The 71,324-nt window shown below is 49.6% G+C and overlaps 2 protein-coding genes across 3 annotated transcripts in view; both read right to left on the minus strand.

Annotated features, from left to right (window-relative positions):
• Positions 1-4,152: 4,152 nt before the first annotated feature.
• zbtb37 (zinc finger and BTB domain containing 37) lies at positions 4,153-57,249 on the minus strand. 2 transcript variants are annotated; one of them, XM_038795187.1, is made up of 6 exons: positions 57,145-57,249; positions 47,280-47,383; positions 39,455-40,331; positions 23,477-23,646; positions 22,368-22,470; positions 10,278-10,582 (listed from the first exon to the last, which is right to left on the minus strand). In XM_038795187.1, exons 3-6 carry the CDS (start codon positions 40,303-40,305, stop codon positions 10,486-10,488), a joined length of 1,221 nt encoding a protein of 406 aa, XP_038651115.1. In that variant the 5' UTR covers positions 40,306-40,331; positions 47,280-47,383; positions 57,145-57,249; the 3' UTR covers positions 10,278-10,485. The 2 variants fall into 2 exon arrangements, with proteins under 2 accessions (XP_038651114.1, XP_038651115.1); XM_038795186.1 differs by lacking the exon at positions 23,477-23,646 and having other exon boundaries at positions 4,153-10,582.
• A 9,615-nt stretch (positions 57,250-66,864) lies between these two features.
• Positions 66,865-71,324, minus strand: part of serpinc1 (serpin peptidase inhibitor, clade C (antithrombin), member 1) — a gene marked incomplete at its 5' end in the record, with an annotated part of 6,386 nt that continues 1,926 nt past the window's right edge. Inside the window, 4 exons of the mRNA XM_038793524.1 lie at positions 66,865-67,145; positions 68,193-68,257; positions 69,412-69,805; positions 70,504-70,641. Of these exons, the coding sequence (XP_038649452.1) occupies positions 66,963-67,145; positions 68,193-68,257; positions 69,412-69,805; positions 70,504-70,641 (780 nt within the window). The remainder of the gene's footprint in view (positions 67,146-68,192; positions 68,258-69,411; positions 69,806-70,503; positions 70,642-71,324) is intronic.

The raw sequence follows: 71,324 nt of genomic DNA on the forward strand, positions 1-71,324 counted from the left end.
CAGAGGCACAAGGCAGGATGTCCACTCTCCCCGCTCCTGTTAGCCCTGGGAATCGAACCCCTGGCGATCGCTCTGCGAGACGTGAAAAGCTGGAAGGGCATTCAAAGAGGAGACAGAGAGCACAGAGTCTCACTCTACGCCTCCACGTCTCGTACCCACAGAATGGCCTAAATGCAATCATGAAGCTCCTGGAAGATGTTGGAGCCTTCTCAGGCTACAAACGCAACCTGTGCAAAAGGGAGGCATTCCTGTTAAGCCCGAATGGGGGAGGGACAGAGCTGGGGGGTCTACCATTCAAACTAGCCCAAAACAAATTCTACTACTTGGTGATCCAGAATGCCCACGATTGGACACGGATCCACAGTGGAATCTGACCAATCTGGCACAGGAAGTTAAAAAGGACCTACAGAGATGACATGCACTCCCGCTTTCCGTGGCAGGGAAGGTGCTGACGATCAAGGGGGGCACAGTAGCACAGTGGTTAGCACAGTTACTTCTCAGTTCCAGGGTCCCAGGTTCGATTCCCGGCTTGGATCACTGTCTGTGCGGAGTCTGCACTTTATCCCCATGTCTGCGTGGGTTTCCTCCGGGTGCTCCGGTTCCCTCCCACAGTCCAAAGATGTGCAGGTTAGGTGGATTGGCCATGCTAAATTGCCCCTTGGTGTCCAAAAAAGGTTAGGTGGGCTTACTGGGTTATAGGTATAGGGTGGAGGTATGGGCTTAGGTAGGGTGCTCTTTCCCAGGGCCGGTGCAGAATCGATGGGCCGAATGGCCTCCTGCTATGTAAATTCTATGATTCTATTAGGTGAATGTACTGCCGAGGTTCCTCTTCCCATTTAGCCAGAACTACATAGGGGATAGAGACTTTTGCTTCCTTAATCGCACACTGGAGAATCGTGCTTGGTTGGTGTTCAGCCGCACCATCCACAGCTGCAGACTGGCAGAACTTCTCCACCTGGAGAAGATTAAATACACCATCCGAGGGTTGGACGAGGGCTTCCACAAAGTGTGGGGGCCATTCATCAGTTTGTTCCAAGACCAGTTCAAAGCCAATAGCGACCAGGAAGAGAGCGGGGGGTCAAATAGAGGAGAACAAATAAGGGCACACATGATGGAAAGGAGCAGAGGAGGAAGGGGAGAGGACGGAACCCAAGGGAATCACAGAACGAAACATGGGGAAAAAGGGAGGAGGGGAGGAGTCATGTGGACCCCCAACCCCGCAAAGACAACTAAAAACAGCAACAGAAAGGAGCGGAACACAATATGTGAAGCCCAGGGTTGAAGTCAGCACTAAGAGGGAAAAATAGACTACTAACTGGGGGGGAGGGGGGGGGGTGGAGACAGGGGGACCACATGTAAACATCTCTTTAGAAACAACTTTATATGTAAATACCACCATAGACTGAGTTGCTGCTCTGTAAACCTGGAAAATACCAATAAAAATATTTTTAAAAAAAAGGATGGGCAACATCAACTTGATTGTGTGTCAGAAAGGCTGGCTCTACTTATAAATGAGACCAGGCGGGCAGCACGGTGGCCTAGTGGTTAGCACAACTGCCTCACGACGCTGAGGTCCCAGGTTCGCATCCCGGCTCTGGGTCACTGTCCGTGTGGAGTTTGCACATTCTCCCCGTGTCTGCGTGGGTTTCGCCCCCACAACCCAAAAATGTGCAGAGTAGGTGGATTGGCCACGCTAAAATTGCCCCTTAATTGGAAAAAATAATTGGGTAATCTAAATTAAAAAAAAAAAAAATGAGACCAGGTGGGATGGTTCCACGGATACTGAGGTAAGTATAGGTGGAAGCTGCAAAGGCACTGGTCATAATTCCCCAATCTTCCTGAGATACAAATGTGGTGCCTGAGGATGGATAATTGCAAACATAACACCCATATTCAAAAAAAGAAGCAAGGGGCAGTGTGGTGGCACAGTGGTTAGCGCCAAGGACCCCGGTTCGATCCTGGCCCCGGTTCACTGTCCGTATGGAGTTTGCACATTCTCCCTGTGTCTGCACACCCACATCCCAAAAAGATGTGCAGAGTAAGTGTATTGGCCACACTAAATTGCCCCTTAATTGGAAAAAATGAATTGGCTACTTTAAAGTTATTTTTTAAAAAAGAAGCAAGGAAAAACCGAGCATCTATTGGCAGTTTAACCTTGGCGGTAGGGAAAGTTAATACAGTTTTAAACTAAGTCACTTGGACAAGTATGAATCATTAAGGAAAGCCAGCACAGAATTATGAAAGAGCTCACTCTCACTGAGTCACTCTCACCTCCATCCTCACTCATTCCCCCACTCAGCCACTCCCCACCCTCACCCTCACTCCACCACATTCCCTCACTCACTCTCCCTCCCTCACTCACTCCCCCACACTCACTCACCCCCCATCCTCACTCACTCGCCCATCCTCACTCAGTCACACACTCACTCTCCCGCCCTCACCCCCCCCCCCCCCCCCCCCCCCCCCATCCTCTCAGATACACCTGTACTGGCTGAATAAATCTGTTGCAGTGTAATTGTATAAAAGCTGTCCTGCTTTCGTGGTCTTAAGCGGGTCGGTGTAGACTCGATGGGCCGAATGGCCTCCTTCTGCACTGTATGTTCTATGTTCAATGGGTCAGTGCAGAGCCTAACTAGTGTAAGGAACTTGCTAAAACGCTTGCTTGCTTCTGCTAAAATCATTCTCTGTTTTGTGTTTCTAATTTAATGCCAGTCCTGCTGTCTGGTTTTAAAATGACAAGACTAATGGTTTTGAACTGAAACCCACTTCCCCACTGCAAGCTGCTATGTGATCTAATCCGGCAGATCCCTTCTGATTCAGTATGCTCTGTGGCATAGCCCGTGCTGTCACTTTGATGGATTCGGGTACCAGCCAATCACCTCTTCTGGAGTTCTGGACCTTTTCATATTTCCACTGGTGATTGGTTAAGTAGTTCAGAATGTGCTGGAGAATACAGGCAAGCCATTTTGTTTTAGTTTCACTTTTGGGGTTTAGGCTGGAAGGCAGCTCAAAGCAGAGCTTTCTCAGCCGTGGCGATTTAAATTGGTTCCAGCCAAGCCTGAAAAGTCCCTCTGGTTTAAAAGCCTGCTGGCAGTCGTCAGGTCTGTGGCAATTTTAAATCTGTTTGGAAAGCTGACGTGAAACAATTGCTATCAGCTAAGACTGGGAATTAAAGTACCCTCCAGCCGGACTATGAACGTTCCACTTCTGAGTAAAAGGCTGGGGAACTGAAACTGACTTTTCTCAATTGGTGACCTGTGTTAAAGACCTTTTTCTTTGCAGTCAGGTCAACCTGCAGGAGGACCCAGTCCAGCGCCACCTGCAGGAAGAAGGGATTGTTTACTGGGGCTGGTGTGCCAAATAGTTGGCTTGTCATGCAGAACAAGGCAGCAGCACGGGCTCAATTCCTGTACCGGCCTTCTCGAACAGGCGCTAGAATGTGGCAACTAGGGGGCTTTTCACAGTAACTTCATTGAAGCCTACTTGTGACACTAGCGATTATTATTATTTAAAAACCTAGTGAACTCCTCAGGTGAAGAATTCTAACATTACTTCAGTGAGTCTGAGGATTAAACTGGCAGAGGTCCTACAAAATGCAAGTGACTCTCTGGAGTGAATTTTACCACCTCCATGTTCGAATCAAACACAACCATTAGGAAAGGCAAACCAACCAAGGAGTTCAACCCTTTGGGTCCTTGGAAGATCCCGGACCACAGAAACCACCACCTCAGCAACAGGGACCCTCAAATCTCTCATACCGCTTAATCTTAGTTATATTTGAAGCTTTCCTACCCCTTCACTATGTGTCTGTTTTGTGTGTCTGGGTGAAAGGTGAGACGGGTTTTGGGAATAGGTAGACTGGAACCATTGTTCCATTATATGTTCATCTTTCACTCTTGTTATAAATAAAGTTTGTTAATGTTTTATTGCTAAATCTGGTGCCTGTAACTAATTGGAGCAGTCAAGGGTTAACGATCTTGGGAAAATACACAAATTATTAGTTAATTCACTTATGCTGGGACTCTGGAGTCTGTGGGGCTGGAACTGACCGCACATTCACCCAGGGTATTGTGACACTGGCAAATGAAAGATCGTGCAATTCACTTTTCAACAAGGCAGTCCAATAAAATGAGACATCTCAAACACACACAATTCTCTCGAAAGCTGTTTATTTCCCCATGGTTCTGCCTCTGACCATGAGGATTGGTGGGCGGCTCACACGCTTGAGAGTTTTCAGCTGATGTCCTTCAGTATTAGCAAGTTACCTAATCGTCAACTCAACCTGATTCTGTTTTCACACGGCTTATGTTTCAATGTTCACTACCCGGTTATCATCCTCACACTAGTAATGGGAATCTAATTAAGCAGATTTAATGTTTTAAATGTAAAGTGGGTCAGTGCTGATAGCTCAGAGGGAAGGTCAGAACAGGAAAACCAGGTAAATGGGAGATGAATAATTTGAGTAATTGAAAGTACACCCATACATAAAGTTGGTCAAACCTTCCTTGTCACCCCATGTCCCTCTAGGTAGATGTTTATCCTCCCTCCCCTTCTGCCTCCTCAGCCACTCCCTCGTCTGCCCTCAGCCACACCTACCTTCCTATCATCTTCTCCACCCTCAAACACACTCTCCTCCATCCCACAAACTCTATTTCTAATCTCCCTGTTGTGATCCAGTGTTCAGTCGACAATTTACAGATGATCAATAGAATGTCTGGGGTATTCAATAAAGACTTCTCATCAGACTTTACTAAAGAGACACGTAACTGGACAGGTGAACTTGGGATTAATTTTATGACGGATAATAGTAAAATTAAGAATAAAATTAAGCTCAAGGGCGACATAATGGTTACATTCTAGATTCATCCTGAGGAGACTGCAGAGGCCCATGAAATTATATTTCAGGGCTTTACCGAGTGTGTTCCTACAGACTGGGCAATGGCTAATGTAGAACCCATTTTAAAGAAGGAGTGGGTGCTCATCTGGCCAAATAAATTCCAGTTAACATCTACAGTTGGGAAAATCTTTTAGCGTCTTCAAGTAGCGATGAAATTGCTGCTTATCTGGTTAAAGATAAAACAGAACAGATTTCAAAAGGGATGATCATGCTTGACAAAACTCAATTTTTTGAGGAGCTAACAGCAATGGTAGATGTGGAAATGGGGCATGTGAATTTCCCACACTTCAGAAAAGCCTCTGATAAAGTGCATATGAACAAGGGGCAGGGGTAGGCCATTCAGCCCCTCGAGCCTGTTCCATCACTCAATAAGATCATGGCTGATCGGATTGTAACTTCCCACATATCCCCAGTAACCCTTCACCCCCTTGTTGATCAAGAATATCCTGCTCTGCCTTAAAATATTCACAGGCGCTGCTTCCATCACCTTTTCAGGAAGAGTTCCAAAGACTCATGACTGTCCGAGAAAATAATTTCTTCTCATTCCTGTTTTAAATGGGTGACTCCATATTTTTAAAACAGTGACCTCTAATTCTAGATTCTCCTACAAGAGGAAACAGCCTTTCAAGATCCATTAGGATCTTACGTTTCAATCAAGTTGTCTCTTACTCTTCTAAACTCCAGTGGATACAAACCTAATCTGTCCAACCTTTCCTCATAAGACAACTCATCGACTCCTGGTATTAATCTAGCCAACCTTCTCTGAACTTCTGCCAATGCATTTACATCCTTCCTTAAATAAGGAGACCAATACTGTACAGTATTCCAGATGTGGTCTCACCAATGCCCTCTGCAATAACCTCTTTACTTTGGTGTTCAATTCCCCTTGCTATAAATGATAACATTCTATTAACTTTTCTAATTACTTGCTGTACTTGTATACTGGCCTTTTGTGATTCAGGCTCTTGGACACCCAGATCGCTCTGCATCTCAAGAGCTCTGCAATCTCTCACCATTCAAATATACATGTTTTTTTATTCTTTCTGCCAAAATGGACCCTTTCACATTTTCCCACATTATACTCAATGTGTCAGATCTTTGCCTACTCACTTAATCTACGTCCCTTTGTAGCCTACTTATGTCCTCTTTACACATTACTTTCCTATCTATCTTTGTATTATCAGAAAATTTGGCAACCACCCCTTCAGTTCCTTGTTCCAAGTCATGTATATAAATTGTAGAACATTGAGGATTCAGCAGTGTTCCCTGTGGCATACCACTTGTCACATCCTACTATGACTTTTCTGCAATACCCTTTCATAGAATCCATAAAATAGAATCCCTACAGCGCAGAAGGAGGCCATTCAGCCCATAGAGTCTGCATCGGATCTCCGAAAGAGCAACCTATCTATGCCCAGTCTCCTGCCCTATCCCCATAACCCCACCTAACCTGCACATCTTTGGATACTAAGGGACAATTTAGTATTGACAATCTACCTAACCTGCACATCTTTTGACTGTGGAAGGAAACCGGAGCATCCAGAGGAAACCCATGCTGATTTTATCAAATGTCTTCTGAAAAATCGAAAGACAGTATATTCACCTGGTCCACTTTATCCACAACACGTGATTCCTCCAAAGAACTCTAATAAATCGGTTAAACGGGATTTCTTTTTCACAAAACCATAACTGCCTGATTGCCTTGCATTTTAACAATAGCCCTGCTATAAATCTTTATAATAGCTTTTAACATTTTCCCTATGACAGATGTAATCTAACTGGCCTGTAGTTTCCTGTCGCCATCCCTTTTTGAATAAAGGGGTCACATTCATTATTTTCCAAACTAATGGAAGTTTCCCCGAATCCAGGGAATTTAGGGTATAAAGAGGAGATTGATGAGATTAAGGGGTATGGAATTAAGGATAGCAAACTGAATTAGAACTTGGTTAGAAGGAAAGAAACAGTGAGGAGTTAAGAGCAGTTTTCCAGAGTGGTTTGAAATGTCCACGGTTGTGGTATCTGACAAGGTTCTGTTCTGAGGCTACATCTGTTCACTGTGCCTGTCGTTGATTTGCGTATCAATCTGATCCTAGAGAGACTGATGACGAAATGAGCAGATCATACTAAAGTAGTTGAAAAAATAAATTATTGAGAAGGCTAAAGGAAGCTGCAAGAGAAGATGGAGAGAATGGGCCAAAAAGTGGCAAATGTAAGACACTGAAATAGGTGATTCATTTTGCTTTAATTAACAGCAGTTGTTATTCTTGGAGTGGGAGTAGACTTCATGCTGTGGAAAGCAGAGGGTATTGAGGGGACAGGTTCGCTGAAGGGCAGAACTTCTGTGAATAAAGTTGCAAAAAAAAGACTAACACAATTCAAGATTTTTTCCTCAAGCAATAAAGAACATAAAAGCGAAGGAATAAAGCATTAAGACTTCAGTTAGAGTAATGCGTGCAGTATTGGGCTGTACATTAGGATATTAAGGCTTTAGATGCAGACTCATTGGGATGCTGCCGAGTGTGAGGAAATACAAACTTGTAAAAATGTAGACTTTTTTTGTTAAAAACTCAGTTGGGGCGATAAGCGTTTACAAATTACAAGAGGAGACAAGATGGATAGACTCAGACTCTACAGTGGCTGAGTAGTCAAGAGCAAGGGGCTCTTAAGATTAAACCTAAGAAATTTAGATCGGGGCAGAATAATTTAGAATGAAGAGGCCATGGAATTCACTACCAGTTAGTAGTTGAACAGAAACAAAGTTGATATTCAAGATCAGATTGTGGGGGGGGATTAAGGAAACAGGTAGGTAAATGTAATTGAAGTATCTGCTAACAATAACTCATTGGGCAGGATGTAACTTGGTTTTTTGGTTGTAACTTCTTTGTATAACTTCCCTCTCTCCACCATGTTAAAACAATGTCCAATCTCCCTTAACCCCACACAATAACCCTGACATCAATATTACTTTGGCTATTATTTTCCTTGTTCTGTGTTGAATGCGAGACTCCATAAGCCAAGTCTAACCTATTTGTTCTGAGGGTCTCAACATAATACTCCTTCCCACCGTGACGCAGTCTAATCACTGCTGGATTCATCCATCCCATTCCTCCCAAACCTGGTGCCTTGCATCTGGGTTTATTCTTTTCCACTTCTCCTGACTGGGTTCAATGTAATTTAAATACATTGTAAAGTCTGCAGTCCAGAATGCTTTGAGCCAAGTGATTTCCAGATTTTGGTATTTTCTGGATTAACAAATGTTAGAATAGCCAACCACAAGTTTGTGAACAGGGAAACCCCATAGATACAAATATGTGCCACAAACATAAAGCACGGATAAAACACTATAAAGCAGTAATAAATTTTACTTTTCAAAATACTGTATCTTGCATGTTGTTGTTCCTTAAGTACTGTAGTAAAATGGTGTCGATGATATTGAGGGAATGCTTGGGTTGGCTCAAATAATTTCTGGATAACTGATGCTTCTGAGAAACAGAGTTCCAGACTGGAGAGGTTACAGTGTATAAAACCTCAAGTTACTAATATATAACCATTCAAACCATGGGACGAGGAGCAGCTCTGACCCAAGCAGCTTTTTGTGACGTGAAGCACTTTTCTCCCGCCTCACCAAACAGACTCTCGGTCGTCAGTAATCATAGGGGTCAAGAGGAGGCAATTCAGCCCCATGAGCTTATTCTGCTATCCAGTGAGATTGTGACTGATTTGTATCTTGACTCCTTCGACCTGCCTTGGCTCTATAACCCTTAATACTGCAATATCCATCAACCTCGGTTTTCAAAGTTTCAATTGACTTGCATGCCAAAAAGCTTTTTTAGAGGAGGAAATTCCCAATTTCCACTACCCTTTGTGTGAAGGAATGCTCTTTCAAATCAATCCTGAAACTCTAATTATAAGCCTTTTATTCTGGGTCTCCCACTAGAAGAAATGTTTTTTCCCTGTCTATCCTACCACATTTAATGTGTTCCTCATCATTGGGTTTGTGTTATGTATTGAGCTTGAAGCATTTCTGAGACAGTAAGTATTGGGTGAGTAAGGAACACAAGTTTGAGAGAGAGATGTCCTAGCTATCAGTGTGCGACACTGGAATACACCAAGTCAGAGAGACGTGGGCTGTGCCCAACAGGTCATTGAAATTGCTCCAAGCTCAAGCCGCTGCACTTTTTTTGCACTAAAATCAAAGAGTCGGCGACTTCATTAGTTTATTCCAGGAATGCTATAAATTATGGAATAGTCTGTGTTCTGTACATTTCCCCAATTCATTATTGATAAAAACAGCTTCACAAACTCAAGTAGAACTGCTTCATTGGACGGTTTATAGGAGGTATATTTAAAAAACTGCCCTTCAGTCCTCATTAAGGGATATCCCAGGTTGAAAGACACACTCACACTACTCAAACATTACACACACAAATCCACTCAACTATAAATCTAGTGTCAAACCTGGTCACACATTCATTATGGAGTATCCCTATTTCTTTTACACTATCTATAGTTAAAAATGCTTTTCGTCAGTCGTTTATAGAAATGTACAGAACCACAGGGTTTTCCATTCACAGCGTAGGTACTCCACCACTGAGGGTTCTGCTTAAGAGCTTCCACTCTAAACCCCCTTTACTACTCATCATTTCCTACCCCTTCGTACGCTCGCACCTTCCAGGGAGGAGATGGGCTAGTTTCCTTTCTGTTCCTTCTGAATACTGACAACAATGAATAAATCCTTTCAACAGCTTTGGGGAAGTGACCCCAGATCTTGCAGATCATGTTTGCTGGGCTGCTCCAGGACAGGTTAAGAAATGAGCCCAGGGATTGGCGCACAGCAATGTGCATCGATGGGGCGACCCCTGGCATCCATATAGGAGAATGCTTTCTGTTGGGATTTAATTGTTCAACATTATCTACCTAGTCTTCATCCAGGCTAGGATTTACCCCTTGCCTGTAGCAAGGATCCAATCACTTCCTGCAGTGTTATCTTCCTAAGGAAGAGGAAAGTCATGTGGTTAAAAGAGCAACAGCTGCGTGTGACTTGGAGCACTGCAACAACTGGGAGGCTCAATCTTCCTTTCCTGCAAAAAAAACCCTTTATATAAACAGTTCTAAATCCAAATAAAACAGTCCACACTAAAATAAATGCAGCCCCCCACCCTCCCGGGGTCCCACAGACAGATATCTGTCCCCGGTGCACATTCAGTCTGGCCCAGTAGTCGAGACGGAAGCATGAATCAGTTCGCCTATGGCTTTCGCCTCATCCTGAGGTGGCGACTCTTCCCCATTCTGTCCCTTGGAGGTGGTCTCTGGTGAAATACTGTGGAGCCCATCCAGCAGCGTGCAGCCTGGGTGGTTCTTTTTGAAGTGCTGGTTTAAAATGGCCTGGAACGGAAAGCTCTTGCCACACACATGGCAGTGGAAGGGCTTGTTCCCGGTGTGTTTGCGGATGTGATACTCCAACTGGTCCTTACGGGTGTACTTTTTCCCACAGATCCGGCATACAAAGGGTGTTATGCCCATGTGCAGCCGCATGTGGCGGTCCAGGCTTCCCTTCTGGTTAAAGGACTTGCCACAGTACAGGCAAGTCAGCCGAGGGTTGTAGCGGTACCAGCGCTCGGCCACCTCTTGGTCCCGCAGGTATTCTTCATAGCCACTGACGCCGAACAGGGGGGCCTCGTCAGTCTGAAAGAGAACATTACATCAAATCAGAAGCTGCGAGCAACAGTGGCAATATAAGACGACAGTTAATCAGGTTAATGTAAAACGGAACAGTGCTGAATCATTGCAATCTAATGGCCTTCTTGCTCTCAATGCAGTGTGTTGTAATTCCTATGCCCTGACTGATGTGGGCAATGATGTTTTTATTGTTCTTGTTACCACGTGTCCACTCAGCCAGCCCCAATTTTATTGTCTCCTTTTGGATCAGTTTGTATGTAAAGTATTAGGTTCCACTTCATTACTACAATGCACCCACTGCTCGTCCACCCAGCGATGGTCTCCCATGCATAGTGACAGTGGGCGCTTTTAAACCATTTCCGGACGGGTCAAGGCCTCTGTGCAGCTAGCCAATATCAGTGGAGTCACCGAGACTAACCAGGTTGCAGCTGTGGTGCAGTCCAAGCAATGAGTGACATTGTCGAAGAGTCCGCTGTCTAAGTTAAAGGCAGGATTAAAGAAATTCGTCGAGCCACTGACAAAGCTCTGTGACTGTACAGTTGTGGCATATCATGTTTATTTGGGAAACAGGTTATTCCAAGCAGAGAAACCATTGTCCATGAAGAGAGAACGGAGAAAACAAATTCCTCACATACTTACTACCAGAGATTCCATCTTCAGCAACTTATTGAAAGGAGATTCAAGACTTTTGTACTTAAAGTATTTGTTGTACCTTAGGCACCAGGTAGCAGTGGTTAACACTGTTGTTTCACAGCACCAGGGACTGGGTTTGATTCCCGGCTTGGGTCACTGTCTGTTTGGAGTCTGCACGTTCTCTCCATGTCTGCGTGGGTTTCCTCCGGGTGCTCCGGTTTCCTCCCACAAAACCACGAAAGACGTGCTTGTTAGGTGAACTAAACATTCTGAATTTTCGCTCAAGCGTACCCGAACAGGCTACTAGGGGATTTTCACGGTAACTTCACTGCAGTGTTAATGTAAGCCTACTTGTGAAACTAAGAAAGATTACTGATTGTTATTAGTAGCTTCTGTATATAATTTTGTATGTAAATAAATCCTATCACGTAATTTAGCCTGCAGGCATTGTCCTAATGGTAGGTTATTCTCCACTTCCAACAGTCATGATACTTTGCTTTTTACACTCAACTGGAACACATTCTGCCAGGGGGGTGCTGCACTGATACAATTACTGCTTTTTGGTTGAGATGTTAAATTGAGGTCCCTTTACCCTCACAGGTAGATGTTAAACATCCCATGGCACTATTAAGAGCCAGGAGTTCTACCTGATGTCCTGGCCAATATTTATCCCTCAACCAATTGCATTAAAACAGATTATCTGGTTGTTATCGCATTGCTGGTTGCTGGAGCTTGCTGTGCGTAAATTGGCTGCCAGGTTATTTCCAGTAGAATAGAGACTACAGTTGAATAAGCACTCAATTGGCTGTAAGGCACTCATAATAGAAAGGCACTGCATTAATGGAAGAGAAGAGGCTAGCAGGGGAGCAATTGGGCTCAGCAGCATCTAAAACAGCGGAGTCCCGTCACACACACTCCTGACATGAACTGTCCCAGATGCCAGACTGATTTAGGGGTTAGTGTGTTCATAGCTTAATGTCTGCCAGCAACAGGCAAATCATGATGCCAAACAACATCTAAAACTGATGTGCTGCCTGCACTAACCAGTTGGGAGCTTCAAACCTCCAGCCTACTCCCTGCCTTAACGTCAGTTAAACGGCCTGAATAGCTCCCATCAGCACTGCTTAAAAGGATTATGAACTATTTCTGAGTTCGTTGCTGGCTAATTTTGTCTAGCTGTTGCTACAATTCGACGAATTTTGGGTACTTTCTACAGTCGGTTAGAGTTTCACGAATACGCAGGAAATGGACCGGGAGGTGCCGTGCACTTTTATGCTGATGGCAAGGCTTCTGCATAAATTAGTTACTCCAAGTGATAGGTTCACTAAGCTTTCCTCTTGGCATTGAGCATGACTTGGAGAATGAGAACAGGTTGTGTGAAAAAGGACGGGCTGCTTGAAGAGGGTAAGGGTGTGGATTCAAATGACTCTCAATGAGGGACATATCTGCTCAGGGTCTCCTACTTCAGAGACAACAACATTATAGAGATATCTGGGCTTAAATGGCAACAGCTATAGCCACAATGTCAGCCTCAGAGCTGGACAAGCACTGCATCACCAAGGTGACGAGGGGTCTGAACCTGTTTGTATCTGGCTCCTTCCAGATTTCTGCTGGAGATATTAGCAACATGTTGCTGTGTGCAGTGTGTCGCTGCATAAGAGAGGTCAGTTACAGTCACTGAGACTCTTTCTACAAAGAGACACAGCTTCATTTCATTCACTCCTGTCAGACAGAGCGAATACAAGGGTTTGCAGATATTGCAGACCACCCCCCCTCCCGGCCGGGTGATGCAGGTGCCAATGAGTGCACACGTTTCTATTTGTTTTCAGATCAGAAGCACTGCTCCCATGTTTTTGTTTGTTTGTTTTTTGATGTCATTTGTGGGCGATGGTCCATTTGCACCCCCCTGACACCTATCTTTAGTCTCTTTACGGGCCCAGTACCATCTCCTTTTAATTGTCCCATCATCTCATATCAATTAATCTCTTCTGCTCGCCACCCTGTCACATCGTCCCTCTTCTTTTCTCCTTCCCCCATCGCTGTGTTTGATTAAATATCATAGACTTGAACTCAACTCCATTTCTCGCTACACAGATGCTGCCAAGCCTGCTGTGTATTTCCAGCAATTTCTGTTTTTATTTATTCCTCATACGTTTTAATTAAAAGAGAATGAACTCAAGTTAAATCCTAGGGGAGCCGCCTTCAAATTAATTTTAGCAGAGCTTCGAGTTAGCCTGGGAGAAAAGAAGGAGGGGGTCTTAAGAGTGGACGAAAGGATTTGGAATATAGACTGGGACCGAAATATGTCCAAATATATCAAAATATTGGGATTGAATTGGTGACTTTTGTGACCTTCATCCGAGAGAAGAAGTTGGGACCATTGTGAAGAGGACTATTTTGGACTCTGTGTACAAAAGCGGGTGTTTGTAAGATGTAGATATGTTGACATGTTTACCACTGTTTCACTTTGTTGGGGGAAAGGAGGTGGTTGTAAAAGGGGATTTGTATGTGTTCCTTTGTATTTTTTCCTCTTGGAGGTGAGAGGTTTGCTGATCTTATTGGGGCTTGGGTACCATTGGGGGGAGAAGACATGTATTGGCTGTTGTTTGAGGGAATATGTGAAGAGAGCAAGGGTTTTTTTCTGATTTAAAGCAGCTGGTGGCCGATGTGGTGTTCCTACGGGAAACTCACCTGTGGGTGTGGGACCAGATCAGGTTGAGGAAAACCTGGGTGAATCAGGGCATGGGGGCATGGCAATTCTAATTCGCAGGAGGGTCCGTTTTCAGGTGGATGCGGTGGTGGTTGATGGGGAGGTCGGTATGCGATAATCACATTGGAGGGGAGGGCTGTGGTGATGGTGAATGTATACGGCCCGAATTGGGACAATGTCAAGATTTTGAGACGGTCGTTGGCTGCCATCCCAGAACTGGATACATGCCAGCTGATTTTAGGGGGGTGATTTCAATTGTGTTTTAGATCCAGAGCTGGAGGGTGGCACAGTGGTGCAGTGGATAGCACTGCTGCTTCACGGCCCCAGATCACCGTCTATGTGGAGTTTGCACATTCTTCCTGTGTCTGCGTGGATCTCACCCCCATAACCCAAAAAGATGTGCAAGGTAGGTGGATTGGTCATGCTAAATTGCCCCTTAATTGGAAAAAAATTAATTGGGTACTCTAAATTTATATTTTAAATAAAAATCCAGAGTTGGACTGCTCTAGGCCCAGGTCGCTGGTCCCTTTGGGGATGGCAAATGTGTTAGCGGCATTTATGGGAGAGACAGGAGAGGTGGTTTATGCACCGGGGTTTTCATTTAAGGCGGTTTCATTTTTCTCGCAGGTACACAAGGTGTATTGATTTTTTTTGTTATGGGCAGGACCTTGCTACCTGGGGTGAAGAGTGCGGAGTTCTCAGCAGTAGTTATTTCAGATCATGCGCCGCATCTGATGGACTTAAAGTTGGAGGGGCCGAGCGCAGTGCGCAGGTAGGAGGCTGGATGTGGGGCTGGTATCGGAAGGATCTTTTGTACTGAATGAACTCATGTATTGTAAGAGGTTAGACAGAAAGAACAAAGGCCCTGATGACTTCATCCTGGTGTCTTAAAATAAGTGGGCTGCTGAAATAGTAGATGCATTGGTTTTCATTTAAAAATCCCTAGATCCTGTGAAAATCTAATCAGATTGGAAAATAGTGAATTCAAGAAATTGAATTCTGTCAAGAAATGAAGGAGACAGAAAGCAGGAAAGTACAGCTTAACATTTGTCATTTGGAAAATGCTGGACTCTATTCCTAAGGATGTTGTAGCATGATACTTAGAAAACCTCAATGCAACCTTGGCAGAGTCCACGTCATTCTATGAAAGAGAAATTATGTCTGACTAATTTATTGGAGTTCTTTGTGGGCCGAAGGGCCTGCTCTGTGCTGTATTTTTCTATGTTCTTTTCTATGATTCTGTGTTGTGTGTGAAGATTTTGGGTGCCATACAGAACTACATTGAATGGAATGGGCTGGTCTCACCATCTACGGTGTGGGAGGCATTAAAGGCGGTGATTAGGGGAGAGATCATCTCCTATAAGTCAATATATGGACAGGGTGAACAGATGGGAGTGTCAAGAGATAGAGATAGTGGATGAAATTTTAGGTGTGGATAGAGAGCATGCGAATGGCTCAACGCCAGAGCTCTTGGTGCGTAGGAAGCCGCAATGCAGTTTGACCTACTGTCCACAGGCCAGGTGGTGCGACAGCTGCAGCGCTTAAAGGGGATGGTATGGGGAGAACGCCAGCCGACTGTTCGTACATCAGTTAAGGCGGCAAGAGGCTGCCAGGGAGATTTTGCAGGTGTGAGAATCTGGGGGTGGGTTGGTCGTAGACCCAGAGACAATTATGAGTGGCTGTACAGGTCGGAGCCATCAGAGAATGAGCAGGAGGTTGAGTTTTTGGAGGGCTTGAAGTTTCCTCAGGTGGGGATGAGTTGTGGGAGACATTGGATGCGCCGATGTGGTTGGATGTCTGCAGAGCTCGGTGTAAGATGCAGACGAGGAAGGAGACGGGGCTTGATGGGTTCCCGGTATAATTTTACGAGTTAGCCAGCGAGGCCCACTTTGCACATGAATGCGTCTCTATCAACTCAATTAACTTAAAAACGCTCATAATACTTAAGCTGTTTTTCAGATTTAAAAGCTGAAGAAGACCGTAAAATGGTGAAAAAGTTCTTTATCCCACTTTTTAAAAAATTTGTTCATGGGACGTGTGTCGCAGGCTTAGCCAGCATTTATTGCCCATCCCTAATTGCCCTTGAGGGGGCAGTTCAGTGTCAACCACATTGCTGTGGATCTGGAGTCACATGTAGGCCAGACCAGGGAAGGACGGCAGATTTCCTTCCCTGAAGGACATTAGTGAACCAGATGGGTTTTTACGACAATCGACAATGGTTTCACAGTCATCATTAGACTTCTAATTCCTGATTTTTTTAAATTGCATTCAAATTTCACCATCCGCAATGGCGCAATTTGAGCCTGGGACCCCAGATTTTGCATTACTCTGGGTCTCTGGTTTACTAGTCCAGTGACAATACCACTACGCCACCGCCTCTCCATTCTCAGGATTTAAAAAAATTAAGTTTGTCTGAGAGGATCAACGTTAGGGTTCGTTTGGAGGTGGCAGCCGTTTATCGACTTCTTTGGGGAAAACTAAACAGCAGATTCAATAAGTGCGGGGTTAGTTTAGTTCAGTTTAGATGGGAACAGTGAGAAGAGATGGAGGGGGGTGTTACGCACTGAATTATGTTTACATTTATATTTGTATCTTTTGTAGTTATAAAACCATAAATGCCTTAATAAAATGTTCATTAAAAAAACTTCACCTTCTCTCCACTAGACAACACTGTTAACTTACTCATAGGTTTCACCATACTCAGCACTTTGCAAGTCACCTCACCGAGAAATTTGAACTTGCTTAAATCCCACCACTCCGCTCGGGCAACGTGGCCACATGACCCCCCGACTGCATCATTATTTCATTTGTCGACAGTGAACAAAAGTTCGGAGTGAGTCAACCAAACTCTCCAGTGGTTCACACACACTGGTCTAAACATTGCACAGATATGATCGTGATAGGAGTGATAGAAAGTGATTATGAAGGTGGCAGACCCAAGCTGAACAGGATAAACTACTGGTGGATTGGAATATATGCGAGAATCAGGCAGACAGGTGTTAGATCAAATCCAATAGAGATAAACACAGGAGGCAGCCATTCTGCCCACCATAAAGGAAAAGAATCCAGAAAGAAATTAATTTATCTGGAAATTGAGAGAGATTGGATTGGATTGGATTTGTTTATTGTCACGTGTACCGAGGTACAGTGAAAAGTATTTTTCTGCAAGCAGCTCAACAGATCATTCAGTACATAGAAGAAAAGGGAATTAAACAAAATTCAAGAAAATACATGAGAATACATAACGAGTATAAGTTAAGTTAAAAGTGGATCTGTTGGGGAGAGCTTGCAGAGAGTCGCCTCACTCCGGCGCCATCTTTGCTGGGTTATGGTGTGGGTGTCCTTCAAATAACAATAAATTGAAGCTGTTGCAGCAGTGCTCGACTTCAGTGAGTAAAGCAAATCAGATGCTGAGACGTATTACAAATCCAATACTCAGTTGAAATACTAAGGTCACGATACCATGTTATAAATCATTGGTGTGTCAGCACTTACAATACCGGCGTACAGTCCTGGTCACTTCATTATAGGAGGGATCTTGCAGCTATTGAAAGGATAAAGATAGCAACCAGAACAATTTACGGGAAGGAGGGATTCATTTGTGAATAACGATGATGTAAAGTGGGCATTTTCTCACTGGAAAATAGAAGGTTGGAAGGTGATATGATTGCTAGATCATATCACTAGAGAAACGGACTAGACAATGTCGACCATGGAGCTTCTGGCACCGGCATGTAGATGGAGGTTGCTCGTTAGGTGGTGCCTGCTAGAGTCTCTGGTTTTTGAACTTTCATGCCCAGTTTCAGGGGTAGTTTGTGGATGAATTGATGTGGGATGTCATAAGGAAGACGAGAAATGTCGAAGCACCAGAAGAAGGGTCCTGGAAAGAAGGGGGCGAGCGGAAGTCTGCCATCAAGTGAGGCTCTGAGTCCTGCAGGAAGAAAGATGATGGGGGCTGGGTTGTCGGGTGGGGCCACTCCCCTCACGGTAGAAACTCTGACCGAGGTGACATTGGTGGAATTTGAGAGGCTGTTTGCCAAGCTTTTGGAGGTGCTTCGGAGGGAGATGACTGCTTTGCTTAAAGAGTGGGTGGAGGTGATTGCCCGGTAAAGGCAGTAGTGAAGACGACATCGGTTGAGTGCGGGGAGCATGGGGAGAAGTTGAAGGGGGTGGCGGAGACACTGTCGCAGCACAACGACCAGTTCAACTCGATGGGTGAGGAGCTGCGGAGGGTGGCGGAGGTCAACAAAGGGCTCAGAGCCAAGGTGGAGGACCCGGAGAACAGGTCAAGGAGGCAAAATTTGAGAATCGTGGGCCTGCCTGAGGGAGTGGAGATCCCGAGACCGACCGAGCGCTTTGCAAAAATGTTTGCAGAGTTGATGGGGGAGGGGGAAGATCCCTCCCGCTACGAGTTGGACAGAGCACATCGGTCGCTCAGGCTGAAGCCTAAAGCGAATGAGCTACAAAGGGCAGTCATAGTCTGCTTCCACAGCTACCACGTGAAGGAGAAGGTTTTGAACTGGGCGAAGCATAGATGAGAGGTGAAGTGGGAAGGCGCTGGTATACGAATATACCAAGACCTGACTGCAGAGCTGACGAGAAGGCAGACGGCCTTTGGACAGATGAAGGCAGCTCTGTACGGCAGTGGAGTGAGATTTGGAGTGGTCTACCCTGTGAAGCTGAGAGTGACTCACAATCCGAGGGATTTTTATTTTTCGTTCAGGCTGAAGGACTGGGACTGAGATGAGAGTTGGGTTTTGGACTTGGTTGGCGGGGACGGAGATTGTGTTTTTCTTATGGAGGGTTTTCTATTTGATTGGGGTTTTATTTCTGTCTCTTGAATGAGGGGTTTTGTTTACATGCGTTATGTTTTGGTTTTCTTTTTTATTTATGGGTGGGGTTCTGTATTGTTTCTTGATTTAAGGGAGGTGGGTTTTGAGCACATGGGGCTGGGTACTGAGGAGGGGCAGGGGAGGTGGCTCTAGCAGGGACAATAGTAGGTTGGCTAGTGAACGGGGGTTTGGCGCGGGGAGGGCCGTGGTCATTGGAGCCTGGTGAAGCAGGTTTCGTGGGGGTGTGGATTTGACGGCAGCAAAAGGATGGGGCAGAGCAGGCCAGATAGGCAGGGCCTGGGTAAATGGTGATGGCAGATAGGCGAGGCGGGGGTGGGGCGTGGGAAGAAGAATAGACCTCCGGTCAGAATGGTGAGGTGGAACGTATGGGGGTTAGGGGAACCGGTGAAGAGAGCGAGAGTTTTCAAGCTGATGGGGGGGGGGGGGGGGGGGGGGGGGCGCAAGAGGGTGAGGTTTCAGATGTAAAGGTGGTGGCTGACGAGAGGGCAGACACATGATAGTGATGGGTGAGTTGGAGGTGCGGTTGGTGGCGCTGGTAAGCTTTTATGGCCCCAATTGATATAGAAGTCTGAGAACACGCACAAAGAGTCTCAAAAACAGCTTCTTCCCCGCTGTTACCAGACTCCTAAATGACCCTCTTATGGACTGACCTGATTAATACTACACCTGATGCTTCACCTGATGCCGGTGTCTATGTATTTACATTGTGTTGCTCTATTATGCATGTTCTTTTTATTTTCTTTTCTTTTCATGTACTTAATGATCTGTTTGAGCTGCTTGAAGAAAAATACTTTTCACTGTACCTTGGTACACGTGACAATAAACAAATCCAAATCCAATTGGGATGATGTAGGGATCGTGAAGAGAGCATTGGGTGCCATCCCAGATTTGGATACCCATGAGCTGATAGTAGGGGGGGGTTGGAACATAGTGATGGAACTGAAGGTGGACAGGTCCCAGCCGCGCTCACTGACCCAGTCGGAGGGGGGTGGGAGGGCTCATGAGGGAGATTGGGGGGGGGGGGGGGGGGGGGGCGGGGACCCCATGGAGATTTATAGACCTAAGGATTCGGGAGTATTCGTTTTACTTCCCAGTGAACTAGGTGTTTTCTAGGATTTACTTTTTGTGGCAGGGAAGGTGCTGTTTGCCGGAGTTAAGAGGTCGGAGTACTTGGCAATTGCGATCTCGGATTCATTCTCTGCATTGAACGGACGTGGTATTGGAGAAGGGGGCAGATCAGAGGCTGGGATGGAGAATGGATGTGGGGTTACTGGCGGAACGGAGCTTCTGTGATAAGATTGGGAAGGTGATTGAGGAGTATGAGGAGTTTAATTGCACAGGACAGGTCTCAGGGTTGGTGGTCTGGGAGGCTCTGAATGCGGTGATGAGGGGGGAGGTGATCACGCTTTAGGCTAAGGTGGATAGGAAGGAGAGGGAGGAATACCAACGACTGATAGAAGAGATTTTGGAGGTGGACCCGGATCTCCTGACAAAGAGGAAAGGGCTTAAGGGGTTTGACCTCGGGGAAAGCAGTGCGTCAGTTGAGAAAGGTGAGGGGAGCTGTTTATGAGTACAGGGAGAAGGCAGGGCATACGTTGGCAGGTCAGTTCTGTAGGGAGGCCATGGTGAGGTAGTTCGGTGTGGGACAAGATGGGGGAGTTGGTGGTGGCTCCGGAACAGATTAATAAGGTGCTCGAGGAGTTCTATAGGGACCTTAATTGGAATAAAAATTAATTGGGTACTCTAAATTTTAAAAGAAACACTGCAATGAAGTTGTGAAAATTCCCTAGTCGCCACACTCTGGCGCCTGTTCAGATACACTAAGGGAGAATTCAGAATGTTCAGAATGTTTGGGGCGGCACAAGTGACTAACACTGTGGCTTCACAGCTCCGGGGTCCCAGGTTCGATTCCCCGCTGAGTCACTGTCTGTGTGGAGTCTGCACGTTCTCCCCGTGTCTGTGTGGGTTTCCTTCGGGTGCTCCTTGTTTCCTCCCACAGTCCAAAGACGTGCAGGTTAGGTGGATTGGCCATGACAAATTCCCCTTCGGAGGGGTTATTGGGTTACGGGGATAGGGTGGAAGTGAGAGCTTAAGTGGGTCGGTGCAGACTTGATGGGCCGAATGGCCTCCTTCTGCACAGTATGTTCTATGTTCAATTCACCGAACAGGCATGTTTTTCGGGATTTGGAGCAGCTGCAGGCTTAACTGTGGCAAAGCAGAGGACAGCCGTGGGGAACAATAAAGTGTCTTCACAACATTCCTTGTGAGCTAGCAGGAACAGCACCCCCCCCTTTCTGCACCCCCCCCCCACCCCCCCCCCCCCACCCACCCCCCACCCACCCCCACCACCACCACCACCACCACCAAATTATGCTGCCACTAGGCCATCTCGGCACTCACCCATCCCCATGGGGCCAAACAGCCCTCCCGCTGGGGAGTGGACCCACTTCAGGATCAGTTCCCCTCCCCACAATGGGGGTGAGTGTTCAGTTGGTCTTGTGGCCTTCTCTCGCAAGATTCCTGCCTGACTGCAAGGCCAATCCACCAATCAGGCTGACCTTCCATTGGGGGAATTGGGATGCCGTGGAGTTTCAGGTGAGGAAGGGGCAGCACTCCGAAGGCTAGTGATTCCAAACAAACCTGTTGGTCTTTAACCTGGTGTTGTAAAACTTCTTACTGTGCCCACCCCAGTCCAACGCCGGCATCTCCACATCATGGTGGAAATGGTTAGTGCTGATTCATTCAAATATAGATGAGATTTCTTTCAGAAAATATTTTGGGCTCCATCCATGAAGAGTGCAAGACATAACATCATAGATCGTTTACGACACAGAAAGAGGCCACTTGGTCCATTGTGTCTGTGCCGGCCAAAATGAGCCACCCAGACAAATCCCACTTTCTGGCATTTGATTCGTAGCCCTGCAAGGTTACATTACTTGAGGTGCCTATCCCGACACCTTTAAAAAAAAAACATTTAGAGTACGCAAATTATTCTTTTCCCAATTAACGGTCAATTTAGTGTGGTCAATCCACTTACCCTGTACATCTTGGGTTGTGGCGATGAGACCCACGTAGACACAGGGAGAATGTGCAAACTCCACACAGACAGTGAGCCGGGATTGAACTCGGGTCCTCAGTGCCGTGAGGCAGCAGTGCTAACCACTGTGCCTCCCTTATCCAGTAATCTGTTAAATGAGTTGCCTTACAAGTGGGGAAACTGAAGCAAAAGATGTAGATTGGGGTGGGCAGTGTGAAAATCAGAAACAAAAGATACAAAATAAAAGCTGGCTGGTGTGATGGAGATGGTTAATTATTTTTTTTAAAGTTTAGAGTGCCCAATTAGTTTTTTTCCAATTAAGGGGCAATTTTGTGTGGCCGATTCACCTACCCCGCACATCTTTTTGGTTTGTGGGGGTGAGACCCACGCAGACACAGGGAGAATATGCAAACTCCACAGTGATCCAGAGCCGGGATCGAACCTGGGACTTCAGCGCCGTGAGGCAGCAGTGCTAACCACTGAGCTACTGTGCCGCCCAGGTGGTGGTTAATTATATCGCGACAGACACGATTGTTTCACTATCACAGATGTAGTTACCTGTGAGTTAGGCTGTTTCCGCTCCTCATTTTTGCCCGGTGACTCGCTCCGCGCTCTGTGGCGTTCAGGTACGGTACAAACAACGCTGCCAGATGGGCTGAATCTAATCAAGCAAACACAGCAATAATGGATAGTTTAATGCGTGCCAATATTGGGGAATATAGTGCACGGTCAGGATCAGACAAAAGACTACTACATGTTGTTAACACCAGTGAAAGCATATTCTTAAATGAGTAAGTGTTCTCACTAGATTGGAAAAATCAGACACAATGCTTTTGGTGCAATAATTAACCAATTCTGACAGTGATGTCCCTTGGCATTGCCGAGGGTGAGTTGTGCTGTTTTACATGGTTGTACCATATATTATTCTGTCATGTAGCAGCTGGGTGTGACTTCTTGTGCATACTTAGGACTGCAGGTTGCAATTGCTGTGCGTGACTCACATCAGTAGTAGATTGATTGGCAGACCTTTGTTTAATTGGAGAGGCTGCGGTTCCTTTACATGATCCACTGCTCTTAACCCAAAGTTTATTATTTGGAGTTACAGGATGACTCGAGCTTGTCAGGAAGTTGCCAGATGTAGATGCTACTTATGTTCATACATATTTTAATGCAAAGTCGGTCATAAACACCCCAGCATACAGCAGGGAAGGCAGTAGAACAGAATGGAACAGCACAGGAGGTGGCCATTTAGTCAATTACGTGTGTGCCGACTATTTGAAAGAGCTATTCAATTAGTCCCAGTCCCCAGCCCTGCCAAGATTTTATTTCCAAGCATATATCCAACCCCCCTTTTCAGTGTTATCACTGTATCTGTTTCCACCACCCTTTCAGGCAGTGCATTCGAGGTAATTTCAACTTGCTGCATAAAAATAATTCTCAATGTGCCTTGCTTCTTTTGCAAACAATCTTTATTTTTTTTTTAAAAAGTGTTTGTTTGAGAATAGCACCTTGAACAGTGGACCCACAGATTCAAAGTCACATCCTCGGCCAGCTGAACTGTTCAGGCCCCACACGCATGTGGCAAAGGAGATATCAGACTGTACTAATTATTATCTAGGATTCTATTTAATGTCTCTTTAATGGAGACTGCAAAAACAAATACGTACTGACTGTAATGGACACCACATTCAGCGACACACACCAGACCCCAACCGTCCCTTTAGTTAGGGCTCTTACTGCATTAGTGAGAGGGGCACACACGACATGGATTTCAGAAGGATGCAGGGAGCTTCCAATTTTCCTGGGGCTAGTCAATTTTCTAAGTTGTTTGTTCACACTGCAACACAAATATTATTACAGTAATACGGCAACTTAAGTAACAGGGTTAGTTTGATTGCTGTGCATAATTGAAATTATTCAAAATTGCAAATTTTATTAACAAGTGGAGTTTACCCCTCTTTCCTTCTTTGCAAGCTGCTGTTCCTGAGAGAGAGAGTTGCTACCCTGATATTTGAGCAGAACTTAAACACTGATATTGGTGGAACTGCATGATGCCCAGGGGACCCAAGTATTAGATCAAAGTCGCACATCATCAATGATTTTTAACAAGGTTGTGTTCAACTATTCCAATGCTCTCCTGTCCGCTCTCCTAATTTCCACCTATCAAGCCATATGGCTGTGTGGAGTTTGCACTTTCTCCCCGTGTCTGCTTGGGTTTCCTCCGGGTTCTCCGGTTTCCTCCAGTTCTGGCTGCTTGTGCATTATAGATTTTCATCACCCACCATTGGCTGCCTAGTCCCTGAGCTCTGACATTTCACTTTCCACTTTTAAGAGGCTCCTTAAAAGCTACCTTTTTGACCAAGCTTTTGGTCATCTGCTCTAACATCATCTTATCTGTTTAAGTTTTTTTCGATAGCGCTCTTGTGAAGGGCCATGGAGCATTTCACGTTAAAGGACCAATATAAATACAAGTTGTTCTTATTGAGATTTACACAATATAAGGGTTAGAGAGCGGTGTCTTGATAGAGATGTATGGGTGGGAGCATTTCAAACTATAGCGAATAGGCCAAAAGATGGCGGTTGTTTGTTATGCTAATGGTACAAAAGTAAGAGAAGCAATTAAGTTAGGGTAGCACGGTCGCACAAGCGGCTAGCACTGTGGCTTCACAGCACCAGGGTCCCAGGTTCAATTCCCCGCTGGGTCACTGTCTGTGCGGAGTCTGCACGTTTGCCCCGTGTCTGCATGGGTTTCCTCCGGGTGCTCCGGTTTCCTCCCACAGTCAAAAGACGTACAGGTTAGGTGGATTGGCCATGATAAATTGCCCTTAGTGACGTTAGGAGGGGTTATTGGGTTACGGGGATAGGGTGGAAACGAGGGCTTAAGTGAGTCGGTGCAGACTCGATGGGCCGAATGGCCTCCTTCTGCACTATACATAAGAACTAGGAGCAGGAGTAGGCCATCTGGCCCCTCGAGCCTGCTCCGCCATTCATGGCTGATCTTTTGTGGACTCAGCTCCACTTTCCAGCCTGAACACCATAACCCTTCATCCCTTTATTCTTCAAAAACTATCTATCTTTATCTTAAAAACATTTAATGAAGGAGATTCAACTGCTTCACTGGGCAAGGAATTCCATAGATTCACAACCCTTTCGGTGAAGAAGTTCCTCCTACTTCCCTTTATTTTGCGGCTATGTCCCCTAGTTCTCCTTTCACCCGCCAGTGGAAACAACCTGCCTGCATCTATCCTATCTATTCCCTTCATAATTTTATATGTTTCTACAAGATCCCCCCAAGCATTCTTCTGAATTCCAATGAGTACAGTAACAGTCTACTCAACCTCTCCTCGTAATCCAACCCCTTCAGCTCTGGGATTAACCTAGTGAATCTCCTCTGCACACCCTCCAGCGCCAGTACGTCCTTTCTCAGGTAAGGAGGCCAAAACTGAACACAATACTCCAGGTGTGGCCTCACTAACACCGTATACAATTGCAGCATAACCTCCCTAGTCTTAAACTCCATCCCTCTAGCTATGAAGGACAAAATTCCATTTGCCTTCGTAATCATGTTCTATGTTCTTTATTTTTTGCAGAAAATGGGCAGCAGGGTAGCATGGTGGTTAGCATAAATGCTTCACAGCTCCAGGGTCCCAGGTTCGATTCCCGGCTGGGTCACTGTCTGTGTGGAGTCTGCACGTCCTCCCCCTGTGTGCGTGGGTTTCCTCCGGGTGCTCCGGTTTCCTCCCACAGTCCAAAGATGTGCGGGTTAGGTGGATTGGCCATGCTAAATTGCCCGTAGTGTCCTAATAAAAGTAAGGTTAAGGGGGGGATTGTTGGGTTACGGGTATAGGGTGGATACGTGGGTTTGAGTAGGGTGATCATGGCTCGGCACAACATTGGGGGCCGAAGGGCCTGTTCTGTGCTGTACTGTTCTATGTTCTAGATATTTAGAAACTCGAAGCAGGAGTAGGCCATTTGGACCACCATGCCTACTCCTCCACTCAATACGATCATGGCTGATCCTCAATCTCAATGCCATATTCCTGTTTTCTCCACATATCTCTAGATGCTACAAAAATCTAAAATAAAATCTATCTCTTTGTTGAATACATTCAGTGACCTGGCCTCCACAGCCTTCTGTGGTAGAGAATTCCACAGGTTCACTAACCCTTTTGAGTGAAGAAATCTTTCCTCATCTCAGTCCTAAATGGTCTACCCCACATTCTGACACTGTCCTCTGGTTCTAGATTCCCCAACCAGGGAAAATATCCTCCCTTCATCTAGTCTGTCCAGCCCTGTTAGTATTTAAATGTTTCAATCAGATCTCCTCTCATCTTTCTAAAGTCTAGAGAATACAGGCCCAGTCGAACCAATCTCTAGATTTGTTAAGCATGATTTGCCTTGCACAAACCCATTCTGGCTTTTTCCAATCTTATTAATGCTTTCCAAATGTTCTGTTATCACATCTATTATCATCTTCTCCATGCTTGATGTCAGGCTAACAGGCCTATAATTATCATAGATTTTACAGTGCAGAAGGAGGCCATTCGGCCCATCGAGTCTGCATCGGCTCTTGGAAAGAGCACCCTACCCAAGGTCAACACCTCCACCCTATCCCCATAACCCAGTAACCCTACCCAACACTAAAGGAAATTTTGGACACTAAGGGCAATTTAGCATGGCCAATCTACTTAACTTGCACATCTTTGGACTGTGGGAGGAAACCGGAGCACCCGGAGAAAACCCACGCAGACACGGGGAGGATGTGCAGACTCCGCACAGACAGTGACCCAAGCCGGAATCGAACCTGGGACCCTGGAGCAGTGAAGTAATTGTGCTATCCACAATGCTACTGTGCTGCCCAACTTCTCCCTGTTTTCTCTTTTCCTCCCTTTCTAAATAGTGGGGTTATATTTGCGACCCTCCAATCTGTAGGAACTGCTCCAGAGTCCATAGAATTTTGGAAGATGCTCCAATATTTCCAGGGCCACTTCCTTTAATGCTCTGGGATGTTCATGGTCAGGCCTCAGTGACTTGTCAGCCTTTAACCCCATTAATTTCTCCAGCACCATTTTCTTGCTAATACTGATTTCTTTCTATTCTGCCCACTGACTAGGTCCTTGGTTCGCTAACATTTGAGAGGTTATTGGGCTCTCTTCTGTGACGCGAGAACCAAAGTATGTGTTCAATGCTTCTGCCATTTCTTTGTCCACATTACAATTTCCCATGCTTCTGACTGTCAGGGACCCACATTTGTTTTTACTAATCTTTTTCTCTTCACATATTTATAGAAGCTTTACAGTCAGTTTCTATGTCCCCTGGAAATTTACTCTAATATTCTATTCTCCCCTTGATCAAACTTTTTGTCCTCTTTTGCTGGATTCTATTGTGCTCCCAATCTCAGGCTTGTTGCTTTTTCTGGCAATTTTATATGTCTCCTCTTTGGATTTAATAGTATCCCTCATTTATTTTGTAAGACATGGTTGAGTCACCTTTCCTCTTTTAGTTTTGTGCCAAACAGGGCAGCACGGTAGCATTGTGGGCAGCACGGTAGCATTGTGGTTAGCACAATTGCTTCACAGCTCCAGGGTCCCAGGTTCGATTCCTGGCTTGGGTCACTGTCTGTGCAGAGTCTGCACGTTCTCCCCGTGTGTGCGTGGGTTTCCTCCGGGTGCTCCGGTTTCCTCCCACAGTCCAAAGATGTGCAGGTTAGGTGGATTGGCCATGCTAAATTGCCCGTAGTATCCAAAATTGCCCTTAGTGTTGGGTGGGGTTACTGGGTTATGGGGATAGGGTGGAGGTGTGGGCTTTGGTAGGGTGCTCTTTCCAAGAGCCGGTGCAGACTCGATGGGCTGAATGGCCTCCTTCTGTACTGTAATGTCTATGAATAATTGTTGCATTTCATGTGCACGTTCTTTAAATATGAATCACTCCCTATCCACCATCTACCCCTTTGGTAAGGTTCCCAATCTATCCTTGCAAATTTGCACATCATAGTTCCTTTTAGTTAGATTCTGACTGGATGAAGATAGGGGCTAGTAAAAGGAATAAACCGTTGTACGTTTTGCTCAAGTGAGACTATAGCGTTTGATTAGGGATGAAACAATATAGTCAAGGGGGATTTTCATCTTCCAGGTATCAGATGGGAGGAAAAGACTGACTGCATGAACAGAGTAGTGGAGCTGCTTTTTGATTAGGGGCACATAATGAAGCGACTTTGGGATCAACTTTGGTTTGTTACTTGACAACCTAACTTGGAAACAGCGGCCTGAATGCAATTTGGCATCAGATTCACTGTGGGGAAGGAGATGCAGCAACTGGACTTGGGGCCAATTGATGAAGCAGTCAATGGAGCTGATTATTACAGGGACAAAGTTAGCAGCAGAAGTTGTTGACTTTCACATGCAGGGATTACAAACTCAATCTACAGCAGTGGTGCAGCAATGTCACAGGAATAAGAGGAAATCTCAGAAATAAGGAGGAACTCTACTTGTGAAATAAGACAGCTCACGGTAAGAATCAGAGCAACACAGAGAGCACTATACAGCGATAGGGAGGATTACAAGGACCATCAGTAGTTAAGACAATGAAGACTGCAGGGGATGTGAAAGGCTTTGAACAACTTCAAAGAAAGAGGTAAAAAAAAAACTGATGTGGCACTTTGCACAATCCTAGGATACACAGATACACTAAAGCCCTTCTCTTTAGATGATTCTGGATAGGAGCGAAAGTAACAGGGTAGTTGTTATGGGGGACTTTAACTTTCCAAATATTGAGTGGAAACACTATAGTTCGAGTACTTTAGATGGGTCCGTTTTGTCCAATGTGCGCAGGAGGGTTTCCTGACGCAGTATGTAGATAGGCCAACGTAAGGCGAGGCCGTATTGGATTTGGTACTGGGTAATGAACCAGGACAGGTGTCAGATCTGGAGGCAGGTGAGCACTTTGGTGATAGTGACCACAATTTGATTACGTTTACTTTAGAGATGGAAAGGGATAGGTATATACCGCAAGGCAAGAGTCATATCAGTGGGCTGTTTAGCACACTGGGCTAAATCGCTGGCTTTGAAAGCAGACCAAGGCAGGCCATCAGCACGGTTCGATTCCCGTAACAGCCCCCCCCGAACAGGCGCCGGAATGTGGCGACTAGGGGCTTTTCACAGTAACTTCATTGAAGCCTACTCGTGACAATAAGTGATTTTCATTCATTTCATTTCAGTTTTTCATTTTCATTTCATATCTGGGGAAAGGCAATTATGATGCGACGAGGCAAGACTTGGGATGCATCGGCTAGAGAAGAAAACTGCAGGGGATGGGCACAATGGAAATGTGGAGCATGTTCAAGGAACAGCTACTGCGTGTCCTTGATAAGTATGTACCTGTTAGGCAGGGATGAAGTGGTCGAGCGAGGGAACCATGGTTTACTAAAGCAGTTGAAACACTTGTCAAGAGGAAGGAGGCTTATGTAAAGATGGGACGTGATGGTTCAGTTAGGGCGCTTGAGAGTTACAAGTTAGCTAGGAAGGCTCTAAAGAGAGAGCTAAGAAGAGCAAGGAGAGGACATGAGAAGTCTTTGGCAGGTAGGATCAAGGATAACCCTAAAGCTTTCTATAGATATGTCAGGAATAAAAGAATGACTAGGGGAAGAGTAGGGCCAGTCAAGGACAGTAGTGGGAAGTTGTGCGTGGAGTCCGAGGAGATAGGATAGGTGCTAAATGAGTATTTTCCGTCTGTATTCACACAGGAAAAAGACAATGTTGTCGAGGAGAATACTGAGATACAGGCTACTAGACTAGAAGGGCTTGAGGTTCATAAGGAGGAGGTGTTAGCGATTCTGGAAAGTGTGAAAATAGGTAAGTCCCCTGGGCCGGATGGGATTTATCCTAGGATTCTCTGGGAAGTTAGGGAGGAGATTGCTGAGCCTTTGGCTTTGATCTTTAAGTCATCTTTGTCTACAGGACTAGTTCCAGAAGACTGGAGGATAGCAAATGTTGTCCCCTTGTTCAAGAAGGGGAGTAGAGATAACCCCGGTAACTATAGATCAGTGAGCCTTACTTCTGTTGTGGGAAAAGTCGTGGAAAGGTTTATAAGAGATAGGATGTATAATCATCTGGAAAGGAATAATTTGATTAGAGATAGTCAACATGGTTTTGTGAAGGGTAGGTCGTGCCTCACAAACCTTATTGAGTTCTTCGAGAAGGTGACCAAACAGGTGGATGAGGGTAAAGTAGTTGATGTGGTATATGGATTTCAGTAAAGCGTGTGAAAAGGTGCCCCACGGTAGGCTATTGCAGAAAATACAAAGGCATGGGATTCAGGGTGATTTAGCAGTTTGGATCAGAAATTGGCTAGCTGATAGAAGACAAAGGGTGGTGGTTGATGGGAAATGTTCAGACTGGTGTCCAGTTACTAGTGGTGCACCACAAGGATCTGTTTTGGAGCCGCTGCTGTTTGTCATTTTTATAAATGACCTGGAGGAGGGCGTAGAAGGATGGGTGAGTAAATTTGCAGATGACACTAAAGTCGGTGGAGTTGTGGGCAGTGCAGAAGGATGTTACAAGCTACAGAGGGACATAGATAAGCTGCAGAACTGGGCTGACAGGTGGCAAATGGAGTTTAATGCAGAAAAGTGTGAGGTGATTCATTTTGGAAGGAATAACAGGAAGACAGAGTATTGGGCGAATGGTAAGATTCTTGGTAGTGTGGACGAGCAAAGAGATCTCGGTGTCCATGTCCATAGATCCCTGAAAGTTGCCACCCAGGTTGAGAGGGTTGTTAAGAAGGCGTATGGTGTGTTAGCTTTTATTGGTAGAGGAATTGAGTTTCGGAGCCATGAAGTCATGTTGCAGTTGTACAAAACTCTGGTGCGGCCGCATTTGGAGTATTGCGTGTAGTTCTGGTGGCCGCATTATTGGAAGGAGGTGGAAGCATTGGAAAGGGTACAGAGGAGATTTACAATGATGTTGCCTGGTATGGAGGGAAGATCTTACGAGGAAAGGCTGAAGGACTTGAGGCTGTTTTCGTTAGAGAGAAGAAGGTTAAGAGGTGACTTAATTGAGGCATACAAGATGATCAAAGGATTAGATAGGGTGGACAGTGAGAGTCTTTTTCCTTGGATGGTGATGTCCAGCACGAGGGGACATCGCTTAAAATTGAGGGGAGACAGATGTCAGAGGTAGATTCTTTACTCAGAGAGTAGTAAGGGCGTGGAATGCCCTGCCTGCAACAGTAGTGGACTCGCCAACACTAAACACATTCAAATGGTCACTGGATAGGCATATGGACGATAAGGGAATAGTGTAGATGGGCTTTAGAGTGGTTTTACAGGTTGGCGCAACATCGAGGTCCGAAGGGCCTGTACTGCGCTGTAATGTTCTATGTTCTCAACTAATTAAAATTTTGGAGTATATAGTTAGCGAAATGATGTAGGAACACCCACAGCCAATCTATGCACAGCAAGATCCCACAAACAGCAATCAAATCAATGACCAGATAATCTGTTTTCAGTGACGATGGCGGAGAGATAAATATTGAACAGGACACCAGGGAGAAATTGCCTGCTGTTCTTTCAAATGGTGCGAAGAAGGCAGAGGCCATGGTTTTAACTTCCCAAAGTTGCTCCCACAAACATCAGGAAGAAACAAGAATCAAGGCAAGAGTAGGGCCTTTGAAGGTCACCAAAAGGAAGTCGAGTTATGGATCAGTTATGACATAACTGAATGGCAGAATTGGCTCAAGGGGCTGAATCGAATAACTTATCCTGTTTCTATGTGTCATTCGACTCAGACTTATGTCAAAGAGATGGAAGGAAAGAAATGTAATGTCGAACTTGATAAAAGGGCCTAAAAATTCCACGTCAGAGAGCCCTGAAGTGTGTTCCTTTGCTATGTACTCACTCAAATGCTTGCCTTTTCACTTGCCTCGAGAAGAGTTACCCTGCTGGCCTTTCAAGCAAGTCCAGTTCCAATAACTCCAAGCAGCATGACTTTCCTGTTGGTCTTGGAAGTACTGACCCTGACATCACCTTATGTGACTAGTGACCCCTGAATGATAAAAGCAAATTACTGCGGATGCTGGTATCTGGAACCAAAAAGAAAATGCTGGAAAATCTCAGCAGGTCTGGCAGCATGTGTAGGGAGAGAAAAGAGCTAACGTTTCGAGTCCAGATGACTCTTTGTCACAGGGTCATCTGGACTCGAAACGTTAGCTCTTTTCTCTCCCAACACATGCTGCCAGACCTGCTGAGATTTTCCAGCATTTTCTTTTTGACCTCTGAATGATCAATGTGTCCGCAGACTAATCAGTGTACCCGCGCTTGCACAGACCATGCCACACTTAATTTCAGATCCCGCCCAGAAAGTTGGTAACCAATGTTCATTGCACTGAATATCGTAGGCTTCAAATTAGCACAGAATCTGGATCAATCTCATTGATTTGCAGCCTGGAAGTTTCCGTAACAATCAATGGAAGATGCTTACTGGCCACAGAAGATTACATAGCATCAGGAGTAGGCCATTCAGCCCCTCAAGCCTCAGCCATGATCTCATTGATCACAGATCAGCCATGATCTTTCAAGCAAGTCCAGTTCCAATAACTCCAAGCAGCATGACTTTCCTGTTGGTCTTGGAAGTACTGACCCTGACATCACCTTATGTGACTAGTGACCCCTGAATGATAAAAGCAAATTACTGGCTGATCTGTGATCAAATTCCATAGACCTGCCTTTGGCCCAAATCCTTAAAGGGGATTTTAACAGTAACTTCACTGCATTTTGGAAGGTCCAATAAAGGTAGGGAATATACAGTGAATGGTAGAACCCTCAAGAGTATTGACAGTCAGAAAGATCTTGGTCCACAGGTCACTGAAAGGGGTAACACAGGTGAAAAATGAAAATTAAATGAAATGAAAATCGCTTATTGTGTAGCCGCCGAAGTTGGCCATTCCCTAAATACAAAATGGAGGAACGCAAGCATACAGGTTAAAATGGACAATATTTGCAGCACCAGCAGGCTGCACCAAGCAAATGTGGATTCTGTCTGCTAAGAGAGCAGACAACACCGAAACAAACATTCCGCATACTAATGAGGCAATCTCCGGGATAGTTAGCACAGTAATGGAACGATCCCAGAGACAATGGACACAAATGGGGAAGTAACTGCAACATTGTATAGGATACCAGACACCCCGGCACCAGTGGGGTCCGAAAACAAAGTGCCTGAAAGCCCGCCCAGTCGCCAAGGAACAGCCTCAGTATTGGGGGGATTCAAACATATCGATTGGGAAGAGACCCAATCGATTCCGAGCAGGTAAAGGGGTCCGCCCAAAGGGGCGCGGATCCCTGGGACCTATAAAAGACAGGTCCCACACTTAGTTCGTTCTTCTTGTCCAGCCCACCTCTCTCCTTGACCAGCCCTACTCTGTAGACCAGCACCTCGACCAGCTTTTGCCAAGAAGACCTTGAACGAGAGAGAGGAGAGGTTTGGGACAGCAGCCGCCAGCAAGTAAGTGTCTCACAACGATCACTACCAGAGATAGGCACTCCTGATCCCTTTTTAACCTATACCCACCTGAAGTCTGCAGACCAGAGCAGAGCAAGAGGCATTGCCCCCTGATCCGGCAGTTCCTTCGAGATAAGTATTTGTTTATTTAGCGGTAGGAATAGTTTAATCCTCTTAGCGTGTGCATGGGTAGTTTTATAATTGTATTATAATAAACTCAGTTGTTTGAACTTACTAATTGGTGTATGGTTTTATTGCTTTGAACTTCACCTTGAAACTTGTGGCGGTATCTTAACGATACCTGCCGACTCCAGAGCTAAGTAACGAAACAGAGCCAAATTGAGTGTTAAGCACACTCACCCAGAGCGAGCAACAATTGTCACGAGCAGGCTTCAAAGAAGTTACTGTGACAAACCCCTAGTCGCCACATTCCGGCGCCTGTTCGGGGAGGCTGGTACGGGAAGGTAGTCAAGGTGGAGAAGGTAGTCAAGAGGTCATACGGCATGCTTGCCTTCATTGGCCGGGGCATTGAGTATAAAAATTGGCAAATCATGTTGCAGCTGTATAGAACATAGAACATAGAACAGTACAGCACAGAACAGGCCCTTCGGCCCTCGATGTTGTGCCGAGCAATGATCACCCCACTTAAACCCACGTAACCCGTATACCCGTAACCCAACAATCCCCCCCATTAACCTTACACTACGGGCAATTTAGCATGGCCAATCCACCTAACCTGCACATCTTTGGACTATATAGAACCGTAGTTAGGCCACACTTGGAGTATAGTGTTCAATTCTGGTCGCCACACTACCAGAATGATGTGGAGGCATCAGAGAGGGTGCAAAAGAGATTTACCAGGATGTTGCCTGGTATGGAGGGCAATAGCTATGAGGAGAGGTTGAATAAACTTGGTTTGTTCTCACTGGAACGACGGAGGTTGAGGGACGACCTGATAGAGGTCTACAAAATTATATGGGGCATACATAGACAGAGTGGATAGTCAGAGACTTTTTCCCAGGGTATAGGGGTTAATTACTAGGGGGCAAGGCTTAGAGGAGATGTACGAGGTAATTTTCTTTTTTTTTTTTTACACAGAGTGTAGTGGGTGCCTGGAACTTGCTGCCGGAGGACGTGGTGGAAGCAGGGACGATAGTGACGTTTAAGGGGCATCTTGACAAATACATGAATAGGATGGGAATAGAGGGATACGGACTCTGGAAGTGTAGAAGATTTTAGTTTAGACGGGCAGCATGGTCGGCGCAGGCCTGGAGGGCCGAAGGGCCTGTTCCTGTGCTGTACTTTTCTTTGTTCTTTGTTCAGTGTTAATGTAAGCCTACTTGTGACACTAATAAAGATTATTATATCTTTGCTTAACAAAAATCTATCTCATATTTAAATTTGACAACTGTTCTAGCTTCAACTGTTGTATGTGGGAGAGAATTCCAAACCTCTACCACCCATTCATAGAATTTACAGTGCAAAAGGAGGCCATTCGGCCCATCGAATCTGCACAAGCCCTTGGAAAGAGTACCGTACTTTTTTTTTTTGAGTAGCCAATTATTTTTTTCCAATTAAGGGGCAATTTAGCATGGCCAATCCACCTAACCTGCACATTTTTTTTGGGTTGTGGGGGTGAAACCCACGCAGACACGGGGAGAATGTGCAAACTCCAGACGGACAGTGATCCAGGGCCGGGATTCGAACCCAGGTCATCAGCGCCACTGTGCCGCCCGTAGAGTACCTTACTTAACCCCACGCCTCCACCCTATCCCCTTAACCTAGTAACTCCACCTAACCTTTTGGACACTAAGAAGCAATTTAGCATGGCCAATCCACCTAACCTGCACATCTTTGTTCTGTGGGAGGAAACCGGAGCATCCAGAGGAAACCCACGCAGACACGGGGTGAAAGTGCAAACTCCACACAAAGTCTCCTGTGGTCGGAATTGAACCCGGGATCCTGGAGCTGTGAGGCAGCAGTGCTAACCACCGTGCCACCTAGTGAAGAACTGTGCCACTTTGTGTGTGGAAGTTCTTCCTAGTAACTCTCCTGAACGGCCTGGCCCTAATTTTTACACTATGTCCCCTAGCTTTAGAATCTCCAGCCAGTGGAAATAGTTTATCTTTATCTACCCTGCCAATATCTTAAAATACTTCAATCAGTTATTCCATCTGCCGTCTAAATTTTGGTGAAAACAGGCCTAAATTGTGTGATCTCTCCTCATAACTTAACCCCGGTAGGCCGCAATATCCTTCCCAAGGTGTGGTGTCTAGAACTGCTGGGGTCGGTCTAACCAGGGCTTTGTACAGCTGCAGCATAACCTGTGTCTCTATTTCCAATCCTCTAGGTATAAAGGCCAGCATTCCATTAGCCTTTTTGATTATTTTCTCCACTAGCTTGTGGCATTTTAAGGACCTATGCATCTGAACCCTCTTGAGACATCCATTGTAACTAAGCCATTTTCATGTAGAAAGTACTCTGCTATATTCATTTTTGGTCCAAAGTGGATAATCTCACATTTGCTTACATTGAATTCCATCTACCACAAATTTGCCCATTCACCTAGTCTGTCAATATCTCCTTGTAATTTTATGCAAGATTGGGGAGTGAGGGGCGGCACGGCGGTTAGCACTGCTGCCTCACGGCGCGAGGTCCCAGGTTCGATCCCGGCTCTGGGTCACTGTCCATGTGGTGTTTGCACATTCTCCCTGTGTTTGCGTGGGTTTCGTCCCCACAACCCAAAGATGTGGTTAGGTGGATTGGCCATGCATGCTAAATTGCCCCTTAATTGGAAAAAAAATGCATTGGGTGCTCTAAATTTTAAAAATAAGATTGGAGAGTGAAGATGAAGTACAATAGCAATTGGTATTTATACAGTGCCCTTTATTATAGTAAAATAGCCAACGGTGAGTAGCACTATCTAATAAGATCTGGCACCGAGCAACACAAGATGCTAGGATAGCTTGGCCAAAGAGTTGGGTTTTAAACAGCAATTCAAAAGAAAATTGAGAGGAGAGGAGTTTAGGGAGTGAATGTTGGAGTTTGGGTCTTGGCAGCTGGAGGTACAGCAGCCCATGGTGGAGCCTATGAAATCAAGTTGCTCAATAAAGATGATTGGAGGAGGTTAGAGATCTGAAAAGGGACACGGCCGTGGGGGAATTTGAGCAGAAGGACGTAGATTTAACGTAGGGTGGCAATGTAGCTCGGTGAGCACAGGCACCTTTGGGGAAAGGGAGGATTTGAGATTTGGAAATGGCTATGCAACACCAGTCTCATCGTTCATGGTGGAATTAGGAAGCTTTTGTTTGGAATGTACGAAAAGGTTTGGGCTTGTAGCTAACCATGAGAAATCAGACTCCCATCTCCCAGGAGTTCTGACTGTAGATTCAAAGACAGGAGGCATTTACAACAGTGGCCACGATGGGAGAATAGTTTACAGGAATGAGGGGTGACCCAATCACAGTGTAAAAGATGTTTAAAGTAGAAAGAAACTGTTTCTTCTGGCAGGAGGGCGTAGAACAAGAAGGCATGTGCTAAAAATTAAAGCGAGGCTGGTCAGGAGCAATGTTAGAGCACTTCTTCACACAAAGGGTGGTGGAAATCTGGATCACTCGCCTCCAAAATAACAGCTAAGAAGAGGATCAAGTGGAAATTTCAAAACTGAAACTGATAGGGTTTTGATCAGGAGTTTTCAGAGTATGGCTGGGCTTAGGATACAGATAACCATGATCCAAGTGGAATACATGATGTGGAGATGCTGGCATTGGACTGGGGTGAGCACAGTAAGAAGTCTTACAGCACCAGGTTAAAGTCCCACAGGTTTGTTTCGAATCACTAGCTTTCGGAGCGCAGCTCCTTCCTCAGGTGAATGGTCCTCAGCTTCTCCACCGCCCCCCCCCCCCCCCCCCCCCTCCCCCAGTCTGTCAGCACAATCCCAGATTCCCCCGTCTGCCAACAGAACATTCACCTGAGGAAGGGGCAGTGCTCCAAAAGCTAGTGAAGTGGAAGAGAGTAGATTTAAGGGGCTGAATGGCCATAGCCTGTTCATAGTATTTCAAATGGATGTGAAGTGTTTCTCAAAGCAACATAGAATTTCAAGACTTACTATTTACATCCAGCCAAATTCCAGCTTCCCCTGGTCAGCACAATCCCAGATACCCCCCTGTCTGTCAGCACAATCCCAGATACCCCCAGTCTGTCAGCACAATCCCAGATACCCCCAGTCTGTCAGCACAATCCCAGATACCCCCAGTCTGTCAAGACAATCCCAGACACCCCCACCCATCTGTCAGGACAATCCCAGATCCCATTTGTCAGCACAATCCCAGATCCCATCTGTCAGCACAATCCCATATCCCCCCTTCTGTCAGGACAATCCCAGATCCCGTCTGTCAGGACAATCCCAGCTCCCCCCGTCTGTCAGCACAATCCCAGATCCCCCTGTCAGTCAGGACAATCCCAGATCCCGTCTGTCAGGACAATCCCAGATCCCGTCAGTCAGGACAATCCCAGATCCCGTCTGTCAGGACAATCCCAGATCCCCCCGTTTGTCAGGACAATCCCAGATCCCCCCGTCTGTCAGGACAATCCCAGATCCCGTTTGTCAGGACAATCCCAGATCCCCCTGTCAGTCAGCACAATCCCAGATCCCCCTGTCTATCAGCACAATCCCAGATCCCTCCCGTCTGTCAGCACAATCCCAGATCCCGTTTGTCAGGACAATCCCAGATCTCCCCGTCTGTCAGCACAATCCCAGAACCCCCCGTCTGTCAGCACAATCCCAGATCCCCCCCGTCTGTTAGAACAATCCCAGATCCCCCCCTATCTGTCAGCACAATCCCAGCTCCCGTCTGTCAGCACAATCCCAGATCCCCCCCGTCTGTCAGCACAATCCCAGATCCCCCGGTCTGTCAGCACAATCCCAGATCCCCCCGTCTGTCAGCACAATCCCAGATCCCGTTTGTCAGGACAATCCCAGATCCCATCTGTCATGACAATCCCAGATCCCCCCATCTGTCAGGACAATCCCAGATCCCCCCCGATTGTGCTGACAGACTCAGTCCCCCCCCAGTCTGTCAGCGCAGACTCAGTCCCCCCAGTCTGTCAGCGCAGACTCTGTCCCCCCCCCACAGTCTGTCAGCAGAGACTCAGTCCCCCCCCCAGTCTGTCATCAGAGGCTCAGCCCCCCCCCCCAGCCTGTCAATGCAGACTCAGTTCCCCCCCATAGCCTGTCAGCGCAGACTCAGCCCCCCCAGCCTGTCAGCGCAGACTCAGTGTCCCCCCCCAGTCTGTCAGCGCAGACTCTATCCCCCCTGTCTGTCAGCAGAGGCTCAGCCCCCCCCCAGTCTGTCAACGCAGACTCAGTCCCCCCCACACAGTCAGTCTGCGCAGACTCAGTTCCCCCCCCCAGCCTGCCAGCACAGACTCAGTCCCCCCAGCCTGTCAGCAGAGACTCAGCCCCCCCCCCAGCCTGTCAGCAGAGACTCAGCCCCCCCCCCCCCCAGCCTGTCAGCAGAGACTCAGCCCCCCCCAGCCTGTCAGCGCAGACTCAGCCCCCCCAGCCTGTCAGCGCAGACTCAGCCCCCCCCCCAGCCTGTCAGCAGACTCAGCCCCCCCCAGTCTGTCAGCGCAGACTCAGTCCCCCGTCTGTCAGCGCAGACTCAGTCCCCCCTGTCTGTCAGCGCAGACTCAGTCCCCCCCCCCAGTCTGTCAGAGCAGACTCAGTCCCCCCCCCACAGTCTGTCAGCGCAGACGCAGTCCCCCCAGTCTGTCAGCGCAGACTCAGTCCCCCCTCTGTCTGCCAGCGCAGACTCAGTCCCCTCCCAGTTTGTCAGAGCAGACTCAGTCCCCCCCCCCCCGTCTGTCAGCGCAGACTCAGTCCCCCCTCTGTCTGTCAGCGCAGACTCAGTCCCCCCCAGTCTGTCAGCGCAGACTCAGCCCCCCCCCCACAGTCTGTAAGCGCAGACTCAGTCCCCCCCACAGTCTGTAAGCGCAGACTCAGTTCCCCCCCCAATCTGTCAGCGCAGACGCAGTCTCCCCCCACCCTCAAGTATGTCAGCGCAGATATTGATCCCCTTGACTGTCAGCGCGGATATGGTTCCCCCATCTGTCAGTACAGTCATAAGGCAGCTTTCCTGCTCTCTGTACCTGTCTATCTCACTGAAGCTGCTGGAGGGTCTTGAGATCTTGCCACTCGAGGCAGTGTTCGGATAAGCCTCCTGGACTAGAGAGCTGTGCCCAGCGCTGTCGATCACCATGGCTGTTACTTCCTCTGCACTGCTGCCATCCTCCCCAGATGGTTGGTTCTCCGACATGATCCATTCGTCCGGAGTTTCTGTCTTGATCCGCATACCACCAATCTGCCGGATGCCCTCTGGGCTGCGATCGCCGCTGACTCCTGTCTCCACATACCACTGGCCCACCCGGTCAATTCTCACCAGCCTCTCATCGCCAGCGGTGCTCCCTAGCTCGTCTGGCAGTGGGCTCCTGCGGCCGAACCCAGAGGGTGCTCGACTGCGGCGGGTATTGGGGGTGGCAACACTACCAATGCGGGACTGGGCAGGACGCTTTGGGCCATCCTGATTGAGCCCTGCCTCCACTTCCGAGACGTCAATGCGGAAGTGAATGCCATCGAGGATCTGAGTGCACTTGTCGATGATGTACTGCATCTGGAGGAAGCTGGCAGCCGTCAGGTAACTGATGATGTCGGCCACCTGCAGGCATAGTTTGCCTGTGTAGCAGAAGGCGAGGAGGCGCTCAAATACTGCGGGGCTCTTGATGACAGAGATGGAGACGGCACTCATCTCTCCCAAGGACATGTGATCACGGAAGTAGGGCGAACTGGCAGCCAGCACCGCCTTGTGGGCCCGGAACGATTTCCCCTGGACGTCAACCACGATGTCACAGAGCCGGCCTTGCATCCGCAGCTGGTTGAGCTGCGCCAGCACGGAGCTGCTGAAATCCGGCACCTCCAGCTGGATGCTGCCATCCTTCTCCATGGCTCTTGGACACAACTCACACTCTCCTACAGGATAGAAGAAGCAATATTACCAAAGAATTACTCACACTGACTCATGCACCCTGGACAAACCCTGATCTACATTGGCTGAAAAATATTACGAGGTAGCCAGCCAATTGAATCTCACCGCACTGCATGTAAAAGCATTTTCAAGTTTTACACAGCAAGTTTCCGAGAACACAAACGTATAGGGTAACTCTCACCAAGTGGTAGGGGTGCGAGGGGAATCTGAACGAGGAAGCAGGACGTGAGGGAGAGTCTGACCGAAGGAACGGGGTACGAGGGGAATCTGAACGGGTTCGAGGGGAATCTGAATGAGGGAGGGGGAAGAGAGGGAGAGTCTGACCGAGGGAGCGGGATGCGAGGGAGAGTCTGACCGAGGGAGCGGGATGCGAGGGAGAGTCTGACCGAGGGAGCGGGATGCGAGGGAGAGTCTGACCGAGGGAGCGGGATGCGAGGGAGAGTCTGACCGAGGGAGCGGGATGCGAGGGAGAGTCTGACCGAGGGAACGGGATGCGACGGAGAGTCTGACCGAGGGAGGGAGGTGCGAGGGAGTGTCTGACCGAGGCAGTGGGATGCGAGGGGAGGGAGAATCTGACCGAGGGAGCGGGGTGTGAGGCGGAGTCTGACTGTTGGGGGGGGGGGGGGGGGGGGGTGCGAGGGAGAGTCTGACCGAGGGAAGGGGGGATGCGAGGGAGAGTCTGACTGAGGGAGGGGGGTACGAGGGAGAGTCTGACCGAGGGAGGGGGGGGGTGAGGGAGAGTCTGACTGAGGGAAGGGGGATGCGAGGGAGAGTCTGACCGAGGGAGCAGGGTGCGAGGGAGAGTCTGACTGAGGGAGGGGTGGGGTGCGAGGGAAAGTCTGACCGAGGGAGGGTGGGGTGCGAGGGAGAGTCTGACCGAGGGAGGGGGGTGCGAGGCAGAGTCTGACTGAGGGAAGGGGGGATGCGAGGGAGAGTCTGACCGAGGGAGCGGGATGCGAGGGAGAGTCTGACTGAGGGAGAATCTGACTGAGGGAGAATCTGACTGAGGGAGAATCTGACTGAGGGAGAATCTGACTGAGGGAGAATCTGACTGAGGGAGAATCTGACTGAGGGAGAATCTGACTGAGGGAGAATCTGACTGAGGGAGAATCTGACTGAGGGAGCAGGGTGCGAGGGAGAGTCTGACCGAGTGAGGGGGGGTGCGAGGGAGCGTCTGACCGAGGGAGTTGGGTGCGAGGGAGTGTCTGATCGAGGGAGGGGGATGCGAGGGAGTGTCTGACTGAGGCAGCAGGGCACAAGGCAGAGACCGGCCGAGGGAGCGGGGTGCGAGGCAGAGTCTGACCAAGGGAGGGGGGGTGCGAGGGAGAGTCTGACCGAGGGAGCAGGGTGCGAGGGAGAGTCTGACTGAGGGAGGGGGGTACGAGGGAGAGTCTGACCGAGGGAGCAAGTGCGAGGGAGAGTCTGACTGAGGGAGGGGTGGGGTGCGAGGGAGAGTCTGACTGAGGGAGGGGTGGGGTGCGAGGGAGAGTCTGACCGAGGGAGGGGGGTGCGAGGCAGAGTCTGACTGAGGGAAGGGGGGATGCGAGGGAGAGTCTGACCGAGGGAGCGGGATGCGTGGGAGAGTCTGACTGAGGGAGAATCTGACTGAGGGAGAATCTGACTGAGGGAGAATCTGACTGAGGGAGCAGGGTGCGAGGGAGAGTCTGACTGAGGGAGGGGGGGGTGCGAGGGAGAGTCTGACCGAGGGAGTTGGGTGCGAGGCAGAGTCTGACCAAGGAAGTAGGGTGCGAGGGAGTGTCTGATCGAGGGAGGGGGATGCGAGGGAGTGTCTGACTGAGGCAGCAGGGCGCAAGGCAGAGACCGGCCGAGGGAGCGGGGTTGCGAGGCAGAGTCTGACCGAGGGAGGGGGGGTGCGAGGCAGAGTCTGACCAAGGGAGTAGGGTGCGAGGGAGTGTCTGATCGAGGGAGGGGGATGCGAGGGAGTGTCTGACTGAGGCAGCAGAGTGCAAGGCAGAGACCGGCCGAGGGAGCGGGGTGCGAGGCAGAGTCTGACTGAGGCAACGGGGTGCGAGGCAGTGTGTGACCGAGGGGTAGGGAGGTCCCGATGGATCAAGGCCCGACTATAAGGCCAAGGAGTGATGGGGAACAAAGGGAGCGATTGAAGGGACCTGTGACAGAGGGACTGACCGATTCAGGGAGCTAGAGGCAGAGGCCAACCAGGGCACCCTAGAAGAGCACGTTGAGGCATTTGTCCAGCCGCCCTCCATAACTGCTGAATTATCCACTCTCTTAATTGGCAACTCTACATACTTTGTGATTTTAATCTTCATCTTTTTGCTCCCTTTGTCCACCAATCTCCCACCCATGACCAACCACTGGGCTTTACTACCTCGTGTGTCCTCTCTAATCCCATGCTCCACCTTCTTTGTATCTTTCATTACTCTCAGATTCCCTTCCAACACCACTTTCTTATGAATCCATCCCATTAAAACTCCAAATGTCGACTTCCGGTGGCCATGACTCGAACTCGGAGTGGAAAGGGAGAAAAAACGGCAGCAGCTCCCCAGAAAGAAACGGGAGAAGGAATCCAAGATGGCGGCTGGCGGAGCACCAGAGGAGTGGAAGCTGTGGGCCCAGGAGCAGCAAGCTGCTCTCCTGCACTGTTTTGCAGATTTCAAGGCTGAGGTGCTGAGCTCTCTGCAGGAAACAAATAAAAAGCTCTCGGAGATTCAGACGACCCAGGGTGCTGCCATCCAGGCGTTGCAGATGCAGGCCACTGAACGAGGAGGAGGAGGCCGTGGTCCTCGTGAGTAAGGTGGAGGGGCACGAGGCACTCCACAAGAAGTGGCAAGACCGCTTCGAGGAGCTTGATCACCGCATGAGGCGGAAGAATCTGAGGATCTTGGGCCTTGCGGAGGGGCTGGAGGGGTCGGATCTGACAACCTACGTGGCCACGATGCTGAACTCGCTAGTGGGGGCAGGATCTTTCCATCTGCCCCTGGAGCTGGAGGGAGCCCACAGCGTACTGGCCAGGAGGCCTAAGGAGAACGAACCCCCGCGTGCGGTGCTGGTGAGGTTCCACCGGTTCAGTGATCGGGAGTGTATGCTGCGCTGGGCCAAGAAGGTGAAGAGCAGCAATTGGGAGAATAGGGTAGTACGGATCTACCAGGATTGGAGTGCGGAGGTGGCTAAGCGGCGGTCCGGGTTTAATCGGACGAAGGAGGTGCTCTACAAGAAGAAGATAAAGTTTGGAATGTTGCAGCCTGCGCGCCTGTGGGTAACTTATTTGGACCGGCATTACTTTTTTGATTCCCCGGAGGAGGCGTGGGCCTTGTGCGGACGGAGAAACTGGACTCGAACTAGGGGTTGGGGGTTGCGGGGTCGGTTGTAATGCTTTATTGCTGGTTTCTGCTGTTGCTGTGTTCTCTTTTTCTGTACTTTTGTAATTTTGATATGGTTATTTATTGGGGTGTTGTTCTGTTTTTTGTTGGGGGGCACTGTTTGAGTTTTGTATCTTGCGGGGGGGGGGGTTTGTTGTATTCAATGTTAGGTTGGGGGTATGGAGTGGGGCTGGTATTTGGGAGCTGCGTCAGAAGGGTGTGGTGGGGCAGTGCGAGAGCACGGGCTTTCCTCTGGTTTCCCGCGTTGCGGGGCTGGAGGGTGGAGACGATGATGAGGGGGGGGGGGGCCTTAACTGGTTCTTCCCCGCGCTGGAGCGGTGCCTGGAGGAGGGACAGGATGGGGGATGATCCCACTTTGGGAGGGGTCGGGTTTTTAGCGGGAGTTTCCGGGGTCAGCAGAAGTTAGCTGACCCACGGAAGCACAATGGAGGACGGTTCGCGGCTAGGAGGGATCCTAGCCTTGGGGAGGGGGGGGGGGGGAGAAGGGGAATACCGGGTTTCTGCTGGCAGGGTCAGGAAGGAGCTGGTGTGGGCCGGGGGGGACAGAGGTGAGCTGTTGTCGCTGTGGGGACTGGGTCGGGCGGGGGGTGCTGGCCTGGGGCGGGCAGTCAACGGGCTATGGCTAGTCGACGGGGGAGGGGGGGGCGGGACGCCCTCTGATCCGGTTGGTCACCTGGAATGCGAGAGGATTGAATGGGCCGGTGAAGCGGTCGAGGGTACTTGCTCATCTGAGGGGGCTAAAGGCAGATGTGGCAACGCTTCAGGAGACCCACCTGAAGGTGGCGGACCAGGTACGTCTGAGGAAAGGGTGGGTGCGGCAGGTTTTCCACTCTGGGTTGGGTGTGAAGAACCGGGGAGTGGCGATTCTGGTGGGGAAAAGGGGCCCCTGGTGAGGGGCAGGCTACAGGGAGAGAAAGTGGTACTTGCTAGTGTGTATGCCCCAAATTGGGACGATGCGGGCTTATGAGGCGTATGTTGGGATGGGTCCCGGATCTAGAGGCGGGAGGTCTGATTATGGGGGGGGGGACTTCAATACGGTGTTGGATCCTTCACTGGATCGGTCCAGTTCAAGGACGGGTAGGAGGCCGGCGGCGGCCAAGGTACTGAGAGGGTTTATGGACCAGATGGGAGGGGTGGACCCATGGAGGTTTGTGAGGCCGAGGGCACGGGAGAACTCTTTCTTCTCCCACGTACATAGAGTGTATTCTCGGATAGACTTCTTCGTGGTGAGTAGGGGACTGATTCCGAGAGTAGAGGAGGCCGAATATTCGGCCATTGCAATCTCCGACCACGCTCCGCATTGGATGGAGTTGGAGATGGGGAGGTACAAGACCAGCGCCCGTTGAGGCGGTTGGATGTGGGGTTGTTGGCGGAGGAGGAGGTGTGTAGGAGGGTCCGGGCAAGTATTGAGGGGTACCCCGAGGTGAATGATACGGGGGAGGTCCAGGTGGGGATGGTCTGGGAAGCCCTGAAGGCAGTGATTCGTGGGGAGCTGATATCCATCCGGGCACACAGGGAGAGGAGCGAGAGGAGTGAGAGGGATAGACTGGTGGGAAGATGCTGGAGGTAGATAGGAGGTACGCGGAGGCACCAGAGGAGGGACTGTTGGGGGAGAGGCGCAGTCTACAGGCTAAATTTGATTTGCTGACCAATAGAAAGGCGGAGGCACAGTGGAGGAAGGCACAAGGGGCAGTGTATGAACATGGTGAAAAGAGGGGGGGGGGGGAGAAGAATGGAGGTGGCGTCTTGCAGAGGTACGAGCCTGGGTGCCTTGGTAACGGCGCCGTTGCCGCTTTCTCCTAAGAGGTATACCACGAGCCTGGTGGTGGCGGCAACCCTAAGAATCAGCTGTTTAGCTCACTGGGCTAAATCGCTGGCTTTGAAAGCAGGCCAGGGCAAGCCAGCAGCACGGTTCGATTCCCGTAACAACCTCCCCGAACAGGCGCCGGAATGTGGCGACTAGGGGCTTTTCACAGTAACCCCATTTGAAGCCTACTCGTGACAATAAGCGATTTTCATTTCATTTCAATCTGGGGACAGTGGAGACGGCATAGGGGGGAAACAATGGGCTCGATGGAGGCTCCATTAGGTGGAAATCATCGGTTCATCCCGGGGAACACTGATGGGGGATTTAGGGGGTGGCATAGGGTGGGCATCAGTAAAATGAGGGACCTGTTTATTGGCGGGAGGTTTGCGGGCCTGGGGGAACTGGAAGATAAATTTGGGCTCCCCCAAGGGAACATGTTCAGATACTTGCAGGTAAAGGCGTTTGCTAGGCGGCAGGTAGAGGGATTCTCTTTGCTGCCCTCGCGGGGGGCGATGGACAGAGTGCTTTCGGGGGTGTGGGTCGGAGAGGGGAAGGTGTCTGACATTTATACGGTAATGCAGGAGGTGGAGGAGTCGTCAGTGGAGGAGTTGAAGGCTAAATGGGAGGGGGAACTTGGGGAGCAGATAGAGGACGGGACTTGGGCGGATGCCTTGGAGAGAGTCAACTCTTCCTCCTCATGTGCGAGGCTTAGTCTCATCCAATTCAAGGTGCTGCACCGGGCCCACATGTCCGGGACTAAGATTAGTAGGTTCTTTGGAGGTGAGGACAGGTGCACCAGGTGTTCGGGGAGTCCAGCGAATCATGCCCATATGTTCTGGGCATGCCCGGCACTGGAAGAATTCTGGAAGGGGGTGGCGGGGACGGTGTCGAGGGTGGTTGGATCCAGGGTCAAACCAGGGTGGGGACTCGCGATTTTTGGAGTTGCGGTGGAGCCGGGGGTGCAGGAGGCGAAAGAGGCCGGTGTCCTGGCCTTTGCGTCCCTAGTAGCCCGGCGGAGGATCTTGATGCAGTGGAAAGATGCGAGGCCCCCAGTGTGGAGACCTGGATCAGTGACATGGCGGGATTTATAAAATTGGAGAGGGTCAAATTTGCCCTGAGTGGATCAATACAAGGGTTCTATAAACGGTGGCAGCCTTTTCTGGACTTCCTGGCTCAAAGATAGGTATCTTGGTCAATAGCAGCAGCAACCCGGGGGGGGGGGGGGGGGGGTTAGGGTTAGTTAATGCAATGTTAATATGTTTTGGTGTTCTGAATACTGTTTATGGTTGTTATCATTATTGTTGGCATTTTATTACGGTTCGTTGTTGTATAAATACAACGTTTTTCAATAAAAATTATTTTAAAACAAAACTCCAAATATCCACTTTTCACCACACTTTCAAACACTGCATTCCATTTTACTATAAAGTTATAATCACTTTTGTTACAACAACAATCATTGCGTAAAGGTTGATGCGGAATTCAGACAGAAGCCTTGGTGTGACAACTCACTGAGCACGTTGGCCAGTCCAGGGCAGATCAGCTATAACTCAAAGCCTGCAGTGGACCTAATGAGATCTGCGAGAGTGCTTGTAGGGGTATTACAATTGGTCTCCATGTTGTGACTATATCACACAATGAGGAAGCAATGTGTGCGACAGTTGGAGGGCAGATCACCAAATTAAGTAAGGAACCTTGACTGCTTCCATTGCCCTACAATCAGCTTACAGCTATATGATTCTCTCACAACACGGCAAACTCACCGGTTACCAGGCAATTGTGCCATAATACAGGGTTCCTGCATCGCAGAACATGTAACACTCCAGCACAATGCTCCTGTCGAATACAGCCATTACGTTGTCTCAATCTACAAAAAAGATAGCAATTTGAAGAGTCAGCATGTACACAACTCAAGAAAATTCAATGATTTACTAAAACACAAAGCAGAGAGTTGACCCTTTGTAAGTCCCTCAAACTCCTGAATTAGGATTTGATTCCTTTATCTTTCTGTAAATCTCTGCATTTGATGCAGGGTTTTTATTTTGTTATATGGAAACAACAGATTGAGATTACCAGGATCTCCATGGCAATCGGGTGCATCACTGAATCCCCACCCCATCTCCCCATTGTGCGAACTGAATCCCCACCCCATTGTGTGTACTGAATAACCACCCCATCTGCGCATTGTGTGAACTGAATCCCCTCCCCATTGTGTGAACTGAATCCCCTCCCCATTATGTGTACTGAATCCCCTCCCGATTGTGTACTGAATCCCCTCCCCATTGTGTACTGAATCCCCTCCCCATTGTGTGTACTGAATCCCCACCCCATTGTGTACTGAATCCCCGCCCCATTGTGTACTGAATCCCCATCCCATTGTGTGCACTGAATCCCCACCCCATTGTGTACACTGAATCCCCTCCCCATCTCCCCATTGTGTACTGAATCCCCTCCCCATTGTGTATACTAAACCCCCACCCCATCTCCCCATTGTGTACTGAATCCCCTCCCCATTGTGTGTACTGAATCCCCACCCCAGCTCCCCATTGTGTACTGAATCCCCTCCCCATTGTGTATACTAAATCCCCACCCCATCTCCCCATTGTGTACTGAATCCCCTCCCCATCTCCCCATTGTGTACTGAATCCCCTCCCCGTTGTGTATACTAAATCCCCACCCCATCTCCCCATTGTGTATACTGAATCCCCACCCCATTGTGTACAGAATCTCCTCCCCATTGTGTGCACTGAATCCCCTCCCCATTGTGTACTGAATCCCCTCCCCATTGTGTACTGAATCCCCTCCCCATTGTGTGTACTGAATCCCCTCCCCATTGTGTACTGAATCCCCTCCCCATTGTGTGTACTGAATCCCCTCCCCATTGTGTACTGAATCCCCTCCCCATTGTGTACTGAATCCCCTCCCCATTGTGTATACTGAATCCCCTCCCCATTGTGTACTGAATCCCCTCCCCATTGTGTGTACTGAATCCCCTCCCCATTGTGTGTACTGAATCCCCTCCCCATTGTGTACTGAATCCCCACCCCATTGTGTACTGAATCCCCACCCCATTGTGTACAGACTCTCCTCCCCATTGTGTGTACTGAATCCCCTCCCCATTGTGTACAGAATCCCCTCCCCATTGTGTACAGAATCTCCTCCCTATGTGTATACTGAATCCCCACCCCATTGTGTACTGAATTCCTTCCCCATTGTGTGTACTGAATCCCCACCCCATTGTGTGTACTGAATCCCCTCCCCATTGTGTACTGAATCCCCACCCCATTGTGTGTACTGAATCCCCACCCCATTGTGTGTACAGAATCCCCACCCCATTGTGTACTGAATCCCCTCCCCATTGTGTGTACTGAATCCCCTCCCCATTGTGTGTACTGAATCCCCACCCCATCTCCCCATTGTGTACTGAATCCCCACCCCATTGTGTGTACTGAATCCCCACCCCATTGTGTACTGAATCCCCACCCCATTGTGTGTACTGAATCCCCTCCCCATTGTGTACTGAATCCCCACCCCATTGTGTACAGAATCCCCACCCCATTGTGTACTGAATCCCCACCCCCCTGTGTGTACTGAATCCCCACCCCATTGTGTACTGAATCCCCACCCCATTGTGTGTACAGAATCCCCTCCCCATTGTGTACAGAATATCCTCCCCATTGTGTGTACTGAATCCCCTCCCCATTGTGTACTGAATCCCCTCCCCATTGTGTGTACTGAATCCCCACCCCATCTCCCCATTGTGTACGGAATCCCCTCCCCATTGTGTGTACTGAATCTCCTCCCCATTGTGTGTACTGAATCCCCACCCCATCTCCCCATTGTGTACTGAATCCCCTCCCCATTGTGTACTGAATCCCCTCCCCATTGTGTGTACTGAATCCCCACCCCATCTCCCCATTGTGTACGGAATCCCCTCCCCATTGTGTGTACTGAATCCCCTCCCCATTGTGTACTGAATCCCCTCCCCATTGTGTACGGAATCCCCTCCCCATTGTGTGTACTGAATCCCCACCCCATTGTGTACAGAATCTCCTCCCCATTGTGTGTACTGAATCCCCTCCCCATTGTGTACTGAATCCCCTCCCCATTGTGTACTGAATCCCCTCCCCATTGTGTGTACTGAATCCCCACCCATTGTGTACACTGAATCCCCTCCCCATTGTGTACTGAATCCCCACCCCATTGTGTGTACAGAATCTCCTCCCCATTCTGTGTACTGAATCCCCACCCCATTGTGTGTACTGAATCCCCACCCCATTGTGTACAGAATCTCCTCCCCATTGTGTGTACTGAATCCCCTCCCCATTGTGTACAGAATCCCCTCCCCATTGTGTGTACTGAATCCCCACCCCATTGTGTGTACTGAATCTCCTCCCCATTGTGTATACTGAATCCCCTCCCCATTGTGTACAGAATCTCCTCCCCATTGTGTACTGAATCCCCTCCCCATTGTGTATACTGAATCCCCTCCCCATTGTGTACTGAATCCCCTCCCCATTGTGTACTGAATCCCCACCCCATTGTGTACTGAATCCCCTCCCCATTGTGTATACTGAATCCCCTCCCCATTGTGTACTGAATCCCCTCCCCATTGTGTATACTGAATCCCCTCCCCATTGTGTACTGAATCCCCACCCCATTGTGTACGGAATCCCCTCCCCATTGTGTGTACTGAATCCCCTCCCCATTGTGTACTGAATCCCCTCCCCATTGTGTACGGAATCCCCTCCCCATTGTGTGTACTGAATCCCCTCCCCATTGTGTACTGAATCCCCTCCCCATTGTGTACGGAATCCCCTCCCCATTGTGTACTGAATCCCCTCCCCATTGTGTATACTGAATCCCCTCCCCATTGTGTACTGAATCCCCACCCCATTGTGTGTACTGAATCCCCTCCCCATTGTGTACGGAATCCCCTCCCCATTGTGTGTACTGAATCCCCTCCCCATTGTGTGTACTGAATCCCCTCCCCATTGTGTACTGAATCCCCACCCCATTGTGTGTACTGAATCCCCTCCCCATTGTGTACGGAATCCCCTCCCCATTGTGTGTACTGAATCCCCACCCCATTGTGTGTACTGAATCCCCTCCCCATTGTGTACGGAGTCCCCTCCCCATTGTGTGTACTAAATCCCCTCCCCATTGTGTACTGAATCCCCTCCCCATTGTGTGTACTGAATCCCCTCCCCATTGTGTACTGAATCCCCTCCTCATTGTGTGTACTGAATCCCCACCCCATTGTGTGTACTGAATCCCCTCCCCATCTCCCCCTTTTGTGCACTGAATCCCCTCCCCTATGTGTGCATCACTGAATCCCCGCCCAACTCCCCATAATGTACACCGCTGAATCCCTTACCCATAGTTTGCATTATTGAATCCCTGCCCAACTGTGTGCATTACTGAATCACCTCCCCATAGTGTGCAAAGACTAATATGGACAAACAAATCCTGCAATGGCCTGGTGCCCGAACCACAGGCAATTCTTAATGAACTCAGAACTACCCTGCCAGTATTCAGAACTACACCGGGTCAATCTCCCCTGCCAGCATTCATAACTACACCGTGTCGATTTTCCGTGACAGTATTCAGAACTACACCGTGCCGATCCCCTGTGACAGTATTCAGAACTACACCGTGTCGATCCCCCGTGACAGTATTCAGAACGACACCGTGTCGATCTCCCCTGCCAGTATTCAAAACTACACCGTGTCGATCTCCCACGACAGTATTCAGAACTACACCGTGTCGATCTCCCACGACAGTATTCAGAACTACACCGTGTCGATCTCCCCTGCCAGTATTCAGAACTACACAGTGTCGATTTCCCCTGCCAGTATTTAGAACTGCAGTGTCGATCTCCCCTGCCAGTATTCAGAACTACACAGTGTCGATCTCCCACACCAGTATTCAGAACTACACTGTGTCGATCTCCCGTGACAGTATTCAGAACTACACCGAAGGGCAGCACGGTGATGCAGTGGTTAGCACTGCAGTCTCACGGCACTGAGGTCCCAGGTTTGATCCCAGCTCTGGGTCTCTGTCCGTGTGGAGTTTGCACATTCTCCCCGTGTTGTGCGGGGGTTTCGCCCCCACAGCCCAAAGATATGCAAGGTAGGTGGATTGAACATGCTAAATTGCCCCTTCATTGGAAAAAAGTGAATTGGTTACTCTAAATTTAAAAAATACTACACCATGTCAATCTCCCCTGCCAGTATTCAGAAGTACACCGTATCGATCTCCTCTGCCAGTATTCAGAAGTACACCGTGTCAATCTCCCCTGCCAGTGTTCAGAAGTACACCGTGTCAATCTCCCCTGCCAGTGTTCAGAAGTACACCGTGTCAATCTCCCCTGCCAGTGTTCAGAAGTACACCGTGTCAATCTCCCCTGCCAGTGTTCAGAAGTACACCGTGTCAATCTCCCCTGCCAGTGTTCAGAAGTACACCGTGTCAATCTCCTGTGGCAGTTTCTTTCTTCTTTTAAAAAAAATTTGAGTGCCCAATTCATTTTTTCCAATTAAGGGGCAATTCTAGCATGGCCAATCCACCTAGCCTGCACATCTTTGGGGAGAATGTGCAAACTCCACATGGACAGTGATCCAGGATCGAACCTGGGACCTCGGCGCCGTAAGGTGGCAGTGCCAACCACTGCGTCCAGTTTTAACTGCACTATGCCGATCTCCTGTGGATGTTTCCAGAACTACACTGCGTCAATCTTTCATGCCATAATTCAGAACTACCGTGTTGATCTCCTGTGCCGTATTCAAAACTACAACGTGTGGACCACCTGTGACAGCTTCCAGAACTACACCTATGCCAATCTCCTGCCGGGATTATCCAGAACTACACCCATATCAATCTCCTGTGGGGATTATCCAGAACTACACCATGTCGATCTCCTGCGGGGATTATCCAGAACTACACCCATGCCAATCTCCTGCGGAGATTATCCAGAACTACACCCATGCCAATCTCCTGCGGGGATTATCCAGAACTACACCCATGCCAATCTCCTGCGGGGATTATCCAGAACTACACCATGTCGATCTCCCGTGCCAGTATTCAGAACTAGTGTCAATCTCCCGTGCCAGTATTCAGAACTACAGTGTCAATCCCCCGTGCCAGTATTCAGAGCTACACCGTGTCAATCTTCCCTGCCAATATTCAGAAATACACCGTGTCAAGCTCCCCTGCCAACATTCAGAAATACACCGTGTCAATCTCCCCTGCCAGTATTCAGAACTACACAGTGTCAAGCTCCTGTAGAGATTATCCAGAACTATACCATGCTAATCTTCCATGAGGATTATCCACAACTACATCATGTCAATCTCCTGCAGGGATTACCCAGAACTACACCAGTCAATCTTCTGGAAGGATTACCCAGAACTATACCGTGTTGATCCTCTTGGGGATTAGCCAGAACTACACATCAATCTCTTACGGGGATTAGCCAGAACTACACGTCGATCTCATGCGGGGATTATCCAGAACTACACCATGTCGATCGCCTGCAGGGATTTTCCAGAACTACACCATTTCGATTTCCTGTGTGGACTAACCAGAACTACACCATGTCTGTCTCTTGCGGAACTACACTGTGTCCATGTCCTGTGGAGATTATCTGAAATGACACTGTGTCGATCTCCAATGACAGTTTCCAGAACTACACCGTGCCTATCTCCCGTGGGGCAGCACCGTAGCACAGTGGTTAGCAAAGTTGCTTCACAGCTCCAGGCTCGATTCCAGACTTGGCTCACTGTCTGTGCAGAGGTTAAACGTCCTCCCCGTCTCTGCGTGGGTTTCCTCTGGATGCTCCGGTTTCCTCCCATGCTCCAAAGATGTGCAGGTTAGGTGGATTGGCCATGCTAAATTGGCCTTAGTGTCCAAAAAGGTTAAGTCGGGTTACTGGGATAGGGAGGAGTGGGCTTCAGTAGGGTGCACCGTGTCGAGCTCCTGTGCCAGTATTCAGAACTACACCGTGTCGATCTCCCCTGCCAGTATTCAGAACTACACCGTGTTGACCTCCTGTGGCAGTTTCTTTCTTCTTTTAAAAAAATATTCAAGTGCCCAATTCATCTTTTCCAATTAAGGAGAATTCTAGCGTGGCCAATCCACCTAGCCTGCACATCTTTGGGTTGTGGGGGTGAAACCCACAGTATGGCGACCATATGCATCTGTGTTTGAAGGGTGAAAGCATTGGCTGTTTGTATGGCTTTAGTGAAAAAGACAAACAGGATGTTGTGTTACATTAGAGTAGTAAGAAGTAAAATACTGTCACTAACTCTCTGCAGCATGTGTCAGACCTTGTATGTTACCACTGGTATCCACACTGTCTGTGGGCCAGAACCAGTTTGTTATTTTCTGTTTTGTCTTTTGCTACAAAGCAAATTTGGAAAGGAACTTTGCTCTGTAATGATTCATTGGCAGATAAATCCGAAATCAGAACGCTAAGATCTGACAGCATCTATAGTTTGAGTATATGAAAATGAATGGAAACATGGGTTTAATCTTAATGTGTAGCTACAATCACACCCTCCATTGTTGAAATGCTTGCACGCCCTGCATTAAAGTGCAAATTCGAATCGCACTACAGAAACAATAGGAGGAACAGAGCTTCACACGGGTCACAATTCTGGGAAGTGAACAAGAATACCAGAGTGTGAGGTAACATCGTAACATTTACAGTGTGACATTGGTCTAAGATGGATTGCATCAGGATAATGCAGTCAAAGTAGCCCCTCTATCAATAGCATTTCCCAAAAATACACTTCATGCTAATTTTGGTTGAACCAACACAGACCTTGATAACCAACTCTACCCAGTTGCAAGTGAATTCCAAATTAAATTACAGAAACATGAATGTCAGCACAGTGTCGTATTGGAGTCACAGGAGATCGAGAGGATGTAGCTCTGGATAATCTCCACAGGAGATGGACAGGATGTAGCTCTGGATAATTCCCGCAGGAGATTGACACGGTGTAGTATTGAAAACTGTCACAGGAGATCAACAGGGTGTAGCTCTGGATAATCTACACAGGAGATTGACACCATGTAGTTCTGGAAACTGTCACTGAAGATCGATACGGTGACGTTTCGGATAATCTCCACAGGAGATGGGCACAGTGTAATTCCGGATAATCCTCACAGGAGATAGACAGGGTGTAGTTCTCGTTCATCCATGCAAGAAATCAACACGTTCTGGATAATCCCCAAGAGGATCAACATGGTGTAGTTCTGGATAATCCCTACAGAAGATCGACATGGTGTCGTTCTGGATAATCCTCACGGAAGATTGCTGGGGTGTAGTTCTGAATACTGGCACAGAACATTGACACAGTGTTGTTCGGAATACTGCCCGGAACAGCGACACGATGTAGTTATGAATACTGGCACGGAATATCAACACAGTGTAGTTATGAATACTGCCTGGAACATGGGAATGGTGTAGTTATGAGTACTGCCGGGAACATCGACATGGTGCAGTTATGAATATTGCCCAGAACATAACACGGTTTAGTTATGAATACTGCGTGGAACATCGACTTGGCATTGTTCTGGAAACGGTCACAGGAGATCAACATGGTGTAGTTATGAATACTGCCCAGAACATCAACACGGTGTAGTTATGAGTACTGCCCGGAACATCAACACGGTTTAGTTATGAGTACTGCCTGGAACATCAACACGGTTTAGTTATGAATGCTGGCACGGAACATTGACATGGGGTTGTTCTGGAAACGGTCACAGGAGATCGGCATGGTGTAGTTCTGGATAATCTCCGCAGGTGATTGACACGGTGTACTTCAAAATACTAGCATGGGAGATCGGCACGGTCTAGTTTTGGAAACTGACCTAGCAGATCTTTACAGTGTAGTTCTGGAAAAGCACAGTAGATCGTCCGGGTGTCATTCTAGAAACTCACAGGAGATTGACACTGTGTACTTCCTGAAAACCCCCGACATGAGATCAACAGTGTCGTTCCAGATAATCTCCGCTGGGGATTGACCCATTGTAGTTCCGGATAATCTCCGCAGGAGATTGACACGGTGTACTGGCACAGGAACTCGACACGGTGCACCCTACTGAATACTGTTCTGAATAATGGCAGGGGCGATTGACATGGTGTATTTCTGAATACTGGCAGGGGAGCTTGACACTGTGTAGTTCTGAATACTGGCAGGGGAGATTGACATGGGTGTAGTTCTGGATAATCCCCGTGGGAGATTGATATGGGTGTAGTTCTGGATAATCCCTGCAGGAGATTGACATGGGTGTAGTTGTGGATAATCCCCGCAGGAGATTGACATGGATGTAATTCTGGATAATCTCTGCAGGAGATATATATTCCTTAATATAACTGCTCAAGAACTCTCTTCTCCCCAGACCTACATGCCTACAAATGGGATGGGGGTTTCCCCTCATTTATATCCACAATGCAGAAGGGGGCTCTCACTTGGGACTGCAGACCATGGGGAAGGGAGCACGCGCCGTGGGCATGTCAACAATGGGGGAGGGGGTCGCTTCGGCAACCCCGCCGCTCCTCCAGGTAGGGGGTCCCTTCGGCAACCCCGCTGCTCCTCCAGGGAGGGGGTCCATTCGGCAACCCCGCTGCTCTCCAGGGAGGGGGTCCCTTGGGCCGCCCCTCCACTCCCCCAGGGAGGCGGTCCCTTGGGCCACCTCTCCCCTCCCCCAGGGAGGGGGTCCCTTGGGCCGCCCCTCCACTCCCCCAGGGAGGGGGTCCCTTGGGCTGCCACTCCCCCAGGGAAGCGGTCCCTTGAGACACCCCTCCCCCAGGGAGGGTTCCATTGGGCCACCCCTCCCCTCACCCAGGGAGGGGTCCCTTGGGCCACCCCTCCCCTCCCCCAGGGATGGGGTCCCATGGGCCACCCCTCCCCTCGGGAGGGGGTCCCTTGGGCCGCCACTCCCCTCCCAGGGAGGGGGTCCCTTGGGCCGCCACTCCCCTCCCAGGGAGGGGGTCCCTTGGGCCGCCACTCCCCTCCCCCCAGGGAGGGGGTCCCTTGGGCCGCCTCTCCCTCCCCCCAGGGAGGGGGTCCCTTGAACCGCCTCTCCCCTCCCCCCAGGGAGGGGGTCCCTTGGGCCACCACTCCCCTCCCCCAGGGAGGGGGTCCCTTGGGCTGCCACTCCCCCAGGGAAGCGGTCCCTTGAGACACCCCTCCCCCAGGGAGGGTTCCATTGGGCCACCCCTCCCCTCCCCCAGGGATGGGGTCCCATGGGCCACCCCTCCCCTCGGGAGGGGGTCCCTTGGGCCGCCACTCCCCTCCCAGGGAGGGGGTCCCTTGGGCCTCCCCTCCCCTCCCCCAGAGAGGGGGTCCCTTTTGCCTCCCCCCCGCGCGCGCTCTCTTTGACCACACCCCCAGGGGAGGGACTTCCTGTGGCCCCTCCCCCGGGCGCTTTAGGCCGCTCCCAGATCCCATCCCTCAGGGGTCCCTCCATTATCTCCCCCTCCCCCCCACTGCCCTCTCAGCGCCGCCCCGGGCTCAGGCTGGTGAGTGGTTGCTGAGCCTCGGCGCAGGTCGCTCGGACGGGGGTTCGGTGTGAGTCCCGGTTGCCGGTATCTCTCTCTCTCTCTCTGTGTCTCTGACTCACCCTCCTCACGGCTCCGCTCTGTGACCGGACACAGGCCGTCCTGGCGCCCCGCACCGCGCGTGCGCCGTCGCGCGGAGCCAGGACACGTCGCTTCCGGCTCAGAGCGGACATTTCGTCGACAGGACTACGCTTCCCAGAGTGCACTGCGCAGAGGTCATTGGCGAAGCGGGGCGCAGATGCCGCTTTCCAGACTCCAGCACGTGAAGATGAGAGGCACGCCTGCGCACTGAGACCAATCCATGAAGTTACTGAGTGTCGTTGTGGGTTGTTATTCTTGACGTTGGTGTCTGTTGCCAAGATACTGGAGCCACTGGTCATCATGGGATTATACAGCAGCCTGCAGGAAGGTTCAGCTAGTGACGAGATCGTGGGTGTCTTGAAGCCATCTAGTCAAGCTTGGGGGCAGCTACAACCTAGAACGTTTGATCTTCCAAAGGCTGCCTGGCTCCAGCTATTTTACCATATAGATAATCTAGGATACAAGACTGCATTCCATCCTGAGAACATGCCCAAGCCAACAAAGCTGCCTCTGTTCAATGAGGACGAACAATACCTGGGGGCTCTGCCTTTGAGATGACTGCCACATTTATCATTTTTGGCCACTTAGGATATACCCATAATGGACACAGACAGCAAAGATAGAAATTGTTGAGCTTCTTGATAGATGTAAGTCGTCCATGTTTCACATCCATGCAACAAGATGGTGAGAACACAGGCTCCATCAGCTTGGTCCTAAGTGTCAGCCTGATTTTATTCCATGATTGCTTAATGAGTCTACCAAAGATGCTGGCTGAATTCCCTGTGTGTATCAAGTACCCCATTGTCCAGTGCTGAATCTGAGGTAGCAAAATTTACTAACCCCTTCCGGCGGGCTGTTCCGTTCATGTTGTACATCATATATGCTTTGATTTTTTTTTTAGCCTCAATGACAGATGTCATCTCAAGTCAATCCTTATTGTGTGTTTCGCCTTTACCAAATGATGTCTATACTGCTTCACCGACGAGTAAGCTCAGTGAATTCCAAGGTTCACCAACACCAGAATTGTCACTTCCTGGTAAACCATTGGTGAGCAGCAACCGTTCCAGCGATGGTGGTGAACTGCTGGTATTTAGCACCATTACTTGTGCAAGGGTGTTGTTGCTTGGCAGGCCATCATGTTTGGAACTGTGAAATGTTTCAGGGGGTGTACCTTCACTCTGCCACTGATGAGAGAGTGGCTGGTGTCTCAATCTGTGTTGTGGCAGGTCCAGGTGTGGAGAAAACTGGCACCTTTTGATGATGACCTGGTCAAGTTGGTATCAATGCCCAGACCTTGGGCGCTGCCATGATACCGTCAAGCGATGTCTACCCTGAAAGAAGCTGCTGCTGATGCAGAGTTCATTCCGGTCACAAAGCTAAAGTCTGTTCTCATTGGTGTTGCCTGCTCCATGATGACCGAGATACTTTGACCATGAGTCACTGTCTGGCCCAGCCCATGCATCAGACTCACCGAGAATGAATAACCTCTCACTATTTGGAATGTCCCCCAGTACATCACCTGGGGAGTTGTAGAAATGCTCTTTGCCGACTTCCGGTTGCGGCTATGCGGAGCTAAGCCGCACGTTCGGCAGCTCCCGGCAGGAACGGACTTTTGGGCTTTTTTTAGGGCCCTCAGCGGTACCTATTCGACGATTCCCGACGTGGGAAGGAGTCAGCAGTAGTTCCCCATCGGGATATGGCCTGGACCAGGAGTGGGGTAAGCAAGAGAGCGGTGGCAGCGCCTAAGAAAAAGCGAGGGAAGAAGCACAAGATGGCGGCCGGCGGAGACCTAGAGGAATGGAGGCAGTGGGCGCAGGAGCAGCAGGAGACTCTCCAGCGCTGCTTTCGGGAGCTCAAAGTGCAGCTGCTAGAGCCGTTCAAGGCTTCCATTGACAAGCTGCTGGAGACTCAGACAGCCCAGGGTGTGGCAATCCGGGAGATCCGACAGCAGGCCTCTGAAAGAGAGGATGAGGCCTCAGCCCTCGCGGTAAAGGTGGAGATGCATGAGGCGCTCCACAAAAAGTGACAGGAGTGGTTCGAGGAGATGGAGAACCGGTCGAGGCAGAAACATTTGCGGATCCTGGGCCTCACGGAGGGGCTGGAGGGGTCGGACTTGGGAGCCTACGTGGTCGTCCTGCTGAATTCGCTGATGGGAGCTGGGTCCTTCCAGGGGCCCCTGGATCTGGATGGGGCCCACAGAATACTGGTAAGGAAGCCCAAGCCGAATGAGCCGCCACGGGCGGTGCTGGTGCAGTTCCACCGGTTCGCTGACCGGGAGTGTGTGCTCAGGTGGGCCAAAAAGGAGCGGAGTAGCAGGTGAGAGAACGCGGTGGTGCGGATCTACCAGCACTGGAGTGCGGAGGTGGCTAAGCGGAGGGCCAGGTACAACCAGATGAAGGCGGTGCTAAACAGCAAAGGAGTGAAGTTTGGCATGTTGCAGCCAGCGCGTTTGTGGGTCACCTACAAGGACCGACACTTTTACTTCGAGTCCCCGGAGGAGGCGTGGGCCTTTGTGCAGGCTGAGAAGTTGGACTCAAACTGAGGGTTGGGTGCGGGGGTCTGTATGTAATTGTGTTATTTTCTGAGGGGGGGCTTTCTGTTAAATGCTGGTTCTGTGTGGTTTTCAGGGCGGACAGGGCACTGTCTTTTTGCGTGGGTTCGGTGGATGGGCTCGAGGTGGGTAGATTTGTAGTGTGGGGAGCTGATGGTGGGAAGGGGGCTGGGGCCCCGCGAGGGGCTTGGGCCGACAATGGGAGCTGCCTTAGAGGAGGCGGGGTCGGGCAGGTGGAAAGCGCTGGCTTTTTACCGCGCTGAGGGTGGATGGGGGCGGGGTTGGAGCTGAGAAGCGCGGGCGTTTTTCTTTTTTTCCCGCGTGAGAGCGGGAGGGGGAGGAGGAGAGCCTGCTGGTGGGCACTGGGAAGGAGGGGTAGGAGGAGTGGCGGGAGTTGCCGGGGTCAGCAGGAGTCAGCTGACTTACGAGAGTATTATGGAGGCAGTAACCCGGCTAGGAGGGGTCCTAGCTTGGTGGGGGGGGGGGGGGGGGGGTACCGGGTTGCTGCTGCAATGGCCAGGAAGGAGCTGGAGTATGCAGGGGGGGTCGGAATGGGGGTTTGTCGCCGTGGGGAATGGGCCGAGGGGGGGGGGGGGGGCGGGGGAAGGGTTATGGCTAGTCGCCGGGGGAGGGGGGCAGGGAGCCCCCTGATCCGGCTGATAACTTCGAATGTGAGGGGACTGAATGGGCCGGTCAAACGGGCCCGTATGTTTACGCACCTGAAGGGGCTGAAGGCGGACGTGGCCATGCTTCAGGAGACGCACCTGAAGGTGGCGGACCAGGTTAGACTGAGGAAGGGCTGGGTAGGCCAAGTGTTTCATTGGGGCTGGATGCAAAAAATCGGGGGGTGGCGATCCTGGTGGGAAAGAGGTTGTCGTTTGAGGCGTCAAATGTGGTGGCGGACAGCTGCGGGAGGTACGTGATGGTGAGTGGCAAGCTGCAGGGGGAGAGGGTGGTGCTGGTGAACGTATACGCCCCGAACTGGGACGATGCGGGTTTTATGCGGTGCATGTTGTGCTGCATTCCAGATCTGGAGACGGGGGGCCTGATAATGGGTGGGGACTTCAATACAGTGCTGGATCCCCCATTGGATCGATCCAGGTCCAGGACGGGTAGGAGGCCAGCGGCGGCTAAGGTGTTGAGGGGGTTTATGGACCAGATGGGATGGGTGGATCCTTGGAGGTTTGCGAGGCCAAGGGCCAGGAAGTTTTCATTCTTCTCCCATGTGCATAAGGCCTATTCCCGGATCGATTTTTAAAATTATGAGCAGGGGGCTGGTTTTGAGGGTGGAGGATGCCGACTATTCGACGATAGTCATTTTGGATCATGCCCCGCACTGGGTGGACCTCGAGCTGGGGGAGGAGAGAGACCAGCGCCCGCTCTGGCGCTTGGAGGTGGGGCTGCTGGCAGATGAGGAGGTGGGGGGGGGGGGGGGGGGGGGGGGGGGGTTCGAGGATGTATCAGGAGGCCAATGATAATGGGGAGGTTCGAGTGGGGACGGTCTGGGAGGCATTGAAGGTGGTGATTAGAGGGGAGTTGATCTCCATCCGAGCCCATAGGGAGAGGAGAGAGAGAGGGAGAGACTGGTGGGGGATTTGGTGAGGGTGGATAGGAGATACATGGAGGCTCCGGAGGAGGGATTGCTGGGGGAGCGGCGTAGTCTTCAGGCCAAGTTCGACTTACTGACCACCAGAAAGGTGGAAGCTCAGTGGAGGAAGGCACAGGGAGCGGTTTATGAATATGGGGAGAAGGCGAGTAGGATGCTGGCGCATCAGCTCCGTAAGCGGAATGCGGCCAGGGAGATTGGTGGAGTTAAGGATAGGGGAGGGAATGTGGTGCGAAGGGGGGCAGACATCAATGGGGTCTTCCGGGACTTTTACGGGGAATTGTATCGGTCTGAACCCCCAGCGGGGGGGGGGGGGGGGGGGCCGCCTCTTGGACCGGCTGAGATTCCCGAAGGTGGAGGAGGTGCAGGTGGAGGGACTGGGGGTGCCGATTGAGCTGGAGGAGCTGGTCAAAGGGATAGGGAGAATGCAGTCGGGGAAGGCGCCGGATGGGTTCCCGGTCGAATTCTATAAAATGTATGCAGACCTGCTGGGCCCCCTGTTGGTCAGGACTTTTAACGAGGCAAGGGAGGGGGGGCTTTGCCCCCGACTATGTCACTGGCGCTGATTTCCTTGATCCTTAAGCGGGACAAGGACCCCCTGCAGTATGGATCATACAGGCCGATCTCGCTGTTAAATGTAGACGCCAAGCTTTTGGCGAAGATCTTGGCCACAAGGATAGAGGACTGTGTGCCGTGGGTCATCCACGAGGACCAGACAGGGTTTGTGAAGGGAAGGCAGCTGAACACCAACATACGGAGGCTCTTGAATGTTATTATGATGCCGGCGGTAGCGGGGGAAGCGGAGATACTGGTGGCGCTAGACGCGGAGAAGGCCTTTGATAGGGTTGAGGTGTTGTGGGAGGTGCTGGAAAGGTTTTGGTTTGGGGAGGGGTTTGTCAGATGGGTGAGGTTGTTTTATGAGGACCCGATGGCGAGCGTGGCCACGAATAGGAGGAGATCGGAGTACTTTCGGTTATACCGAGGGACGAGACAGGGGTGTCCCTTGTCCCCCTTGCTCTTTGCGTTGGCGATCGAACCCCTGGCCATGGCGTCGAGGAACTGGAGGGGACTGGTGAGGGGTGGAGAGGAGCACCGAGTGTCGCTTTATGCGAATGACTTATTGCTATATGTGACGGACCCAGTGGGGGGAATGCTAGAGGTGATGAAGATTCTATGGGAATTTGGGGACTTCTCAGGGTATAAGCTCAACCTGGGTAAGAGCGAGCTGTTCGTCGTGCACCCGGGGGACCAGGAGGAGGGGATTGGTAGGCTCCCACTAAAAAGGGCAGAGAGGAGGTTTAGGTACCCGGGAGTCCAGGTGGCCAGGAGCTGGGGTGCCCTACACAAACTTAACCTTACAAGGCTGGTGGAGCAAATGGAGGAGGAGTTTAAAAGATGGGACATGTTGTCACTGGCGGGCAGGGTGCAGTCAGTCAAGATGACAGTGCTCCCGAGGTTTTTGTTCCTGTTCCAGTGCCTCCCCATCCTTATCCCGAAGGCCTTTTTTAGGAGGGTCAACAGGAGTATTATGGGATTTGTATGGGCGCACGGGGCCCCGAGGGTGAGAAGGGTGTTTTTGGAACAGGGCCAGGGATAGGGGGGGCTGGCGCTGCCCAACCTCTGTGGGTACTATTGGGCTGCCAACGCAGCGATGGTGCGTAAGTGGGTAATGGAAGGGGCAGCATGGAAGAGGATGGAGATGGCGTCCTGTGTGGATATGAGCTTGGAGGCGCTTGTAACGGCGCCGTTGCCGCTCCCTCCAATGAGGTATACCACGAGCCCGGTGGTGGCGGCCACCCCCAAAATTTGGGGGCAACGGAGACGGCACGGGGGGAGGTGGGGGTCCCCGATACGGGGGAACCACTGGTTTGTTCCAGGGAGAATCGATGGCGGGTTCCTGAGTTGGCACAGGGCAGGTGTTAGGAGGTTGAGGGACCTGTTTGTAGATGGGAAGTTTGCGAGCCTAGGTGAATTAGAGGAGAATTTTGGGCTCCCCCCGGGGAACATTTTTAGGTATATGCAGGTAAGAGCGTTTGCCAGGCGGCAGGTGGTGGGGTTCCCTCTGTTGCCCCCACGTGGGGTCCAGGACAGGGTGCTTTCGGGGGTGTGGGTTGGAGGGGGGAGGATTTCGGACATATATCAAGTGATGCAGGAGGTAGACGAGGCCTCGGTGGAGGAGCTGAAGGGTAAATGGGAAGAGGAGCTGGGTGAGGAGATTGAGGAGGCGACGTGGGCGGATGCTCTGGAAAGAGTGAACTCCTCCTCTTCGTGTGCGAGGCTTAGCCTCATACAGTTCAAGGTGCTACATAGGGCTCATATGACCGGGACGAGGATGAGTAGGTTCTTTGGGGGTGAAGACAGGTGTACGAGGTGCTCGGGGAGCCCAGCGAACCATGCCCATATGTTCTGGGCGTGCCCAGCGCTGGGGGAATTTTGGAAGGGGGTAGCAAGCACGGTGTCGAGGGTGGTAGGATCCAGGGTCAAGCCAGGCTGGGGACTCGTAATATTTTGGGGTTGCAGTGGAGCCGGGAGTGCAGGAGGCGAAAGAGGCCGGTGTTCTGGCCTTTGCGTCCCTAGTAGCCCAGCGGAGGATTCTTCTTCAGTGGAAGGATGCGAGGCCCCCAAGCGTGGAGGCCTGGATCTCGGATATGGCGGGGTTCATCAAATTGGAGAGGGTGAAATTTGCCCTGAGGGGATCAGTACAGGGGGTTTTCAGGCGGTGGCAGCCTTTCCTGGATTTCCTGGCAGAACGGTAGGGAAATAGGCCGATAGCAGCAGCAGCAGCAGCCCGGGGGGGGGTCGTTTTGGTGGGTTGGGTTGAAGGGGCGTGTACATGTGTTCTTTGGTTATGATGGGGGTTAATCTCTTTCTTCTTTTTGTATTTAATGGGGGGGGGGGGTTTGGTCTTTTTTGTTTTTCTTAATTGTTAATATTTTGTTTTTGTTAATATTTTCTGTTATTGATATTTTGTGAAAATCTGAATAAAAATTATTTTTTTTTAAAATGAAATGCTCTTTGCCTAAAATTATGGTATATAGAATTGATGTGCACATGATATTAACTGTGTCTCCATCAGATGACGGCCACATGGGGCTGAGATACACCGAGGTTGCTACTAGCAACTCAATTGACTGACAGACCAATTTGAAACTAATTCTTTCATGGGATGTGACTGTTGCTGGCAAGCAGTTGCGGTCTATCCCTAATTGCCCTTGGCTTGCTCGGCCATTTCAGAGGGCAGTTAAGAGTCAACCATTGTCATTGTGAAATATGACTATTCCAATACACTCCTGGCTGCTCTCCCACATCCTACCCTCCGGAAACATGAGCTCATCCAAAACTCTGCTGTCCCAGCCTGAACTCCCACCAAGTCCCGTTCCCCTATCACCCCCTGTGCTCACTGACCCACACTGACTCCTGGCCAAGCAATGTCTTGGTTTTAAAATTCTCATCCTTGTTTTCAAATCCCTCCATGTCCTCGCCCCTCCCTATCTCTGGAATCTTCTCCAGCCCCACAACCCTCCGAGATATCTGCGCTCCTCTAATTCTGGCCTCTTGTACATTCCTGATCAGAATCGCCCCACCATTGGTGGCCGTGCCTTCAGCTGCCTGGGCCCCAAGCTCTGGAATTCCTCTTTGCTTTTCTCCCCCACTTTCCTCCTTTAACGCACACCTTAAACCTGCCTCTTTAACATTCCCTCCACCACCATCACATAGTAGCAGCCGTGTACCATCTGCAGGAACTCACCAAGATTCCTTCGACAGCACCTTCCAAACCCATGACCACTACCATCTAGGAGGACAAGGGCAGCAGACACATGGGAATACCAACATCTGGAAGTTCCCCACAAAGTCACTCACCACCCTGATTTGGAAATATATCACCGTTCCTTCATTGTCACTGGGTCAAAATCCTGGAACTCCCTCCCTAACAGCACAGTGGTTGTACCTACACCACATGGATTGCAGCGGGTTCAAGATGACAGCTCACCACCACCTTCCCAAGGGCAATTAGGGATGAACTGGAAATGCTGGTCTGGTCAGCGAAGCCCACATCCTATGAAAGAACTTGAGGAAGTCGTTTGTCATCTGCCTTACCATTAGGCCACCTGTCCTAGGTGGCTCAGTGTCTAAATTTGTTTGGCCATGATCTTGCACCAATAATAGGCTTTGGGTTGGTTTGTGCCATAGAAATACATGCTAATTCTGTTGTAAAATCCCAGTGGCTTCGCTAATGTCCTCAGGGGAATAGAATCCACTGTCCTTAGCCTGTCTAGCTTATTTGTGACTGCAGTCTGACACCACCTCATCCTATTAACCAGGGTATCTGACAGCAATGAGTGCTCGGCTGGGACTCAGGTGCTAGCGCTCTCATCTCTGAGTCACCGAGCATTGGGTTCGAGCCACACAAAAAAAACCAGGGGCTGGATTCTCCGTTCCTGAGACTAAGTGTCGACACTGGGGCAGGAATCGTGGACCTTCATGATAGAAAACCGGGACCGATTCAGCAACTGTGGAGGGACTAGCACCGGCGCCACGTGGAACACAATTGATTCCAATAAAAATAGGTGTGGGATTCACCGGGTGCATGATTGACACTCGGGAGGCTGACAAGCTGCAGCCAAATGTACACATTATACTCCCCACACACACTCATCCCTGTCAAGGAGGTGACACTGGTTGCGCTAGAACATGCCAACCCCGCTGATGGGTCGGCTGGGACCAGAGGGCACCGAGGGGGGCTGCCCTGGGGGGACATATATGACCAGTGGCCATAAGTTCACAATGGGCTGTCAGCGGTGTGCGCAGCTGCATGGCTGCCTTTCTGGCTGCGGCTCTGGCAGAAGCCCTCCGGCCAGCGGTCCAACTGTCAGCAAACTATGGTAATTTTGGACACTCTCTGTATCCTTTCTCTCTCCCTCAGCAACCGCCACGCCGATTTCATGATTTTTAGAAGCACAAGTGAACCGTGCTGTCGGGAACTTGGCCCATCGGATGTGGATAATCGAGGAGGCCCCGGAGAATACTGGGTCAGGCCCATTAATGATATGCCAACGGAATTTACTGTACGTGCGTTCCAGACCGCATTGACCCCGTTGTCGAGGTGACGGAGAATTGCGATTTTGTGTCAAATCGGCATCCGCCACGAATTCGGTGTCGGGACCTGTTCTCCGCCCAATCGTATTTCCCGATTCAGCGTCAGCCAACAAAAAATCCCACCCCAGAGCTTAAATCCAGGCTCACTGAGGGAATGCCGATTTGTCAGAGGTGCTGTTTTTCAGATGATATGTTTAAACTGTTTGACACCTTGGGATGTAGCAGATCCCTTGGTACTATTTTGAGGACGGGAATGAGAGTCTCCTTCAGTCAGCATCACTAAAACAGATGATCCAGTCATTATCACATTGCTGATTGTGGGATCTTGCTGTGTGTATGCTGGTTGCCATAATTCCTACATCACAATAAAGATTACACTTCATTAGCACCGTCACCGGCTGTCAAATACTTTAGGATGACCTGGGATCATGAAAGACATGATAAAAATAAAAGTCAGCTTTACTTTATTCCTTATAATAAGATAACTGCAAGAATGTGTGATTGGGTTTTTATTAATGTCACAGTGATACGATTCATTCTCCTTCTCACTGTGATTCGACACATGGGTCTGATATTCTCCCCATGAAGATGATGGCGTTGATGGCAACTTCTCGAATCAGCAGGAGAAATGGACGGTTGGCATTGAAGATCTCCAAGCTGGGCCGCAGTGACCGGCCCATCAACATCACCGCCGAGGCTGCTGCTGCTTCACTACCTTCCTCATTCACCTGGCAAGTAGATCAAAGGTCAGACCAACACTGCATAGGGCAACAAAAGCCCTGCTACATCATTGCATCAAACACTCCCAGGATAGGTACCACTCAGGCCGAGGCAAAGAGTTATGCTCCCTCTGCACTGTCCCCATCAAACACTCCCAGGGCAGGTACAGAATGGGATTAGATACAGAGTAAGGCTCCCTCTTCACCATCCCATCAAACACTTCCAGGACAGGTACAACACGGGGTTAGATACAGAGTAAAGCTCCATCTACACTGTCCCCATCAAACACTCCCTGGGCAGGTGCAGCACGGGGTTAGATACAGAATAAAGCTCCATCTACACTGTCCCATCAAACACACCTAGGACAGGTACAGCATGGGGTTAGAATCATAGAATTTACAGTGCAGAAGGAGGACATTCGGCCCATCGAGTCTGCACCGGCTCTTGGAAAGAGCACCCTATCCAAGCCCACACCCCCACCCTATCCCCATAACCCAGTAACCCCACCCAACACTAAGGGCAATTTTGGACACTAAGGGCAATTTATCAAGGCCAATCCACCTTACCTGCACATCTTTGGACTGTGGGACGAAACCGGAGCACCCGGAGGAAACCCACGCACACACGGGGAGAACGTGCAGACTTCGCACAGACAGTGACCCAAGCCGGGAATCGAACCTGGAACTCGAGCTGTGAAGTAATTGTGCTAACCACAATGCTACCGTGCTGCTCTGTTTGATACTGAGTAAAGCTCCCTCGACACTGTCCCCATCAAACACTTTGAGGACAGGTACAGCACAGGGGTAGATACAGAGTAAAGCTCCCTCTACACTGGCCATTTGTATTCTTTGACCATAAGAATTTACAGTTGGGTAAATGACTAAGGAATGTTATGAAGACAACGGGAACTGCAGCTACACTGACAATAAGATACAGGGGTTTTGATATATTTTGCCACTGAAGTTATTTTGGTTTCTTGGCCTGCCAAAGAGCAGAGACAAAAAAGAACTGTCCCCTTCCAACTCTGAGATCAAATGCTTTGGGTTGTATCGTACCTCGAGGAAGGCTTTATGGAATGCATCTGAGACATAAAAGTCATTATGGTATCCTTCAACTATCCCTGTAAAAGCAAAGACAGCCAGCATTATTCCACAGTGAAGCTCAGTTACCTGCCCAGTGGAGGTCGGAGCAGTCAGCAATTTGAGGCTGTTCACATTCCACTGGCTCCCAAATGCTGCTTGCTGATGTAACAAGTTAAGCAGCAGGCTTGGTCGGAGCCTGATCTCTCTCAGTGTACATGGTAGAGGGTCGGCCACATGCAACAAGGCTCGACTAACATGGAATTTGGCATGTGGAGAATTGGGGCTGAATTTCTGCCCATGATTATTGAGGTGAGCAAGTGCAGAAATTCACACCAACATCAGTGTGCCAGTTTGCTGGTACCAACCCCATCCCAAACCCAGAACTATGTTCCCGGAGGTGGGATGAGCAACAGAAGGGTTATCCATCCTTGAGCGACGGAAAGCCACTAAAAGCTAGGTGTAGTTATGGGAATAGTGTGGGGAGTGGATTTTGGTAGGGTGCTCTTTCAGAAGATTGGTGCAGAGTTGTTGGGCTGATTGACCTTCTTCTGCACTGTACGGATTCTATGGATAAGGCCTGTTGCAGAGGCTGACTGGAACAAGCCAGCTGCCTAGGGGTGCCCTCCCAGCATCAGACTCAGAGACCAAGTTCGAGTCAGGCTTTGAGGCTCTATGCATCTGCCTGTTGTGATCCCTGTGGATGGATCTTCACCTTCCACAATGGTGGTGTGGCTATTGTGGACATTTTAAAATTAAATTTTTAAAAGATTTGTAGAGAGTGTGCCTCAAAATGGCGGTGCTGTGCTTCTTACCTGAATTACAGGCCCAGCTCCTTTCATCTTTGAGAGCCGACTTATTGTCCTTAATTGGATGTCGTGTCCACCCTCCCAACTACACTTTGCCAATTCAGGGAAACTCACCGTTGGGTGACTATTTTCCATACCATGCAGAGCCATGACCTCCATTTGACCCTGATGTTATTGACCCAAAACCAAACATCCTTAGAAACCATTGGCAGTGATCCCAGGTTAACAGGAACAAGGAAACATAGGAGCTAAATTGTTGGGCAGAGGTAGTGGCGTGGGAGAGGATTTGAAAGAGAGGACAGTGCAAAATGGGGAGGGAGCGAGACGGACTGCGAGGGAGACAGAGGGCAACCTGGGACACAAGTAGGAGGGCAGTCCTATCAAACCTGGCAAGTTCGCATTCTCAGGACTGAAGAGGTCCACCAGGCCCATCTGCTTCAGCTTGTCAGTCAGACTGAAAGAATCCTCGACCCGGAACCGGGGCAACGAGAGATCGACGTCCGTCATTCTCAGCTGGCTGAGCCACCCCAGCAACTTCTCATGCGTCAGCTGTTTCTCAAGCACCCCCAGGCCACCTTCTGTTGTGGGGAGAATCAGCACCATGGACACATCATCCCCCTTGTACGGGAGCTCGATCACCTTCACCGCGTCCTTGGAGAGTTTGGCAAAACGGAAGGAGCTCTGCTGCTGCATCATTGGGACTTGGCAACGGTTGTTAGGCGCTCTCTCAAATTCCCTTTTCACCGTCATCTCCTTCTCAAACATTGATTTCCACAGTCCCTGCACAAACAGGTTCACTTGTTTAATAATTCCCCATTGCAAGTTTATAACCACTTTTTTTGAGGGGGGGGGGGGGGGGGGGGGATTGCTGGGCTGACCGAGATCACATGGAAATGAGTGAGTGAGTGGAAAAGTTTGGCCAACCTCCCTTCACGATTCAGGGACGTGTGCAACCAGAGTGTCCCGAATCCTGCAACCCTGACTGAGGCCAGGAAACCGAGCTGCAACATTCCCAGGTGCAGGATAAAAGGGGAGAGCGCTTTCACCAAGCAACTGGAATCACATACACAGCCTCCCATGCACCAGAGCGGAGGGTAAATTTCAGCGTGGCCCCTGGCCAATCAGAACCACGGTTGCACTTCAGACCCCAGGTTTGAGGCCCCAGTGTCTTGTCTGCTCACTCACTGGCCTGTTATTCAAAGCACCAGCCCCCACCCCCCTCCTCTCCCCTTCCCTACCATTAGCAGGGGTCTTGGGAATGGGGTGGTCACAGTGGCAACCTGTTAGCATCACTGTGCTGAGATACACACTCAGCCTGAACCTGAATCACAGCTCCTGTGATATTTCCAGGGGTAGCGCAATGGACATAGAGAGCAGGCGTAGTGGGGTTTCACCACCATCTCCGCTTGGGAAACACCATGAACTCTGAAATATCCGGTAGCAACTGAACAGGGGCACTGGAGGATTTCTGAACCTACCTTAAAGTAGATTGCGTTAACAATGACCAAGGCGGTGTAGGGTGTTATTGCATCTGGGGGGATGACATCCCTGATCAGCCCCTCGGTCTTGTTGGCCACCCAAGAGTTGATGATCTTTCTGGCTAGCTTTGTCTTTTCCTGTGAAAGAAAGATGTGTATTTATATTGTGCTGTTCGCAACCTCACAATATCCAAAAGTTTCACAGCGAGCACTGTGCACTTTCTCAAGGAAATGAAGTCACTGCTATGATGCAGGAAATACAATGGCCAATGTGCACCGTGAGATCCCACAAAAAACAAGGTCAGATAATCAGAATCTTGAAGTGTCATTGCTTGGGGGATCAATGTTGTCCTGGACTCTCAGAGAACTCCCCACTCTTCTTTGATTAGTGCCATGAGATCTTTCATATTCACACAAGAGCCCAGAATGCTCTGTTTCATACCTCCTCTGAAAGATTAATTCCTCTGACAGTTAGCACTCCCTCAGTACTAAACCTCTGACAGTGTAGCACTCCCTCAGTACTGACCCTCTGACTGCAGCACTCTCTCAGTACTAACCCTCTGACAGTGCAGCACTCCCTCAGTACTGACCCTCTGACTGGGCAGCACTCCCTCAGTACTGACCCTCTGACAGTGCAGCTCTCCCCCAGTACTGACCGTCTGACTGCAGCACTCCCTCAGTACTGCCCCCTGACATTGCGGCACTCCCTCAGTACTGACCCTCTGACAGTGCAGCACTCCCTCAGTACTGACCCTCTGACAGTGCAGCACTCCCTCGGTACTGACCCTCTGACAGTGCAGCATGCCCTCAGTACTGACCCT

The sequence above is a fragment of the Scyliorhinus canicula genome, chromosome 4, assembly GCF_902713615.1.
Source record: "Scyliorhinus canicula chromosome 4, sScyCan1.1, whole genome shotgun sequence".
Lineage (NCBI taxonomy): Eukaryota > Metazoa > Chordata > Chondrichthyes > Carcharhiniformes > Scyliorhinidae > Scyliorhinus > Scyliorhinus canicula.

Coding starts and splice junctions, on each gene's coding strand:
- zbtb37 (XM_038795186.1), bottom strand. CDS start 40,305: ATGGAGAAGGATGGCAGCATCCAGCTGGAGGTGCCGGATTTCAGCAGC. Junction 22,471..39,454: donor AGCTTCAGTGAGATAGACAG/GTACAGAGAGCA, acceptor TTGCTTGATTAG/ATTCAGCCCATCTGGCAGCG. Junction 10,583..22,367: donor GGAAACAGCCTAACTCACAG/GTAACTACATCT, acceptor GTTCTCTTTCAG/ACTGACGAGGCCCCCCTGTT.